The sequence below is a fragment of the Rhinoraja longicauda genome, chromosome 11 (assembly GCF_053455715.1).
Source record: "Rhinoraja longicauda isolate Sanriku21f chromosome 11, sRhiLon1.1, whole genome shotgun sequence".
Lineage (NCBI taxonomy): Eukaryota > Metazoa > Chordata > Chondrichthyes > Rajiformes > Arhynchobatidae > Rhinoraja > Rhinoraja longicauda.
Window position 1 is genome coordinate 9,938,672 of NC_135963.1, and position 72,089 is coordinate 10,010,760.

At 39.6% G+C, this 72,089-nt stretch overlaps 1 protein-coding gene across 2 annotated transcripts; it reads left to right on the forward strand.

Moving 5' to 3' along the window:
- Positions 1–1,470: 1,470 nt before the first annotated feature.
- Positions 1,471–45,265, forward strand: rpap2 (RNA polymerase II associated protein 2). 2 transcript variants are annotated; one of them, XM_078408218.1, is made up of 12 exons: positions 1,471–1,694; positions 3,809–3,923; positions 6,503–6,601; positions 7,755–7,820; positions 9,465–9,553; positions 10,058–10,090; positions 11,011–11,992; positions 15,920–16,014; positions 16,895–16,975; positions 26,054–26,122; positions 44,316–44,473; positions 45,069–45,265. In XM_078408218.1, exons 1-11 carry the CDS (start codon positions 1,471–1,473, stop codon positions 44,467–44,469), a joined length of 2,007 nt encoding a protein of 668 aa, XP_078264344.1. In that variant the 3' UTR covers positions 44,470–44,473; positions 45,069–45,265. The 2 variants fall into 2 exon arrangements, with proteins under 2 accessions (XP_078264344.1, XP_078264343.1); XM_078408217.1 differs by lacking the exon at positions 45,069–45,265 and adding an exon at positions 44,630–45,058.
- Positions 45,266–72,089: the final 26,824 nt, after the last annotated feature.

The following is a 72,089-nucleotide window of genomic DNA, read 5'->3' on the forward strand; positions in this document are numbered from 1 at the left end:
CATGCAATCCAGTAATAGGATATCCACTAGAAGAATAAGCAAACGTCAGCATCTTCTTCCAGGCTATTATCAAGGCCGTGCTCACATTTAGTCGGCTGCTATACGTGCCTGACACCAGACTCCCAAACAGACACTGTATTCCAAGTTCCGTCAGGGGAGAAGGTTAACAGGCAAACAGAGGAAATTATGCAAAAAGGTTCTTGAAACCTTGAAAAATATCCAACAATCACATGAACTTCTGGGAATCTGTGACTCCTGACAACTCATGGTGAAGAAAGAGAATACAGTATGTATTGACAACATATAATAACAACGGTACAATAGCAACATTTAAAAGACACTTGAATAGGTACAAGGATAGGAAAGGTTTAGAGGGATACGAGTCAAATTCGAGCAAATGGGACTAGCTTAGATGGGGCATCTTGGACGAGTTGTGCCGAAGAGCCTGTTTCGATGCTGTATGACTTTGTGATGCAAGAACATCAAGTCCATGAACAGGAGCACACAGAAGCCTGGGTAAATGACCGAAGGAGTACACCACCTCATAAACTACTCATCCGGCCCATCGGGCACCTCCTACCCCATGTATGGCAAAGTCTACGGTTCCCACATTGATCTCATCAGTGATTATCAAACCAACACAACTTATAAACTAAATGTACTGTATTAAATAACAGCCAATACGTAACGGTCCATTTACCATGTTCATTTTTCTCAGCTGCCCCCATTAATCTTCCTTTTCTTTGATAGTATCAAATGCAATTATGTCACCTGGACATCTTAGGTCTCCACTATTTTGGACATTATCTTTGTTCTCCGCATCGCTCAGCCTTTCTACAACTTGAAACAGGTTTGTTTTTCTCATTTCTCCAGTTCTGATAAGATTGTTGGCATAAGTGATTCACTCTCCACAGTGGTGACTGACCTATTGAATACCCCCAGAACCTTTTGCTCTCATTTTAGATTTCCAGCATCTGCGTTTTTTCTTTCCTTTTTGAAGATCTTAGATTGGGCCCAAAGAGTTTCAGTACTCAAAAGATTTAGCACATAATCTTTTTGCAACCTCAGAACGTTTTAAAGTGCTTTGCAGCAAAGGAAATAAGTTTTAACTTGTAGCTTCTATTGAAAAATTAAGAAATGCAACGTTTATTCTGTATTCAGCAACTCCCTTAAACAGCAATGTGGGAAATGAGCGAATGACTTGTAATTTCAACAGTGAGGGATAAACTCACAGCTCCTTTATGAAATTATTCAATTTATTACGAATTGTAATCAATCACATCGCACATTACAGTAAATTTAAATGTCCACATAAGCAGAAGAAACTTTGCCTGCTACATTTTTTTGTCTCTCGTTTATTCTATTGTTTACAGTGTACTATGTTGACATATTCTGTTGCGCTGCTGCAAGAAAGAATTTAATTGTTCTACCTGGGACATGTGACAATAAAACACTCTTGACAATGGATTCATGCAGACTGGTACTAAATCGCAGGCGGATCCAGGGAAGCCGCTCCGCCGCCGTGAGGTTGCGCGCTTTGGGTCTAAGAGCTGCCGTCGGTCAAAGGTCGGCGGAGCCAACATGGCGGAGGAGGAGCGGCGGAAGAGCGCGAGCCGGAGACGGTTGAAAGGCGCGAGCACCTCGACGTCCGCGACACCGGCGCGCGCCGCGCTGAGCGAGGAGGCGCGGAGAAGGCGAGTGCGCGTTCCCGCGGACGGCCGGCAGCGGGGACGCAGAACCCCGCCGCGCGGTGCCACCCGTCCCCTGCTTGGTGGAAGCTTGGAGAATATGGAGGAGGACTGAGAGTGGGGTTGGGAAAGGTGGATGGAGGAGCAGGACGACGTGGAGGGATGGTACAGGAGAAGAGGGTAGTGGTGGTGTAGGAGGAGGAGATTGTGCAGGAGGAGGGGGTGGTGATGGTGATGGTGGAGGAGGAGGAGGAGATGGTGGAGGAGGAGGAGGAGGAGGAGGGATGGTGCAGGGGGAAGAGGGTGGTGGTATAGGAGGAGGAGGGTGGTGGTGGTGTAGGAGGGGGTGGTGGTGATGGTGCAGGTGGAGGAGGAGGAGAGGGTGGAGGGATGGTGCAGGAGGAAGAGGCTGGTGGTGTAGGAGGAGGAGATTGTGCAGGTGGAGGGGTGGTGATGTAGGAGGAGATTGTGCAGGAGGAGGGTGTGGTGAGCTGTAGAAGGAGGAGATTGCAGAAGGAGAGGGTGGTGGTGCAGAAGGAGGGGTGGTGATGGTGCAGGAGGAGAGGGTGGTAGTGTAGGAGGAGGGTGTGGTGATGTAGGAGGGGGTGATGGTGCAGAAGGTGATGCAAGAGGAGAGAGTGATGGTGCAGGTGGGTGAGATGGTGGAGGGATGGTACAGGAGGAGAGGGTGGAGGGATGGTGCAGCAGGGGAGGGTGGTGTAGGAGGGGGAGATTGTGCAGGAGGAGGAGATTGCAGAAGGAGGGGGTGCAGGAGGAGAGGGTGGTGATGGTGCAGGAGGAGGGGTGGTGGGGTGCAGGAGGAGAAAGGGGTGGTGGATGAGAAGAGGATTTGTGGTACAGGAGCAGATGGAGAGATGGTGCAGAATGGGGTGATTGTGCAGGAGCAGGTAGAGGTCCTACTGGGTCTGAAATTGATAGTAGTTAATGATTTAGGAGCTGTAGAGAGCAGATGGAGGTGGTGGTGCAGAAGGAGGTTGAGGGGTGGTGGTGCAGGAGGAGGGGGTGGTAGATAGGGTTGTGGTGCAGGCGGGGGAAGGGAAGGGGTGGTGGTGCAGGCGGAGGGTGGGAGGGGGTGGGTGCAGAGGAGAGAGGGTGCAGGAGGAGAAGGTGGTTTGTGCAGGAGGGTGAGGGGTTGGTGCAGGAGAAGGAGGGGGTGGTTGTGCAGGAGGATGGATAGACCTTTTAGGACTGAGATGAGGAAAAATGTTTTCAGCAGGAGAGTTGTGAATCTGTGGAATTCTCTGCCACAGAAGGCAGTGGAGACCAATTACTGGATGTATTTAAGAGAGAGTTAGATATAGCTCTTCGGGCAAACAGAATTAAGGGATATGGGGAGAAAGCTGGAACCCCAGTACTGATTCTGGATGATCAGCCATGATCATATTGAATGGCGGTGCTGGCTCGAAGGGCCAAATGACCTACTCCTGCACCTATTTTGTATGTTTCTGTGGTGGATGTGGAGCTGGTGGGGTAGATGGACAGAGGGAGGGGTGGGTGGGGGGGGGTGATGGAATTAGCGACCGGGAAATGGAATGATAGCATTGAGTGGAACAATTTGCTTCTCCCCCAACTGTATTCTGTCTCTAAAAACCAGTCCAATTAAAGAAAGCTGATAGAACAATAAAGTACAGCACAGGAACATGCTGCCTGTGTCGAACATGATGCCAATTTAAATCAATTCCTTCCGCCTGTATATGTTTCATATCCCTCCCTGCATAGCTGCATACCTATTCAAAAGCCTCTTAAATGTCACTATTGTATTTGCCACCCACAGTGGGTTCCAGGCACCCACCATTCTCATTGTGGGGGGAAAAACTCTTTCTCCCTGCCCTTACCTCAATGCTGTGCCCTCTAGTCTTTGACATTTCGACCCTGGGAAAATGCTTCTAACTATGTTCCCTATCCTATCTACACTACCCTACCCTATCGAATCCTCTCAATCTCGAAAGTTGCAAATTAAACCAATCTGAATGACAAAGATGTAAAAACACTGGAGTACTGTTCTTGGAGCAAATAGTTCACATTGAAAATAAATGTTATCCTGAAATTCATCCCATCCTAATGTGATTTCCCCCTATGTCTACTTGTGTCACCTATAGAAAAGCTGCATTGCAAGCCGCTCTACAGAAAAACCATAAATGTGAGACAACAGCTCTTCACATTGTTGAACGTCTACTTGAAGTAAATGTTACGGAAGAATTTCTGTTGGATTGTGTAAGTGAGGCATTTTAAAAATATTTTGGTGTAATTTAAATTTAGTGTAAACTAAAGTGAAGAGAAAAAATAATGTTGTCTTTAATTTAGTTTTGAGATACAGCGCAGAAACAGGCCCTTCGGCCCACCGGGTCTGCACCGAGCTGCGATCCCCGCACAATAACACTATCCTACACACACTAGGGACAATTTTTACATTTACCAAGCCAATTTACCTACATACCTATATATCTTTGGTGTGTGGGAGGAAACCGAAGATCTCAGAGAAAACCCATGCGGTCACGGGGGAACGTACAAACTCCATACAGACAGCACCCGTAGTCAGGATCAAACCCGGGTCTCCAGCGCTGTAAGGCAGCAACTCTACCGCTGCTCCACCTTCATTTCCTGGGTCGTATCTAGAACGTGTAGTTATAATTTCCTCAGTGTGTCTCAAAGCACTTCGCAATTAGTGTAGTGACTGTTGCTTGATTTCTAATGTCATACTAAAGGCAATTACATAAATAAAATGAAGAGTTAATGTGCGGGGATCGCTGGGCGGCGCGGACTTGGTGGGCCGAAAAGGCCTGTTTCCGGCTGTATATATATGATATGATATGAAGAGGCTGTTGACTCCATTATGCAATTTTTATTTTGAAAGTGATGTCTAGTTAGTCCCATTTATTACTCTTTTTCGTAAATATTTAAATTTTTATTCTTGTAATTTACATAATAACATTTTATACGTTATTATAGAGTAATGCAGCACAGAAACAAATACATTAGCCCAACCTGTCCATGCCATCCATGAAGCGTATCTAAGTTGTTTGCCCGAGTTAGGCCAATATCCCTTAAAACCTTTCCTATCCATGTCCCTGTCCAAATGTCAGCATGGAAGCAGGCCCTTCGGCTCAACTTGCCTATGCTGACTAAGATGCCCCAATTACACTAGTCCCACCTGCCCGCATTTGGCCCATATCCTTCTAAACCTTTCCGATCAATGTACCTGTCCACTTGTCTTTTAAATGTTATAGTACCTGCCTCAACTACCTCCTCTGGCAGCTCGTTCCATATACCCACCAACCACGCAGTGTAAAGGTTGCCCCTTTTCACCTTAAACCTATGTTCTCTGGTTCTTGATTCTGCTACTCTGGATAAAAGACTGTGCACCTACTTTATCTATTCTCATGAACTTATAAGATCACCACTCATCCTCCTGCACTCTGAGGAATAAAGACCTAGCCTGCCCAACTTCTCCCTATAGCTCAGACCCTCAAGTCCTAGCAACAAACTCGTAAATCTTCTCTGCACTCTTTTCAGCTTAACAACGTCTTTCCTGTAGCAGGATGATCAAAACCGAACATAATACTCCAAATCCGGCTTCACCAACATCTTGTACAACTGTAACATAAAATCTCCATGTTTATGTACCTACCTCAATCCCTTTCTGGAAGATCATTCTCTCGGGTCTCTTTCAAATGTTTCCCTTCTTACCTTGGACCTATGCACTCCAGTTTTTGATTCCCGTTCCCAGGAAAAAGACTGTGCTTTAATTTTATCTGTACCCTTCATGGTTTAATCCAGTTCTATAAGGTCATCTGCACTTGAAGGAATAGTCGGAGCCTTCCCAATTTCTTCCTATAATTCAGGCCCTCAAACTTGGGAACATTCTTGTAAATCTTCTTTACATTCCAGCTTAATTACATATTTTCTATAGTAAAGTAACCAAAAATGTACACAATACTCCATGTGCAGCCACACCAACGTCTTATACTTAATGTCCTGCCTGATGAAGCCCAGCATGCCAAACACTGCCTTCACCATCCTGACTACCTGTGAGGCCACTTTCAGGGTACAATGTACTAATACCTTGTTTATATAACATGAAACACAAGTTCCTCTGTTCTACAACACTCCCCAGAGCTCAACCATTCACTGTGAAAGACGTATCCTGGTTTGACTTTCCAAAATGCAACATCTCAGACTTATCTGAATTGAACACCATTTGCCATTTCTCGGCCAACTTACCCAGCACATCACAATCCTCTAGTAATTATTAATAACTTTCTTCATTCTCTACAGTGCAACCTATTTTAATGTCATCTGCAAGCTTACGAATAATGCTTTTTACATTCTTATCGACATCATTGATATAGATAACAAAAACAACACTGGGCCCAGTACTGACCACTGAGGCACGCCACTAGTTACATGCCTCCAGTCTAAGAAACAACCTTCCACTGACAGTCTCTGTTTCCTACTATCAAGCCAATTATATATGCATAATGAGTCCAGCATGATTTGCCTCAGTACACTTTGCCATTTGTAGTTGTCTTCTGTGTATATTAGCTGACAAATATTTCATACTGTTAAAGTGACTTCACTTCAAAGGTACTTCATTGGTTGTGAAGGTGCTGATGTTCTGATTATCACTTAAGAAATACCATAATTTAATGTTGCCTTTATAGTTTGGTACTTAAGTTTCCGAAGGAGTAGGTACCAACTGATACTTCTGTATTTTTTGCTATGCATGCAATGTTATTTTTTAATATTTACAGATGTATTTGTCTTCATCTATTCTGATTTTTGTTCTAATTTAGATAACATTTATTACTGCTGCCCATTATCAGGATGTTATTGAAGAACGTTCCATAATTAAGCAGTGCGGTTACCCTGTTTGTCAAAATACACTGGAAATTGTAAGTCTTTTTAAATACCTTTGGAATTGATTCAGGAAATTGTTTATGTTTTAGATAGTAAAATTTTAATGGGGGAATATTGAGGAATTTTCAATTCCTGATGACTGAGTACCCAATTCATGACAGAGGTCAATGTTTTTGAAAACTAGACAAAATGAGTGTAGAAGTTGCAGTTATAAAGATGTTGGTGAGGCAGCATTCAGAGTACTGTATTCAGTTCTGGGCACCATGTTATGGGAAAGATGTTGTCAAGTTGGAAAGGGTGCAGAGATGATTTACAAGGATGTTGCCTGGACTCGAGGGACTGAGCTATAGTGAGAGATTGAGCAGGCTGGGAATCTATGCGCAGGAGGATGAGGGGTGGTCTTATAGAGGTGTATAAAATCATGAGAGGAATAGATCGGGTATCGACACTGAGTCTCTTGCCCAGAGTAGAGGAATCGAGAACCAGAGGGCATAGGTTTAAGGGGAAGGGGAAAAGATTTTATAGGAATCTGAGGGGAGCTTTGCACACAAAGGGTGGTGGGTGTATGGAACGAGCTGACAGGGGAGGTAGTTGAAATAGGGATTATCGCAGTGTTTAAGCAGCAATTAGACGGGTACATGGATAGGACAGGTTTAGAGGGATGTGGGCCAAACGCAGGCAAGTGGCATTAGTGTAGATAGGATATGTTGGTCGGCGTGGGCAAGTTTGGCCAAAGGGCCTATTTCTACAATGTATGACTGAAGGATATAGGAATATTGCAGGAAAGTAGGAGAATCTCTACCATTAGGGACAGGACTGCTATGGTATTAAGCTATTGATGAAGCAATCACAGAGAAAGGGAGAAAACAACAGGACATGTAAAAAAAAAAGTGCTGGAGAACTCAGTGGGTCAGGCAGCATCTTGTGGAGAGAAAGGACAGATGATGTGTTGGGTTGGGACTCTTCTTCAGATTGATGCTGAGTGACCCACTGAATTTCTTCAACACTGTTTGGTGAAGATTCCAGCATCTGCAGTTCCTTGTGTCTCCAAGCACAAATCAGTCAACTTTATACATGGGGCTTATCATGAACTTAGACTCAATTATGAATCTGATTTGTGTTAATCAGCTGACTTGTTAGTCCCTTGCAGGTTCTGACTTTGTTTAACATTTCTTCTTATAATTTTAGGTATCTAAGCAGCAGTACAAAATATCTACAAAAACGAATCGAGTATATGATCTTACAGAAAGAAAGGCAAGAACATTTTCATCGTTTTTAGTTGCTTATTCAGTGTTGAAAGGACTGAAGTGTCTGAAGAAGGGTCTCGACCCGAAACGTCACCCATTCCTTCTCTCCTGAGATGCTGCCTGACCTGCTGAGTTACTCCAGCATTTTGTGAAGAAATACCAGTGTTGAAAGGAAATATTTTGTCATATCTGGGGGTTCTGCGTGATAATTAGGTTTGCATCTTACTCTGGATTCACCATTGTTTTCGAGCACATATCAATATTTCTCACCAAGGTAATAGTTGAAGCAACAATTCTAACAACTTGAGTAGCTTAAAAGCAAAAGGTTAATCATTTTCCTTATTACATTTAGCTTAGTGACAACAAATATGAAACATATTACCACAAATGTCACACAGGTGTTGTCCAGTCAATCTTCTGTGCAAATTGTGCAATTCAGAAAAAGTGAGGTAAAACCCTATTATGGAATTTCAACCTGGCATTGGTAGTTCTGAAAGTCACTAATATTATTTTCAATTCTCATAGATTTTTGAATGCACAAATATTAACTTTTTATGATAGCTTTGGCAGCTAATAGTTTGCAGGATCTCAAGATGTTTTGGAGTCAGAGTTTGTCAATTATGCCTCTATGCTAGGCACTATCCTGCATCTCACCAATTAGCTGGAGAATGTGTTTCTAATGAAGTACCTGGAAATCCGCAATGGAAGATCGTTAGTTAGTGGAACATAATTTTTCTGTTTATAAAATTGGCCCAGTCGATAAAATGAATATTGTGATAATTTTAATTTTGGCATATCTTATTTTTTATAACAATGTCATAATGTTTAGTTCCATAGATACATAGAAAATAGATGCAGGAGTAGGCTATTCGAGCCAGCACCGCCATTCAATGTGATCATGGCTGATCATCCACAATCAGTATCCCATTCCTGCTCCCCATACCCCTTGATTCCACTAGCTCTAAGAGCTCTATCTAACTCTCTTTTGAATGCATCCAGTGAATCAGCCTCCACTGCCTTCTGAGGCTGAGAATTCCACAAATTCACAAGTTTATGTGAAAAAGGTTTTCCTCATCTCTGTTCTAAATGGCCTACCCCTTATTCTTAAACTGTGGCCCCTGGTTCTGGACCAGAAAGTTGTTTTGAAAGGCATTTACAGGATATTAGATCAAGCTGACCCAGTCTTTCCAACTAAAGTAATTGCCTGATGTCTCTCTATGCCCCACTTACCTGTCCCAGATGTGCTGGTGCTCCATTTGCTGGAGTTCACAATTGGATCTGGATAATGCCTGGTGGTAACATAATGTAGGCTCCCTGGCTTGTGGCTGATTGTTCTGAATAATTTCAATCTGAAAAGATGAGTCGGCCATCTATATACAAACAAATATCTTGGCTAGAATATCGCTCCCATTAATTGCCTGTTTTGGCTCTCTGACTATTACAGTGCAAAATCCTGTTCACTCAAGGTAAAATTGAAATGCACCAAAGGAATTGTATTACATTTCAAAAATTGGTTGTCATGAGGTAATAGAAAGGGAGAAAGTAAAAGAATGTGGAATTTAGGACTCGAGATATTACAATTACAGATAATATGTTATCTCTAAATGTATAATATTAGAGCTTTTAACAACACATTTTTCTATATTTTCAGCATTTTTGCAGCAATTTTTGTTATAAAGCCTCCAAATATTTAGAAGCTCAGATTCCAAAAGACCCAATATGGTCACGTGTACAAGAAGGGTGAAGTATTTATTCTATATTTCTGATTTGTAGTTATCGTATATAATTTTTTTAAAATAATTTTAGTACCAGTTGTATAGGAAGTGTAATGATGGAAAAATAACTAAGCTAAAGTTAAGATATAAATTGTCTTTTAAAAAAAATGTAATTGTAAATGTAATATGTGGTAAATATTCAATAAAAGAAAAGTTGGAGATTGGTTGGTGATGTGAATTTTCTCCTTGGTCTGTTCCATTGCAATACAAAATGAAATCTGATCCTAAGAAAGTGAAGTCCTGGAATAACCCAGCAGGTCTGTCAGCATCAGAGCACGGAGTTACTCCAGCACTTTGTGTTTAACGCAAGATCCCAGCATCTGAAGTTCCTTGTGTCTGACTAAGAAAATGATGGTTTGGCCAATTACCACAGCTGTTTCTGAAGAGGCTCGTAGATAGCTAAATTGGAAAAACCTGACCAGGGAATATTTTTATTAATGCATGATAAATATTCTCTTTTGTATTGTAGAGCTCCAGTGTGTCAATTATTAAAAGAGCAAAGGTATGTATTTTAAACTTTGGTATAATTGTTTAGAATTTAGTATTAAGAATTGATCATTTCAGGATAATTAAATATATATCACAGCTTGTATGTGCAAAAATGGTAGGGATAGATTATTCATCAATCAATATTATTTTATCACTAATGGAGTTGCGATTGATACATGTGCTGATAGTATTGGTAATTCAAATTATTTATCCTAATAAGTGTTTTTGTTTACCTGTGTTCTGATTTTTATTTCTTTTTATGGTCTGCCTTTTTGTAGATATATCTATTTAAGAGACCTATTCATTTTTTATTTTCATTATGTGTAAAAGAAAATACGAGATAAAACAAACATTTTGGGGCATTTTTTGGAGCCAATGAGAGAGATTTTGGACTTTTTTTAAAACTGCTGCTTAAAAACATTGGCCACGAGGTGGCGCATTTGTCTGTAAATGTAAGGTAATTGTCCACTTTCCATACTGTATTGTAAATGGCACAAAAAATGCATGGAGTAACCACAATGAAGCTATTAAAGAGTAGTATTCAACATTGGTTATAATTAGGACTGGTTGTATGAGTTGTTTCATCATATATAAATGGCCAAAAGATTCAACTTTGGCAGCAAAAAACAAACAGTTCTTCTGATTCCAGATCTCTTCTGCAAGTGGGCAGACCTACAGTTCCCTGTCTAATTGGGAGTTTCTCCACTTTGTTAAAGAATTCTATTTGCTCAGAAATTAACTATCTAGAGATCAGTATCAGTAGATGTTTGGAAAGAACCTTAAGAAAAAGTAGGTTTTGAACCTTGTGCTTCCTTGGTTCAGAGATTATTGAGGATGGACGGTAAATACAGTCCCTGAGATATCTGGCTTCTGAATAATGCCTAGAAAATAAGCTTGGAATCAATTTTTCTTTTTTATACCTTAACCTTGCAGGGGGAGTGCCGGAGAAGAAGTGAGATTTCAAAGTTTAAGTATCCAGGTTTCAGATGTTGATGATCCTCCTTTTGTGGATGAGCGGCGAGTATCTAACTCCTCTCCATGTGAAAGTGATAGCAGTGACTCCGATCAAAAATTTGTTTCAACTGTCATGACTGGAGAAAAGTATAACGTAAAATGTGCAGGGCACAAACATGTTAAAAAAAAGCAGCACGGTGTTACTACAAAACCCCAAAAAACAGTAACTGTGCCAAAATCTTCAGAGATGGATCATGAAGTAGAAAAAGCTGCACAACAATTGAAGGAATATCATGTTAATAATGCTGAGACATCTAGTTCCAGATTGTCCCTGAATGCAGGAACAGATCAATTGACTTTTGCACTGAAAGAAAAAACGCCTCTCTCAGTAGACCAAGATGTACTTCCAACAGTTTCCTTGACTGGATTAAAAGATGATGAGAAAGTTATAGCAAGCAATGTTACTACACAAGGTCTAAGTAAGAAAGGTGCTGCATCTCTGAAAAAGCTAATAGCAATATCAAAACAACGTAACTCTCTTAGTTCAAGTAGATCTACTTCAAATGTAGAAATTAATGTGCTAGAATTACTAAGACAAACATTTAGTGAATGGAACACAGGAGAAACATTAAGATTTCTTTATGGTTCAAATTTAAAATACAAAAGAACACAATGTAAGTTGCCATGTCAATCGACTCATGCTACTGAACATGAACAACTTGATGAAGATGACTTGGATAGTCTGGAAGTAGTTGAAATCATTGATCCTAATGAAAATATTAACAAGAGCGTCCAGGTCAAAAAGTTAGATGCCTCAGTTAGACCATTACCAACATTTGAACAACTAAAGCAGGAATCTGAATTTCTTCATTTGAAGGTCAAAGAGTTTTATAAAGGACGATATGCTTTGTCTGACAGCTCCGAAGACAACTGTGAAGGAAATTATCAATCCACAACTTCCGTAAGTTATACATTCTTCACACAGATATCTTTCTGGAAGAAATCATAGAAAGAATAAAAATCATTCTCAGTATGAGCAAATCATTTTTTTAAATTCATTCAAAAGTTTGCCAAATTTTAGTTCATGATGGTTTGTTGAAGATTTTAGAACTTTATTTTGTGACTTCCCCCAGTGGGTTCCATTCCACAGCCCTGTAAAGGGTGAAGAGGTAATAATTCTGGTAACTGCTTTCCATATTAGGAATTGAATCCAAGGCCATTCTAATTAACATAGATGTTAACTAGAATGGTCTTGGATTCCATTCCTGATATTGAATCTGACAGCTGTTTACATCATGAACTGATGGCATCAATTTCCATCACATTCAGTCCCAATAGCTCTTGTTACATTCAATAATTATGTGGGTAGCAAGGAGAAAGAGTAGTTTAAGCAAAATAACGATTAAACTTGTTATCTGAGTTAAATTATCTTCCTGATGGTACAGTGGTTAATTATATTTTATGGTATTTAAAATCAGATATTTTCTGCAATCTGAAAAACAACCTTCCACTACCATCCTACCATGCCAGACCTTGTCAATGGCATTTCTGAAATCCACATAGACAAAATCTAGTGTAAGAAAATAACTGCAGATGCTGGTACAAATCGAAGGTATTTATTTCACAAAATGCTGGAGTAACTCAGCAGGTCAGGCAGCATCTCGGGAGAGAAGGAATGGGTGACGTTTCGGGTCGAGACCCCTCTTCAGACTGATGTCAAGTGGGCGGGACAAAGGAAGGATATAGGTGGAGACAGGAAGATAGAGGGAGAACTGGGAAGGGGTAGGGGAAGAGAGGGACAGAGGAACTATCTAAAGTTGGAGAAGTCAATGTTCATACCGCTGGGCTGCAAGCTGCCCAAGCGAAATATGAGGTGCTGTTCCTCCAATTTCCAGTGGGCCTCCCTCCCTCTTGTCAATCCTCTTGGTCACCTCTTCAAAATAAAACTCAATCAAATTCATGAGACACAGTTTCCCATACACAAAATAATGCTGAATATCCCTTAACAGTTCCTGCCTTTCTAAATGCATATTAACCTGTATCGCAAAATCTATTCCAATAAATCCCCCACTTGTGTAAGGCTAACCAGCCTGTAGTAGTTCTCTGGTTTATCCCTGCTTCCCTTTTTAAATTACCTTCCCTCTTAAATAACATAACAATGGTTATCCTCCAGTTTTCTAGTACCTCACCAGTGACTAACACAGTTACAAAAATCTCTGCCAGAGACCTAATAATCCTTTCCCTGCAGTCTTTTTCCCAGATAGGGGAGTCTAAAACTAGAGGGCATAGATGAGCTTAAGTAGAGTCCTTGGTTGACAGAGGAATTGAGCCAAATGATCTGTTTCCGCTTTGTATAACTAGATGGCCATAAGTGTGACATTGTACAATTTTGTAAGGTAAACCAAGGCAGTACGTACAGTTGTAGGGCTTACAACTACATACAGTTTGTAGGATATAAAAAAATAGAAAATAGGTGCAGGAGTAGGCCATTCAGCCCTTCAAGCCAATGGATTCAATATGATCATGGCTGATCATCAAAATCAGTACCCCGTTCTGGCTTTTTCCCCACATCCCTTGATTCTCTTAGCCCTAAGAGCTAAATTTAACTCTCTCGTGAAAACATCCAGTGAATTGGCCTCCACTGCCTTCTGTGGCAGAGAATTCCACAGATTCGCAACTCTCTGGGTGAAGTTTTTTTCCTCATCTTCGTTCTAAATGGCCTACCCCTTATTCTTAAACTATGACCCTGGTTCTGGACTTCCCCCACATTGGGAACATTTTTCCTGCATCTATCTTGTCCAATCCTCGAAAAATCTTATATGTTTCAATAAGATCCCCTCTCATCTTCTAAATTTCAGCGAATACAATCCCAGTCGACCCATTCTTTCATCATATGTCAGTCCCGTCAACCCAGGAATTAACCTATGCCGACTCCCTCAATCGCAATAATGTTCTTCCTCAAATTAGGAGACCAAAATTGCACACGATAGCCCACGTGCAGTCTCACCAGGGCCCTGTACAACTGCAGTAGGACCTCCTTGCTCCTAAACTCAAATCCTCATGCAATGAAGGCCAACATGCCATTGGTTTTCTTCACTGTCTTCTGTACCTGCATGCTTACTTTCAGTGACTGATGTACAAGTACACCCAGGTCTCATTGCACCTGCCCCTCTCCTAATCTGACACCATTCAGATAATAATCTGCCTTCCAGTGCAGTGGATAACCTCACATTTATCCGCATTATACTGCTTCTGCCATGCTTTTGCCCACTCACCCAACCTATCCAAGTCACCCTGCAGCCTCATAGCATCCTCCTCGCAGCTCACACTGCCACCCAGCTTTGTGTCATCTGTTACATTTAATTCCCTCGTCAAAATCGTTAATATATATTGTAAACAACTGGGGTCCCAGCACCGAGCCTTGCGACACCCCACTAGTTACTGCCTGCCATTCTGAAAAGGACCCGTTAATTCCTACTCTTTGCTTCCTGTCTGCCAACCAGTTCTCTATCCACGTCAATACCCTACCCCCAATATCATGTGCTCTAATTTTGCACACTAATCTCTTGTGTGGGCTTTTTGAAAGTCCAAAAACACCCCATCCATTGGCTTTCCCTTATCCATTCTACTTGTTACATCCGCCAAAAATTCCAAAAGATTAGTCAAGCATGATTTCCTCCATAAATCTATGTTGACTGACCATCACTGCTTTCCTTAAACATGGAAGGGCTCTGGGAATATGAGCAGAAAGACCTCGGGATACAAGTACATAGTTTCTTCAAAGTGGCAACACGTACACAACGATGGCGAAGAAGGCAAATGGCACGTTCACCTTCATTAGCTGAGGCTTTTAGTATATGAGTTGAGACATTATGGTGCAGCTGTACAAAATGTTGGCTAGGCAGCACTTGGAGCATTTTGTGCAGTTTTGGTTGTCATACTGCAGGAAGGATGTGATTAAGCTAGAAATGGTGCAGAAAAGATTCACTAGGACGTTGCCTAGGTTGGAGGGCTTGAGTTATAACATAAGGATAGGTTGGGTATGGTTTTCCTGGAGTGACGGAGGCTGGTGTGGTAGAAGTATATAAAGTTATGAGAGGCACAGATAGGGCATGTTTCCCATGGTAGGGGTATCTAAAATTAGAAGCTGTAAGTTTAAGGTGAGAGGAAAGAGGTTTGAAGAGAGTCAAAGGAGTAAACTTTTCACATCAAGATTGTTGATATCTGGAATGAGCTGCCAGAGAAGATGGTTGATGAAGGAACAGTAACACGTTTTAAGAGACATCTGGATAGGTACTTGAATGAACAAGTTCTAGAAGGATATGGTATTAACGCAGGGAAGTGGGGTTGGTGTAAATAGGCATGATGGTGGGCCGATAGATCTGTGTATATGCTGCATAATTCTATGACTAAAGGCTTAGCACAGGTAAATGTTATATGCTTCAATCAACTGTGTCAATGAAGGTAAAGTGCTTCCATGTCAAACAGCTAATGATGTTTGTGACCTCATAATGTTGCATTTTATAAAGATAATGAAAATTCATTAAAAACAGAATTTTCACGTGAAGCGTATGTGAAATGCACAGTGAAAAAGATTTTCTCTTTTTATTTTTAACCCACACTGAACTTTAATGAATGTTACCTTATTTTAGAATTGTTTTGAAGCCTGTTTTTGAATTACATGTTTCCCATCTGTAGAATCAGTGTAAAAAAGTCTAGAAGGTAGAATGAAACTATCAATTTATAGACTATTTTTATTCAATTCATCTTTTGTAGGTTTCATTTGATTTTTGCTGCCAAACATGAAAAGATCATTGATCCAATATATTTTCCAATTTCCAGACAAACAATTCATAAGTTAAATAATACTGTTCTATTTCTAATTTAGGAAAGTAGAGAAGAGGATCCAGTTCTTCCATTAGTAGATTCTGAAGCACAGCATCAAATTCGCAAACGCATCGTTTTAGATGCACTTAAAAAAATGTAAGTGTATTCATAGATATTTATCAAAATCTATATAAATGTTAGGTTGTTACACTTTAATATATCTAAATATGCATGGAAACTATATATTTTTTCAGAATTAATGTTCAAATCCTGTCGTCTTTAGGATTAGAAAAATTAGATTTTTGTTTCAGCCTTTCAAATGTGTACTACAATGTCCACCTTAAATTAGATACATTTTAAAATAACACATCTACTGTATTAATTGTTAAATATCAATTAATTAAATATTAATGTTTACAACTGTTCTGCAATGCACCTCAATTAATGGCAAACTTTTCAAAAATAAAGTTACAGAGGAGATTTACTAGAATGTTGCCTGGGTTTCAGCACTTAAGCTACAGAGAGAGGTTGAACAGGTTGGGTCTTTATTCTTTGGAGCGTAGAAGGTTGAGGGGGGACTTGATAGAGGTTTTTTAAATTTTAAGAGGGACGGACAGAGTTGACGTGGGTAGGCTTTTCCCCTTGAGAGTGGGGAAGATTCCAACAAGGGGACATAACTTTAGAATTGAGGGACAAAAGTTTAGGGGTAACATGAGGGGTAACTTCTTTACTCAGAGGGTGGTGGCTGTATGGAATGGGCTTCCGGTGGAAGTGGTGGAGGCAGGCTCGATTTTATTATTTAAGAGTAAATTGGATAGGTATATGGATGAGAGGGGATTGGAGGGTTATGGTCTGAGAGCAGGTAGATGAGATTAGGTCAGAGAGAGTGGTCGGCGTGGACTGGTAGGGCCGAACGGGCCTGTTTCCGTGCTGTAGTTGTTATATGGTTATATGTGCTGCAGTAAAATTAGTTTGCAATGTGAATTTTCATAGAGAATTTGATAACAATTGTAAAAGTTTACTTTTTCATTCCTAGTTCACCCAAGTTATTGGGACCTTGTCATCTCTCGATGTATGATATATTTTCTGAACTAAATAGCCTTGTAAAAACCTTCAGGTAAGTGATACATCTGTTAAATGGTACATGCATATGTGAATATAGGTAAATAATATTTACATGTTTTTAACAGTCTTTGTGGACAGACATTATTAGATCTACATGGATTACATCACGCAAACTTGTATTTTTCTCTGCCAAAACATGTCATTGTTCCAGTCTTATCATAGAAAGGAAAGATAACCTGTCAACATTCTCTTCGCTTTGTTTCCTTTACCACCTCCAACCTTTCCCACAAACATAAATGCAAAAGATTAATGGGTTTTGTACACTAAAGCTGAGACCAAATTGACAACCTAATACAAATGTCCTATCCTTGCTGTGCAGTCCATCCATCTCCAAGACTACCAATTCCAGTAGAACTAGACAGTTGTAACTTTGACCCTGAGCTGAGTGTTTAACTTCCATTGCTCATCTCTGACTTGATTCAGTACATCAGGGTTAACATTTTAAGTGTTGCAACTTCCAATGCTGTGCTGGACAGCTTTCCATCCTCCAGAGAAAATACTGGGATCTATTTTCGAGGAAGTGACAATGAGGATCTTGAAAGGTAAAAATAGAATTGGGCAGAGTCAACATGGGTTTAAAGAGCAACCATCAAAGGCAAATTTCTTGATTTTGTTTAAAGGTTGTAACTGGGATGTACTGGTTAATGTGATATCTTTTGATTTTCGCAAGGCCATTTTGCCACAAAGAGTCCATGCTGGAACTGAGTCTTGTTGGGATTCTTCCGCATTACACACAAGTGCTCCGTCAGATCTGGTCAGGCGTAGAACTCGTGACTCATTAATTCCAAAGGCAATCCAGATCTACAGATTAGGAGACAATGGGAATGGTTACTTATGTAAGGTTACTTTTACATTTGACCTTCCAAAGTTAAAACACCTCACAATTGTCTGAATTAAACTCGCATACACAATTTATCTGTCCACATTTTCACCTGATCTATATCCTGATGTATCCTTTTACATTGTTCTCAACTATTCATAACTTGAACAATTTTTGTGTCATATACAAACTTCCAAATAAGCCTATCTATATTTTTGTCCTAATCATATAAACAGCAGCGGTCCATTCCTGATTCCTGCGGAATACCACTGGTCAGAAAACTCCAGTCAATGAAACACTGAGAATTTTTTTTAAAGTTGTACCTGTAGTAGTTTCTTTTCTCTTATATAATGAGAACAAATGTACTAATTTATAATTCAACAAGTTTAACGAATTACTTAGATTTAATTTCAGGAACCCATTTTGATCTAATGTGCATTAGGCTTTAATTATGCAGATCTACAACCTGTGAATAGCCATCTTAGAATGGTGTTACTGAGCAAGAATGATTATGCTTTTTGATTTCATGCCTTTAGATACAACAAAACATAATAATTAACCACCTTTTCATTTTCCATGGTAATTTGCCAAGTTCCTTGAGAAATCTTAGACAAGTTCAATTTAAATATAAATCTATTTTAAAATTAGTTTTTAGATAAAATCATTTTAGAATATAATTCATTTGAATTAAGGCAAAAGTAAAAGATAACTAGTTGTAGAACTTTTTTTCCTCCAAATAATACTGCTTAGAGTTTGGAGAAGAAAAAAAATTCTTGTCTTAATGCTCTTGACAAACAAAAAAAAAAGATTCAGCAGTAGGACTTTTCTGTCTCACTACCTTAGAAAGAAGACACCGTTCAACCCCTTTCAGTTAACAGGTTTTTTTTTGTCTGTGCAGCTGAGAAATGGACTGAAGATGCCCTGGTAACCCTTGCACTGCAACCAATTTTCTCAGCAAATCTCCAGGTGCTTGTTAAAAGTGAGACACTGGATTTTTCTCTAGAGCTAGCACATGTTGAGGGTTGTGTGGGGGAGGGAATAAAGGCAACCCCCCCCCGTGTTACAGTTGTTCGAGTAACGGAAATTCACCCTTACAGAATTCGCAAATTGCTAGGGGTGACAATAAACAAAAACCACGGATGTTGGAAATCTAAAATAAAAACAGAAAATGCCGCAAAGATGGCATTTTCTGTTTTTATTTTGAATTTCCAACATCCTCAGTGTTTTATTTTCAGCAGGTCACACCACATTTATGGGAAGAGAGACAGAGTCAAAGTCTTGTGCCTTTTGGGCTAATCGTAGCATGTTTCAGTTCGGAGGTTGTATTTAAAGTAAGTGGCAAGAATAGATGCTAAGGAAAGATGAGAGGCAACCATGCAGGACAGGAAAAAAAAAGCCATTGCAGGTAAGATTGAATAGAGAAGGAACTAGTTTAGCGAGGATTCCCCCAACTACATGATAAAGAATAGACTTCGGAAAAGTGTGGTATCATAGGCTTACAGGCAAGTTAAGAAGGATGATGTATTGTGGTCATGTACAATGTGTTTTATGTGTCTTTGATTACAGTCCCACTGCTGTCATAAAATATGGAAATCTCAATTTTCTGGACTGTGGAATTCTGGGAAGATGGACAGGAAGCTGTCGGTGACAGCATATTTAAATGTTTGGAAGGGAATGGGAGGTTGGTTGTATGGTACTTTGCAAGAATATTAGAGACAAGAGGTTTTTGTTGAGAAGGATGATGACAGGCATAAATAGGCTAGACAGCCAGAATTTTTTTTCCCAGAGGAGATATGTCAAATACTAGAGGATGCTGTTTTAAGGTGCGAGGGGGAAAGTTAGAAGAAGATGTATGGGGCAATTTTTTTTACACAGTGTGATGGGTGCCCTTCGCGTGCTGCCGGGGTAGTGGTGAAGGAAGTAGATACGATTATAGCTAAGGTAGACACAAAATGCTGGAGTAGCTGGTCAGGCAGCATCTTGGGAGAGATATTCCTTTTCGGGTCGAGACCCTTCTTCAGACTGATGTCGGGAGGGGGCGGGTCAAAGATAGAATGTAGTCGGTTACAGGAAGACCAGTGGGAGAACTGGGAAGGGGGAGGGGATAGAGAGGGAAAGCAGGGACTATCTGAAGTTAGAGAAGTCAATGTTCATACCGCTGGGGTGTAAATGACCCAAGCGAAATATGAGGTGCTGTTCCTCACTCTGACAATGGAGGAGGCCCTGGACAGAAAGGTCAGATTGGGAATGGGAGTGGGAGTGCTGAGCCACCGGGAGATCAAGTAGGTTAAGTTGGACTGAGCAGAGGTGTTCTGCGAAACGATCGCCGAGCCTGCACTTGGTCTCGCTGATGTAGAGAAGTTGACACCTGGAACAGCGGATACAGTAGATGAGGTTGGAGGAGGTGCAGGTGAACCTCTGCCTCACCTGGAAAGACTGTTTGGGTCCTTGGATGGAGTCGAGGGGGGAGGTAAAGGGACAGGTGCGGTTGCAGGAGTAAGTACCTGGGGAGGGGGTGGTTTGGGTAGGAAGGAACGAGTTGACCAGGGAGTTTCGGAGGAAACTGTCTCTGCGGAAAGCAGAAAGGGGTGGACATGGGAAGATGTGGCCAGCAGCGAGATCCCGTTGAAGGTGGTGAAAATGTTGGAGGATTATATGTTGTATGTGACGGCTGATGGAGTGGAAGGTGAGGACAAAGGGGACTCTGTCCTTGTTACGAATGGGGGGAGGGGGAGCAAGAGCAGAGCTGTGGGATATCGAGGAGACCCTAGTGAGAGCCTCATCTATAATGGAAGAGGGTTCCCTAAAGAATGAGGACATGTCCGATGATTATAGCTGTTAGATAGGCACATGAATATGCAGCGAAAAGTGGGATGTGGATCAAGTGCAGGTAGAAGAGATTAATTTAATTTGGCATTATGTTCCATCGTGGGCTGAAGGGCGATTCCTCCATTTTACTATGTTCAATGGTGGAAAACTTAAAGGCTGGTGGGCAGTCCAGGAGGAGAATGAAATATCAATAGTTGATATGGTAGGGTATTTTGTTGAGAATAGATTTGAAGGAACAACCAAAGGATCTTGTAATAACTCGACGTTGGAGAATCGTAAGGAAATTAGTTTAGTTCAGAGACACAGCGCGGAAACAGGCCCTTCGGCCCACCGAGTCAGCACCGACCAGCAATCCCCGCACATTAACACTACCCAATACACACAAGGGACAATTTTACATTTATACCAAGCCAATTAACCTACAAATCTGTCCGTCTTTGGAGTATGAGAGGAAACCAAATATCTCGGAGAAACCCATGCAGGTCACCGGGAGACATACAAACTCCAATGAGAGGAAAAACTGCGGGCTACAGATTTAGGGCTGATACAGGGTCAACATTGAAGGAAGTTTGGCTCAATGGACGGGTTAAGAAGGGAAGCAGCAAAGATGTTCTGGCTTTGAAGGCTCCACTACAACGCAATCAATCCACTTTCCACTTGCAAGGAAAAAAATAATAAACAGAGCAGGGGAGTGAGAATTGAATGAAAATAATTTTTTGGAGTAAGACACAAGAAATGAGCAGTGAAATCACAGTATAAAGCCTATGTAAGGGAAATCTTATGTAATAATCATCTTTTCTGTATTACAAAAAAAAACCTCCGTAGGAGAATATATTACTTATATTTATTTAAAGCGTGGCGTTCCAGTTTAGTATTTCCAATGGTGTTATCCCTTTTTGCTTAACAAAATAATATTGTTAGCCGATGTTATTTTATAAAAATCTTTACAGCCACTTTACTTTTAATGTCAGTGTTGTAAATTAGGAATAACCTAATACCTCTCTTTTCCAAAACTATACTTTCTAGCTCCACCCTGCTGAAACCTATGAACATTGACCTATACCAGACCATAACGAGCAAATTTTCAAACTAATGTTCTAATTTTGTCAACATATTATCTGGCAGTGGCCAGGGATAAAAAAACTAACTGATACCTTGGAACCGACTGCAGCAGCTAAAGAACCTAGAAAGTTTCAGGTCGGGACCCTTCTTCAGAGTCTGAAGAAGGGTCCCGACCCGAAACATCACCTATCCATTTTCTCCAGAAATGCTGCCTGTTACTCCAGCATTTTATGTCTACCTATGGTATAAACCAGCATCTGCAGTTCCTTTTTATTAATTCTAATACGTTTACCATGTTCTCTTTGCCCATCAATACAATCAGATCCTCCTGTCATTTCCTTAACTACCCCTGCAGCAATGTCCTTCTATGACTGCACTATTTGAATGCAATGCTACACATGTCAACTCTGATACCAATGGCTAAGTGTTTTGGAAACATTTCACTGCACTAACATCTTAGCAATAAACTGGGCAAAACTATTTTTATGGCTGTTATCATTTTTTTAAAGGATTTGTTATACTGTTCTTTGATAGATATGTGAAGCTAAGTAAAAATTTATTATCCACAACAATTATTACTTTATTCCAAAGTAAAATGCTCGCATTCCATGCTATGAGAATAGAATTCTGGAATTCTTTGAGGATGTAACTAGGAAAATTGACAGGGGAGAACCGGTGGATGTGGTGTATCTTGACTTTCAGAAAGCCTTCGACAAGGTTCCACATAGGAGATTAGTGGGCAAAATTAGAGCAGATGGTATTGGAGGTAGGGTACTGACATGGATAGAAAATTGGTTAACAGACAGAAAGCAAAGAGTGGGGATAAATGGGTCCCTTTCAGAATGGCAGGTAGTAACTAGTGGGGTACCGCAAGGCTCGGTGCTGGGACCGCAGCTATTTACAATATACATTAATGACTTGGATGAAGCGATTAAAAGTACCATTAGCAAATTTGCAGATGATACAAAGCTGGGTGGTAGTGTGAACTGTGAGGAAGATGCTATGAGGTTGCAGGGTGACTTGGACAGGTTGTGTGAGTGGGCGGATGCATGGCAGATGCAGTTTAATGTGGATAAGTGTGAGGTTATCCACTTTGGTGATAAGAATAGGAAGGCAGAGTATTATCTGAATGGTGTCAAGTTAGGAAAAGGGGACGTACAACGAGATCTGGATGTCCTAGTGCGTCAGTCACTGAAAGGAAGCATGCAGGCACAGCAGGCAGTGAAGAAAGCCAATGGAATGTTGGCCTTCATAACAAGAGGAGTTGAGTATAGGAGCAAAGAGGTCCTTCTGCAGTTGTACCTAGTGAGACCGTACCTGGAGTACTGTGTGCAGTTTTGGTCTCCAAATTTGAGGAAGGATATTCTTGCTATTGAGGGCGTGCAGCGTAGATTTACTAGGTTAATTCCCGGAATGGCGGGACTGTCGTATGTTGAAAGACTGGATCGACTAGGCTTGTATACACTGGAATTTAGAAGGATGAGAGAAGATCTTATCGAAACGTATAAGATTATTAAGGGGTTGGACACGTTAGAGGCAGGAAACATGGTCCCAATGTTGGGGGAGTCTAGAACAAGGGGCCACAGTTTAAGAATAAGGGGTAGGCCATTTAGAACTGAGATGAGGGAAAACTTTTTCAGTCAGAGAGTTGTAAATCTGTGGAATTCTCTGCCTCAGAAGGCAGTGGAGGCCAATTCTCTGAATGCATTCAAGAGAGAGCTAGATAGAGCTCTTAAGGATAGCAGAGTCAGGGGGTATGTGGAGAAGGCAGGAGCGGGGTACTGATTGAGAATGATCAGCCATGAGTACTCCATGGATAAGTGTGAGGTTATCCACTTTGGTGATAAGAATAGGAAGGCAGAGTATTATCTGAATGGTGTCAAGTTAGGAAAAGGGGACGTACAACGAGATCTGGGTGTCCTAGTGCGTCAGTCACTGACAGTACTCCAGCCGAATGGCCTACTCCTGCACCTATTATCTATTGCCTATAATGCTAACATGAATAAAATTGCTTGGAACTGTTATTATTCGTTTACGCTCTGCAAAAAGAAACACAAGCGTCAGAATTTCAGATGTTTGAGTGGCATGGCCAAGTTCTCAATTTAACATACATTGTGCGAACATTATTGCCAGCCAGAAGAGAGATGCTTGCTAGTCAAGCACAGTGAGCGGACTGATGTAAAAAACAAATACTGATTTTGTGTATGTAATTTATACAGATATATAGAGCAAGTATTGCCTTTTTTTCTGGAGAAGCTACCCTTTGCTAACAGGGTAAAGTTGCTGTAGTTCCTGTTATGTTCAGTTTTCTCCATTCTTTTATAGCTATAGGAAAAATTCAGGTGTGCTTCATATCACTAATTTTAAAACACAATTTAAAATTATCTTGTAAACGTAAGTTTAGATGATTGAAGTCACCCACACCCCATGGTGCACTGCCTTAACCAGACAGTTATGCTGATGGGTAATGGAACGTTATGATGGCTTTCTATGACAGGTCACTTATGCCACTGTCATCATATGAAGCACAAACTAAAGATTGTACCTATCGATGCCCTTCCCTGCAGAATATTTTTTCTCTTCTTCAGGTGGCAATTTTAATACTGCTGCAGTTAACCATTACTGAAATCTAGAATTAATGGACCACTGTTGCCTATGATTTTGTATTTGTCCCTGCACTGAAAGCTTTGTTCATCTGAGAATCTGGCCCTGAGGTACAGTTTGCTTTAAAAGTGACTGACCTTTGTCTGCTACTGCATACATAAACGTGCCACACCTGTAGGTTGTATGCTTTTAGCTCTCCTTTTAATACAGCCACAATAAGATGATTGCACTTTGACAGGTGGTTGCTCTGGGAGTAGTGATTGAGCAAAAGGTTTTTGTTTGGAGAAGTTTCACTGCATAGTCATTGAACAGCCTGGTGATGTTAATGCAACAACAGATCTGTACTTGAGCAAATCATTCAATTCCTCACACTGCTTGGTTTGTAAACTGTTTCTTGATAGCAATATACTGGGTGTGAAGTTGCTGCAAATCGATATGGAAAGAGGTTCAGTTAATTGACACTGATAACTGCATTCTTCGATTTATATAGAAGTATGTTGCTTCCCCATGCTGCAATCAATAATGGATCGTTGTAGAGCATAAGAATTAAGATGCTTTCACTGGTATTTTTCACTGTTACCCCATGTGAATTTAAGCTGTCTCTTTCATTGTATCTCTGCAGATTAGCTAGGGTGTTGCAATTGAACAGGCTGTTAAGATGATTCTGTCATTCATTTTGTTTGATGTTAGTAGGTACAGCCTCATCAGGGAACTGGAACAAACTACACCTTAGTTTTAGAGATTGCATTTAAAAAGAATGTAAAATATCTTGAGTAGAAAATTATTTATTTGTTAAATCCTTGCTGGATCTTGCTGTATATTGGAATCTCTCAATCGTATGCTAATGCATTATGCTGTGGATGGGAAATAAATGCTAAGCTTACACAGAGATGTATCCAAAAAATAAATTTAATAAAATTACTTATGATCTTTTGGAGAAGTCATTGGCTTTTTCTATGGGCGATCTCTGAAATGTTCCCTTGTGAAGAGATTTGTGTACTAACCCTGAGAACAGGGACTGGGAGAATTTGAGTAAAGGTTGGATTTTCTTAAGTAGGGTCTTCCATAACCCAGCACCCCTATATTGGATTTTTCCAACTGAAGCTTTATGAAGGAACTCTAATTGCTTAAGCAGTTTGCATACAAACAATTGACTTCCTCAAACATTTACCCTGTAATTGATATGTTATTTTAATGCTGTGCAAGTAGTACTAACTGAAGATAAAATGAATTGCTGATTATTACCACAGGAATAATTAAACCCTGAATAATAAACTACCAATAAATGTTGTCCATTGATTTAAAATATGGCATGTTTGTTCCAGATTTGTTCCTCTCCTTGGGTTTTTGTAACTATGTACAGCTGCTTTGAAAGTAATGATGAGAAAATATAACAATACTTTCTGGCGGTGTTTTGAAAACTTTTATACAAAGCCTTTTAATAGTAGCATGTCACTTTCTAGCAATGATGTTCCATACAAAGTTTTAATCACTGCCGCGTTATAGACAGGGAGTATGTATATAAAGGTGTGTATTCATGTACCTTCACTGTAGCTAGGTAAAAAACGGAATAGGGTGGGAGCTCTGTCACCTGACCTAAACAATGCCCAGTGAATGTTCTTGGCAGGTGTAAAGTCACTAAAAGATAAAAATAATAATCTTGTATTTTTTTTAGTATTCAGTGAATAAAGGAAGTAGTCTGAACATTTAAACTTCATCTCTTGTGGCTGATTATTTTCTGTAATTGTTTTACAGACTGACCAACACAAATATTATTCACAGAACTCCAGAGTGGATCTTAATTGCAATTGTGCTGTTTTCAGTGTAAGTGTTAACAATATTATTTTTGTTCAGAGGTTAATGTAAAATGTTCTTGTTAAATTGGGTAAATGATTAGTAGAGTCCAAGAATGTGCTTTAAAACGGTGAAGACTTTACATCTATCATTTTCTTTATTCATAATCTGTCAAAAACATAGACTGCGATAGGTTTGTTTTCACACAATAGCATAACGTGAGACAATTCTTTTTACAGTAGAAAATGTTGTAACATTTTTCAGAAAAGGAAATTCTAGACTTTATCCAACCCTGTTGCCTTGGATTTGCTTCGACTAATTCCAGCTGGTGGTCTTGAAAATCATGCCAGTGTTATGATGAATTTCTATGTTTGTATTAAGTATCATCGGGTTGTTTGATTCTAGGCCTTTTATCCAGGTACAATCATGTCCTCAACTGACATTTGAGTGCCAACTTACTTTAGTAAACGCCATTGGTTCCGAATTGATATGAGGGAATCCTGTAAACTCTTTTCTCTCTTTGGTGCAGTTCTGGGTCCTTGTGCTATAAGTGCATGTATAAATTAGTTTATAATATTAAACAATAACTGCTATATTGATGATTAAATACAAGAACTGGTTTAGGTTTTATTTAAATATTTCCAAATCCAGTTGCAGGAAAGCTGAATTAAATGGAATAAGTGTATAAATAGGAGTTTTTCTCTCGAAATGTAGCATTGTATATTTTAAAATGTGTTATAAGGAAGATTGAAAGATTGCTTTTCAATATTTTGCTTCATCATCAATCATTGCATTTGGCCAATGTGACCATTACTTTGTATGTTTATTTCTCATGAAGGCCTCTAGCATTGTTCTTGTTGTCTACCCCCAAGTCCTTCATATCTTTATATTCATATTAATTGCTCGTTAAACTAGATACAAATTTAGGTGAGTACGTGGTGTATACACATTGCTACCAGCTCTAAATTTTAACAGTTTAACTGGAAGTTGCAATAAAGTCTAAGTGTGCACTGGGAGAAACTACATTCCAGAAAAATTGGTCCAATTTGTGCAGTTTAATGGCATGGTGTGAAAAGACGAGTTCAAATACAAAATATAGTTTTTTGTTTTGGGTAGAAAAACAAAAATATTTGAATTTGCAGTGGTGCATGGAAATTTATGAAGCGTCGAAAGTAAGGCATGGAAGTTAAGAGGAACAATTAGATACATTTGGGATTTTGAGGAAACGATTTGTAGATGAGAATGAATAACAATTGCTAGTTATAATAACTTGCATTATTTCAAGACAAATTAGACAACTCGCAGCATTTGATTTAACTTACAGACTGCAAATCATACACACAGTTGGAGAGAGCTTTTTAAACACTTGAGATATATGTGCATTTCCAATCGCATCTATTTTTTTTTAACATTGAAAGAACCTGAACAGCATTTGTTCATTACAGCAAAATCTCTCGTGTTTGGACTAAGTACCACATGTAATGTTGAACATAATGTCTGCCTTTTAACAAAATCACTGGTGATTTAATGCACTGACAGTATAATAAATTTCATCAGGATTGAAGCTTTCACACAGTTGGAGTATTTTCAACTTGAATTACAGAATTGTAGAAATCTTACTGCAGGCTGCACCATGCTTCTCCTTAGGCCTGCCAGATCCGTGGAACTTCTTGGGTGGAGATATTCTTAGTAGACATTTGCAGGTCAAAATATGCTGCAGGCTATCTTCACAGCATCCTCAGCATTGCATTTCCTACCGTTGATATTGCTTCGGTCTGACACATTATTCCAGCTTTCCTGTCCCAGGGAAGTGTATTCAAGCAAGTGTTAGTGAAGGCTTCAGTAAGCCTTGAATCTATGTTATAAAACCAACTAGTGCTGAAACGAGTCATTAAATCAGAACATAGAAAGTAACTTTACTGGAATGCTTTGATATAAATTTTTAATAGACTATAAGAACAAATCTTTTGTCATTTTTGCTACTAAGTTGTATGGGTGAACGGCTAATTTGTGAAACAGATCTTATGAATTTTTAAAACTTTCTGGCACAAATTTCACTGCATTCAATGGTAGCATTTGAATGCAGCATTTTAATTTCTATAAATTTTGTCATTTAATGTTGTACACGCTTAAATAGATTGTGTAATGCATCAGCAAACTGAAATTGTCATGCAAGTGTTTGTTTTGTTCACTGCTGTGATTTCAGCCATGACCAGTTATGAAATAATATTTGTGGATCAAAAAAAAAATTCAAGTTGCTAAAATACAGTTCTTAGAACTTTGTGTTTTTTTATCGATGTCTGCAAACTTTAATTTTGAGCTTGCATTGTTCTGGATAGAAATTCTTATAAAGGTCATTTATAAACTGTGTTCAAGTTATCTGTCACTGGGACGAATTTCGGAATCCCTTCGGAGTTTGCATTCATATTTAGACTGAATGCGCAATATGCCATATCAAATGAAGCAGATAAATACATCTTTCAATATCATGGTAGTATAAAATGCATGTGATTTTTTTTCTCCATTGCTTAACTTTGCAAGGATTCCTGCTGTATATGTATTGTATACCCTGGGTGAAAGCTAATGGAAAGCTTTCAGTTCTTAGCTGGAAAAAATGTATTGGCTGATTTTTTTTTTGTCTGAACTGGTTGATGGCACTGTCTTGTGGTCAATTTTGCCAACAGTGCTTAGATTTAATCCTCCAAGATTTTCACCTAAAAGCTTGAGCGTGGTTGTGCTGTACTGGGAGTAGAGTGTTAGCTTTGGGACATACCATTAAAACATACTTCAAATGATGTGGATCACAAGACAAAAGCCATCAGTCATTTCAGTTAACTCTGATGTTCAAAGATATACACAAGAGGCAATGTTCAACTGACATGCACAGCTTCAGAATAGATTCCAGGATAGTCTCAGTTCAGAATGTTCTTTGTTTAACATTATTTGCTCTGTAAGATGCAAGATAACACTTATGTAGAAGGAAACATGTATAAATTGAATTTTAGTCTGAAATTGTTTTTTTCAAATGCAGAATTTGCCCTTACCCTGGCAATTATTTTAAATCTTTTTTGTGGTGTATAGCAGATTATTTTTCATATGTTCTGCAATAGCATGTACCATAAATTTTGCCAACTTCCAAAATATCTGGAGGTAGCTTATTCTATATGTAATCATACATATCTAAATTGAATGCACGCTACTGGTGTGGGCGTGAATCTGAAACAGAAGGGCTATTTCTTCCAATGATATGTCAAGTAATTGCAATAGAAATATTTGATATTTGATAAAGTGGGTTTGTAGTGGGGATAGGGATAGCTGCTTGAACGAATGAGGAATTGAGAAGTGGAATCAACTGCGTTGCCTTTTGTAAGAGCTAATGCCGATTTGAACAGTCTGAATAGTCTTCCAAATGCTATCCTATTGTTTGATTTTCTGTTGCTACTTAGTGACCAGAATCTCCTGAAATTAACTTCATAATTTATGCACTGAATCAAAAATTCTTGAACTAGAGCAGGTGAATTGGTCTTAATTAGATTAGATTTGTTAATTAAATTAACAGGTCTATAATATGAGCTAAGTAGTATAATTATAAAACCATGCAAATGCTTGATTGTGATGGTATTTACAGGCACATGCCTTTTGGGTGGAATCTAAATAGTTAAATTTGTTAAAAGCTTACAATTAAGATTTCATGTGGAGAAACTATTTACATCTAAGTTTGAGTGAGTTGATATCTCAGCATTGGTGGCCAAGGATTTGTGCATGTAAATCCCTATTCATTTGCATCATCTGAAATATCTGTTTTGCAATTTCTCCCTACAATGCCCCCTTACACCACCTTTAAGATTCTCATTTGTTTTGTTGTCTAATGTCTTGTCAAATTTTGTCTGAAAATGTTCCTGCAAAGTACATTGTGAGACTTGCTAATTTAAGGTGTTGTGTAATTCCAGGTTGCTATCACCAGAGCTTGATTTTGTCATTTGGAGCACCATATTTAAACATTAATTGTAATGGGCTTTGTTTTGGGTCAAGACTAAAGTGTAAAGGGAAGATAGCTGTGTGGAAGGGGTAAGCTGGAAGCTAGTAGGTGATAGATGAAACCGGATGAGGGGGAGAGGATGGAGATCTACTGGCTAGACTTTGAATCTTGATGTAGGTTTCAACCTGAAACATTCTATTTCCATAGATGCTATTTAACCCGCTAAGTTCTTCCAGCAGTTTATAATTCCATTGTCTGTACTCTTGTGTGTCCAATACTTAGTTTGCTCTATGCGCACTCCATCACACTGACCACTTGATGGCTCTGCTAAAGCAGTATAAGCATGGAAACATAAATGTGTTTCACAATAACATTGATTTTATGACCAGGTGGACTCATCATTGATCTAAAAATGCTCAGTAAGGCTTCTGGCTAGGTCCCACCTCATCCGTTGAAGTTGGCTCTCCACCAATTAGAACTGTGCCTTCCATTTCTACATTTCTACTACTCCATTAGATGCTGCTCAATTGTGAGCAATATATTGCACTATAAAAATGGTAAGGATATGGTTTCTGATATCTATAATACCAAACAGAACATCCCAACTCCAATCACCTTTAATTGAGGCAAACATAATGGGCGGAAACTTCATTGGCCATCCTTACTGAAATGCAAAACTACACACGTGCTTTTGTTGCATGGATGTGATTTAGGAAATCTTCTGCGAAGTTTAGGAATTGTTCCTTAGGATTTATAGATTATGTGTAGTTTTGCTCTTTCAGTAAGGTTGCTCAATGAATTTTAGGTTTGCTTTAGTTATAGTTAAGAAGATGGATTAGATCAAAAGTTGTTCATAAGCACCTGAAGAGAGTAAAATTACCTGAGACACTCAAACTGGTATTCAGGAAATTAATTTTTATTTTTTGAGGAATTTGCTGTTTTGGTATTATTTAGGAATTATTTAGATAGTTGCACATGTTATCAAAGGAACCTGTTCTTTTCTCAAGGATAGATATATGGTAAATTGCTTTGATGGATTACAAATTGGCTATATTCCCATAGGCATACTATTGATGATGGTAGATCCATCTTGAGAACAATCATGAATTTGCTGTTGATGTTTACATACTTCATTAATGACTTGGTTTTAAATATAGGGGAAATTATCCCAAAATTTGTATAAGCATTAAATCTGCAAATCACAATAAACTACTTAATGCATTCTTGATGTGATGATGAAGAAACAGGCTTACATTTCTTAGCCAGGAAATAATATTAAACTTGCGGAAAATTCATATAGTATATATCAACCTGACAAAAAGTCATCAAGTTAGTTTTAGCATTTTACATGTGCAGAACAAATGTGGGTAAAGAAAATGAAATTTTCATTTTGGTTTTGTCATTCTAGCAAGCCCTGGGTGAAGTTGAACTGTTGAGAGAATACAGAGAATACAAGGGGAAGGGAAATTAGAAAGGTGTAATATGATGTACATATTATGGAGTCACTAAAGTGTAAGACTAGAGGGAGTATTAGTTATAATTGTGGCAAGTTGCAGGCTTTCTATGGACCATAATGAAATTAAATGACAATACAATAAGCTTAAACAGTAATAAAATTGATTATTTGTGAACTGTAAAAGTTAAATTGAGCAAAGTTTCAGTAGCAATGAGATGTCTAAATGATTTAAATGTTTCAATTACAGTCTTGTTCTGTAGAGTATTTACTATACTGCCTGAGTCAAGCTTATTACCCAGTTATCTACCTATACGGCTATGTCTTCAGTGGCTTTGCTTTATCCAGCTGCTGAGAGAAACTGCATATGTTTATAGAGCTAAATATTGTCAATTTGATTATTGCTTGAGAAAGTATTAAAACTACAATAAATTTTATGAATATTATCTTTGTAGTTTGTACAGGTGAGCACTTTTTCATGGTTGTATCTTGATAGAGCTATAACTTACTGCTGTGGATTCTCACCTGTCCGTGTACAGTTCTGAAAATGATTTCACATTCACCGCCCACAATAATGACTGATGTCATTGTGCAAATGAAAAGAGAACATTTGCAAATGGTTTGTCAAATACTAGAGCAGCACCGTGGGGCAGCAGTAGAATTACGTGTTCCAGCGCCAGACACCCGGGTTCAATCCTGACCACAGGTGCTTTATGGAGTTTGTACGTTCTCCCTGTGAGCGCGTGGGTTTTCACTGGGTGCTCTGGTTTCCTCGAAAACTCCAAAGATGTGCAGGTTTGTAGGTTAATTGGCTTCAGTAAATTATCCCTGTGGTGGGAATAGAAACAAAATTGTGAAACTTGAAGGGGGGGGGGGGGGGTGAAAGAAAATAAACTCTATCTTTCCATGAGCATGTTCAATTACTTTTCTGGTAACTAAACTGTTTATGATAATTTTTATCTTTAAACTTTCCCCCTGTGACCTTAAAGCTACATCCTCTAGTATTTGGCATTTCCACCCTAGGACTGAAAGGCTGGTTTTCTGTGCTGTATAGTAAATAGTGTTTAAATTTTAATGTAATAGTTTGGGTGGTGCAGCAGTAGAGTTGCTGCCTTACAGCGCTTGCACACCAGAGATCCGGGTTCGATCCCGACCACGGGTGCAGTCTGTATGGAGTTTGTATGTTCTCCCCGTGACTGCGTGGGTTTTCTCCGAGATCATTGGTTTCCTCCCACACTCCAAAGACGTACAGGTTTGTAGGTTAATTGGTTTGGTCAATTATCTAGTGTAAATTGTCCCTAGTGCGTGTAGGATAGAGTTAATGTGCGGAGGTCGGTGCAGACTCGGTGGGCCAAAGGGCCTGTTTCCATGCTGTATCTCTAAACTAATCTATATACTAAAACTCTTGTTTGTTTGTTACTGAACTACAGCCAAACCGGTACACTATAGCGGCCCACCTTACTCACCGTCGTCCCTTTGGTTCTAATGGAAGAAGTTTCATTGAAATCGGTGTTATATTTATATTTTTAAAGTTATTCACATTTTAAAGTTGAAATCTATCTCCTAGGGAGGGAGGGAGGGAGGGAGAGAGGGGGTGGAGGGAGGGAGATGGTGGAGGGAGGATAAGGGGGGTTCGGGGGATGGAGTGGGTGGGAGGGGAAGGGGGGAGAGGGTGCTGCACCAATGCAGGAGAGGTTTGGGCCCAACGGGTCCACTTGGTCTAGTCTAAACTAAAGTTCAGAAATAACATTGAAAAATGTAAAATGTACATATTTGTTTAAATTTTAATTGAAGCCCTGCTGAAAAGTTCGACATATATGCTGCACTTAATTGAAATTAAGGTTTTCTAATTTCCTAAGTGTTGTTTGAAGGATCAACTTAATAAATGATTACAATTTCCTGTATGTCATGCAAATGATTTGTAAATTTCCTGGGAAGAAAAGCGGCTTTGTTTCAACCAGAAGATAGTTTATGTATGTAATTAGCCTTCCAAACTCTCTTACAAAACTTTACCATCATACTAATGTCATTCCTCTAGTGATTCTTTCCAGTTTAGTAATGTGACTTTGGCATAAAATTGAACACATGCTCTTTTCTTCACAATTTTCACAATTTCAGAAGTTGCAATTTGGTTGCAGTATAAATTTTGTGAAGTGGCTGTGAATTGCAAAGAGGAAAATTAAAAATGAAATCTATTAATTATGGAAATGATGAATTTTTTGCTCTTAATTTTCTTATGTCAGTTTTTATGCCCGTTGTGATTAATACCTTCAATTCAATGATTATAAATTATTTGCACTTCCTTATCTTCCTTGGCAGCTGACAATCAGGCATAACATTTTATTAATTTGAAGTAAAGCCAGCTGCAGAGAGTTTCTGGTTTGGCTATAATCAGATTTTGTAACTTAATTTGACTATAATAAAAGTAACTTATTTGTACAATATGATGAAGAGTTTGTTTATCACTATAAAGGCTGGCAAAGATTGGTTCGGCGGGTAGTGTATTCCATTTAAAAGAAGCAAACTGCTGGAGGAACTCTGCAGGTCAAGTAGCATCTGTGGATGGAAAGGGATGGTCAATGTTGTTTTGGATCAGGTCCCTGTTGCGAGACCTGAGGAACCCACTGAGTTCCTCCAACTGTTTACTTTTTGCTCCAGATTCCAGTGTCAGCAATTTCTCGTGTCTCCAATATATTCCAGTCTTATGTAACTTCCACATATTATTGTTTTTAGACTTTTGCATTATAAGCAAATATAGATTTAAATCATTCTATTGATAATTAAGCCCCCCAAGAACATAACGATGAGTAAGTCTAGTAGCAGGTACATCATGTAGTTCGGAGAGCCAATCTGTTATCATTTACTGGAGGAACTTAATACTTCAGTTAGGGTATCAGTGACACATGTGGAATACTGTGTACAGTATTGGTTTTATTTATGAAAGACTTAATGGGTGGGACACAGTTCAGAGAACGTTTACTTGACTAATAGCTCCAAATGGTGGATTTAATGATTCTCAGAGATAATTTAAGGACCACGGAAAGTCTCGTGAAGAAAGAATTAAGAGTAACCTGGCCTTGAATTTAACTTTCATATGCACTATTTTCAGATATTTTTGTCTTAGATTTTGTTTATAACTTTAATTCAAAAGCATTTAATTTTCTTACTCTAATAGTTTTAGAAGTAATCATAGATGTTGAACTATGGAGGCCGCATAGATTTCAGTAGTTGATTTTCCCAATTGATTTTACTGCAAGCTGCTTACTTTTGATTAAAATTATAAAAAGTTTCAGGTAAGAACTTGAATATCAAAATAAATTCATCTTTAGTTGACCTGTTGCCATTCTGCTTTTTAGTTGCCATATATATTCTAGTTTCAGTATAAAACAGTTCTTCTGTGATCTAGTCTGATTATAATGCAATTACCTTGCACTTAAATTTGTGTGCTATGTAACCACCTGTAGTGGGAGCAATTGTTCAAATGACACTTGAAGGAGCAGTATCATTTGTAAAAACACTCTTCTTTAGAAATTAAACTGTATTAATCTTGTCAATGATCAAAGCAGGTTTTTATTATTATTGTTAACTCATTTTTTTGATATGAAATTCAACTCAATGTACTTTAATATATTAGTTGCAAACTATGATAGACCAACATTTGTCGTCTCTTACTCAAGAAAATCATGTGAATGTTCTTTTAAAGTTTCCTGTTGCATACTCGACAGAGTTGTGGTGTCAGGTGAAACATTAATAAAGATAGTGATTTATGACCTGCAGGTGTAAGTGCAGGGCAGTAAGTAGCATGCTTTTTTTGCAGTGGGAGATGACAAGAAAATAATTATTCTCTGTTGTACACTGCTTTTATGTACATCTGAAAGCGGGTGGAACTTGCTGAAAGGTAATGGTTCCAAGCTAAACTGGTAGTACTCCAGTGTAAATGCCACCATTCGGGATTCTGCCATAAAAATCTCGGATTTGGTGGTTGCTCTTTTAGGGTTTTGCTGAGTTTCCAATGTAGCCCAGCAGTGAAATGTTAATGCTGCAGTTTCCCAGCAATTTATGCAGGGGAATCATTCCATTGAACATGCACCATGTTGGACCTGACGCAGGAACTGCTTGTCCATTCCCGTTTTAATGACGAGGAATGGTGAGAACCAGGGTCGATTAAGATTTATTAAATTGTTTTCATTCTTGTTATTTACATTTTTCACAATCTTCATAATTCTAGTTTCACATTTTTTAAAGCAGTTTTTAAAAAAAACATTCACAGTCCTCTACAGCCACAACACAGGGCCTTGCCTTTTAGGATTGGAACAATGAGCACACACAAACAAGTTTACACCAGTAGATCCATACCTACCCCAGATAAGTCAACAGTGAATGACTCATCCCTGTAACTGTCATATTTACCCTCTTTATCTTTCTTTCTCTCAACTTCATTTTTCTTTCTCACCGTCAGCTTTATTTTCCGGCTTTGCCCCTTTTGCTCATACTATGAAGGTCTAATTTCCTTTAGACTTTACTTTAGAGAGATAGTGTGGAAACCTGCCTGCAAGTGGCCCATATCCCTCTAAACCTATCCATGTACCTGTCCAAATGTTTCTTAAATGTTGCAATGGTACCTGCCTCAACTACCTTCTCTGGCAGCTCATTCACCCACCACCCTTTGTGTGAAAAAGGTGATCTCAGGATCCTATTAAATCTTTCCCTCCTCACTTTAAACCTATGTCCTCTGATTCTCTATTCCCCAACTCTGGGCAAGAGACTGTGGTTCTACCAGATCTATTCCTCTCATGATTTTGTAGGCCAGGCAGCATTTGTGGAAAGAGAAACAGTAATACTTCAGTTTGAAGACTCTTCATCAGAACTGAGAAAGAGGAACATTTATGATGAAGCGTCTCTGACCTGGTCTAGCAGGTGCACTTCTTAGCATCCCTGTTGGGAAACTGTAGAAGTTGGGACTTGCATGTCTTTGCTCTCACACTGGAACTCTGACTTCTACATTGTTGTGGGCGTAAAACTAGCAGTTCCTAGCAGAATTGGCAGTTTTTTTTAAATGGAATGTTTGAGCCAATATTATAATGGCAAAATACTTTTTGATCCTTTGCATATCATTTTTTTTTAAAGGTGTTTTGGGGCAATTTGATTTATTGGTAGGCCTTGAACACAGTACAGTGTCAGATTTATTATGAATCAAAAAGTAGCTGTGTTTTCTGAATAAGATTATGATTTATATTTGTAGTCAATGTTTTTAATACCTTTACTGGCCTTGAACAAACACTTTAAACTGTTCAAATCGATTGCCCGATAGGCATTGCCTTTTCAGGACCTTCCATCAAATATTAATCACTTCTAATGGAAACTCATAACCCTGGAGAGTACATTTCAGAGAGCAGCATTGCTATATTTTAATTTATCTTTCTTTTGGATATAGCATGGTAGTGAGCATGTGATGATTTAAGTGATGAAAGATTTTTGACATTTAGACTGCTTTTTAATGGAAGGAATTGGTTTGAATTGTTTGCTGCTAGTTTGGTGCTTCTGCCACGCAAGGTCTCTACGAGGGGAACAAACATTTTCTGCCAATTCTTTTTTCCACTTGTGTCAATTTATAACGCATGACAAGAACAAACAACAGCACAAAGACCAGCTGGTCGCATGAACCTGCTTCAATAATGTTGTCTGGAGGACTATAACCCAACATTTCTAATCCCAGTCCATAATTACACAGCCCAAGACCCCTCTGAGTAGCTTCAATTATTTTAACAGAATTAATCTTGTAACTCTTCCAAGGTTCCTTAATCATCTGATATGTAGATATGTAACCGTGCTAAATCATTACTAGTGACAAAGATTGTAGTAAACAACAATGTATTTGCCTGCTCTCCTCAATTCACAACTGATCCCCAATGATGGCCTATAAAAGTTATTAGGTAATAATGCGAAATTATTTCCAGTTCTTAAGAAAGCACATGTCATTATAGCCTTTTATATAATAATATTATACACTGATCCTTTGAAGCAGAGTTTGGGTACCTTGTAACAACACAGTTAAGCCCATGGCTATTTTGGTTATGAACTCTTGAAAGAAACAAAGGTATTGGATTGCTATAGCATCATATTACTTCTCTTAGAAGATCCGGGCCACTTGACTTTAATTTCCTTTCTCATGTTATATCATCAAACAAGACAGATCTTTGGCATGTAGCAGGGCACTTCAATAATAAGGTGTAAGAATGTACAGATAATAATATAATAATATTTGAAGATTTTTCAAGGACACTGTAAACAGAACTTGTTTTGTGTAAAAATGTCCTCTGATTCTATTCTACGTTTCTTTCAATCTTTAACTACTTCAACAGACATCCGATTTAAATAAATAGTGACATAGGTAGAGAGGATGGTGAAGAAGTTGTTTGGTATACTGGCCTTCATCAGTCAGGGCATTGAGCTCTGGAAAAGACACAATGCTGGAGTAACTCAGCGGCTCAGGCAGTATCCGTTGAGAGCATGGATCGGTGATGTTTCGAGTTGAGACTCCACTTCAGACTGAAAAAAGGTCCCTACTCACAAGGTCACTTATTCATAATCCGCTGAGTTACTCCAGCCCTTTGTGCCATTTTTACTGTTCCTTGTTTCTGCATTGAGTACTGGTGACATTGGGAGATTGGAGAAGCCACACTTGGAGTATTGTGTACAGCTTTGGTTACCCTGCGACAGGAAAGATGTTATTAAGTTGGAAAAAGTGCAAAAAGGATTTACAACAATATTGCCAGGACTCAAGGGCCTGAATTATAGAGAGAAGTTGGGCAGGCTAGGACTTTATCCCTTGGAGGGTAGGAGGCTGAGCGGTGATCTTGTTGAGGGGCAACGCCTTCCAAGCCTGTTCCATATGCGCACCACATACTAGGTGATGTGCATATGGAACCAGCTCCACTAGGGAGAGGCAGGTACAATAAGAACACTTAAAAGACACGTGGACAAGTTCCTAAATGGGAACGGTTGGGAGGGATATAGACCTAATGTGGCCAATGGGTCTAGCTTAGATGGACATCTTGATCGGTGTGGACAAGTTGGGCCAAACGACTGTATTACCTTGATCTGAAAACGTTGTTTAATAATGCAAGGCATACATAATATGGAACGGAGTGCCATTATTGTTTATTTGCTTGTATTGGTATTCCTGGCCTGTGTATTCCATTGACTGATATTCCATTGAGACCAGCACCTTCAGCTGAGGCGCAGTAACTGTCAAATAAGAGTTTGTATTTCAGACCCAGTTCTTTGCATTAAAGTAATCTGTTCTGCTACTTTATTGATTTTTTTTTTCCTTTAAAAAAACTTTGGGTAACCCCATGCTTTTCAATCAAATACTTCAAATTTTTTTTTTCAGAGGTGTTAGTCTGATGTACAATGCCATCTTTGTGGGAAGTATGATGCTATAAATATAATAGTTCACTTTATTTTGTATTGCAGACTGGGTCTTAAGAGAGTACTACCTAAGTGCATCACACTTAGTTTTGTTTAAATAGTGCATCCAATCTCCTATTGAACTGCTTGGAAAGTGTATTCCAGTACTTTCCAGAGAGGTTGAATCCATTTCATCAGCACTCATGTGAATTGCTGTTGTCATGTTGTCACTGCCATAAATTGTCGCACACTGCTAAGTGCCAGGTTCAGTACATGATCATGTTGCTGCCAAAACAGCATGCATATTTATCTTTCTTTCATTATATTTTCATTAATGTGGCACATATTGTATTCCAACTATCTTGCATCTTGCTCAATGAAGTTGCTCTATCAAGTTTTCCCACTAGCTATTCCCAAGCCCACCTTTATAATGGCCAAGCAGCTTGCAAATGGACCCACCCATCAACAATCAAGTCATATCCTAACCTGTTTCACAGGGCAAAATCTGCTGCAGACTCTGACTTGCTTTCTAAATTATATGTTCTGTCCAAAACGTATATTTTAAAAATGAATAAATTTGCCTCCTGGCACTTTAAGTTGGAAGACTGCACTTAGTCCTTACTTCCAGCTTTGTTCAGCAGTTATCCTCAAGTATCTCCATTTTCTTTAAAATTAACCAGTGCAGCTAGATAGAGATGAAATTCAAATGTCTATATATCTATATTTTCATTGTGTGGTTCTTACAGATGACACCACCATAATGAGCTGCATCTTGAACAATGACAAATTTGATTACAAGGAGATAGGGACCATTCTAACCTGGTGTCAAGCCAACCTCTCCCCCTCAATGTCAGCAAAATGAAGGAGCTTGTCATCAACATCAGGAAGCGAAGGAGAGTACACACCCCAGTCTATATCAAGGTGTTGAAGTGGAGATAGTTGAGAGCTTCAGGTTGCCTTCAGAAAGCCTTCGACAAGGTCCCACATAGGAGATTAGTGGGCAAAATTAGGGCACATGGTATTGGGGGTAGGGTACTGACATGGATAGAAAATTGGTTAACAGACAGAAAGCAAAGAGTGGGGATAAATGGGTCCCTTTCGGAATGGCAGGTAGTGACCAGTGGGGTACCGCAAGGTTCGGTGCTGGGACCCCAGCTATTTACGATATACATTAATGACTTAGACGGAGGGATTAAAAGTACCATTAGCAAATTTGCAGATGATACTAAGTTGGGGGGTAGTGTGAATTGTGAGGAAGATGCAATAAGGCTGCAGGGTGACCTGGACAGGTTGTGTGAGTGGGCGGATACATGGCAGATGCAGTTTAATGTAGATAAGTGTGAGGTTATTCACTTTGGAAGTAAGAATAGAAAGGCAGATTATTATCTGAATGGTGTCAAGTTAGGAGGAGGGGGAGTTCAACGAGATCTGGGTGTCCTAGTGCATCAGTCAATGAAAGGAAGCATGCAGGTTCAGCAGGCAGTGAAGAAAGCCAATGGAATGTTGGCCTTCGTAACAAGAGGAGTTGAGTATAGGAGCAAAGAGGTCCTTCTACAGTTGTACCGGGCCCTGGTGAGACCGCACCTGGAGTACTGTGTGCAGTTTTGGTCTCCAAATTTGAGGAAGGATATTCTTGCTATGGAGGGCGTGCAGCGTAGGTTCACTAGATTAATTCCCGGAATGGCGGGACTGTCGTATGTTGAAAGGCTGGAGCGATTGGGCTTGTATACACTGGAATTTAGAAGGATGAGGGGGGATCTTATTGAAACATATAAGATAATTAGGGGATTGGACACATTAGAGGCAGATAACATGTTCCCAATGTTGGGGGAGTCCAGAACAAGGGGCCACAGTTTGAGAATAAGGGGTAGGCCATTTAGAACGGAGATGAGGAAGAACTTTTTCAGTCAGAGGGTGGTGAAGGTGTGGAATTCTCTGCCTCAGAAGGCAGTGGAGGCCAGTTCGTTGGATGCTTTCAAGAGAGAGCTGGATAGAGCTCTTAAGGATAGCGGAGTGAGGGGGTATGGGGAGAAGGCAGGAACGGGGTACTGATTGATAGTGATCAGCCATGATCGCATTGAATGGCGGTGCTGGCTCGAAGGGCTGAATGGCCTACTCCTGCACCTATTGTCTATTGTCTATTGTCTATAAATATCACCAACAGTTTGACCTGCCACATCAGTGATAAGCACATTAATGCCTCTATTTTTTCAGAAAAGTAAAGAAATTCAGCTTGTCTACAATGATTCTTACCAATTGGGACAGATGCGTCATAGAAAATATCCTATTGGGATGCATCAAAGCAATGTATGGCAGCTGCTCTACTCAAGATTACAGGAAATTGCCGAGTTGTGGATGCAGCGCATTCCATCAGGCAAACCAGCCTCCCTACTCTAATACCTCCCCTCTCAATTCCATTTAGACATCCCACTGTCTCCATCATAATCAAGAACCACTCAGTCCAAGGACATAGTCATTCTCTCTTCTTCCCTCTCCCTTTCAACCGAAGATACAAAAGCTTGAATGCACATATGATCAGATTCAAGAATCGTCTCTTCAGTGCTGTTATCAAACACCTCAGACCTTATCAGACCTTTTGTGCTCAGGATGTATTCCCGATCTTCCAATCTACCTTATTGCAGCCCTTGTACTTTTTTAATCTGCACTTTACTACAGCTTTAGTATTCTGCACTCTGTATTTTCTCTTTTGCAGTATCTGATGTGCTCATGCATATGATTTACCTGGATAGCAAGCAAAACATAATTTTCACCATCTCAGTTCACATGACAATAATAAACCAATATCAAATGTAAAACTCAGCAGATCACACTGGCACCTCCACATAACACAAGAGCAATCAATCTATAAAACATTTGCAACTAAGAAGAATTAATACAGCAAATGATGATGTAATTTTACATCTAATTTTTATGGGCATAGAATCTATCCTAAATTGTGATCTACAGTTTTTATTTTTAGACATTCAATTTTCAACATGAATTTTGGGGAACTAAAAGGTAATTTAAAAAGATTTTGTTTTTAACTCTTCCCTATCTTTGCACTACGTGCAGATTGACGTGTTTGCGACTGAAGTATTTTGGATCCTGCTTTGAAAACCATATAATCTCAGTAAACTTTCAGTGTGTGGATGAGGTGTTGCAACTCATCGATACTTTTGTTCCTTTTGTATTTGCTTATTTCAAGCTGGTTTTACTACATGTTTGTTTAATGTGTTTATTATCAGGGTTTACTGGGCGTCCTCTAATTACCCTTGAAAGGAGTGCTGTCCTGCTGGACTTTTGCAGAGAGTTAAGAGGATTGCTGTGGTTTGGGAATAGATAGTAAGGTATTCAGATTTACTTGATGACAAACTGAACCAGGTGGATTATACAGCAATCTTGTAATTTTGTGTCCACTGTTACCTATTTTTCTGTTCCATATTTGTTTAGTTGCCTGGATTTTTGCTTGACCTGCTAAGTTACTCTTGGTGTCTTTCTTTTGTAAACCCGCAACTGGAGTTCCTTGTGTCTGGATTTTTACATTTACTAATTGCCGTATTAGGCTGTGAAGTTGTGTTTCCAATTAGTAGTTGTGTGCACTGGATACTACTTCAGTAACTTCATCACAAAACTCTTCAGTAACTTCATCACAAAACTCTTGCACCCTTCTGAGAGATCAGGCATTCAAAAATTAGACTTATTGATTGAAAGTGACAATTAAAACTATGTTCTCAAGACTACAAACTTAATTCCTTTCTCTTAAACAGTGAGTCTCTGTTTATTTACACTTATTAGACTCGTACAGCGTGGAAACAGGCCCTTCAGTCTAACTTGCCCATGCTAACCAATTGTTAACAAGTGTGAAGTAATTTCTGTTCTGTTAATTATTAATTTGAAAAAAATCAAATAAAATAACCTATAGTTCCAGAATTTTTATGCAAATAGAAAACCTTTATCAAAATTACTATTTGTGTTTTTATTAATTTGGGAGGAGCAAATTTGGGGAATGGGGCACAATCAATCAACGACACAATCAATAATGACACAATCAATAATGACACATCCCAATCAGAGTTTTTCTCTCAGAAAGTAAATTGACCTTAATCTGGTAAATGTGGTCTTTAGGACTAAATGCCCCTACTGGCTCTAATAAATGTGTTTTTTAAACGTGTGATGTGGGGTGAATCCTCAGATTGTAGCAGAAAAGCAGCATTGATTCCACATTATTTTTCCTAGATGCCCTTCCTTCTCAATTTATTTTAATTAAAGAGGTGTGCGTTTATGTCTGTTTATACAACCCTCAGCAGCTTGTTTACAGAAAGTTGCAGGTCAATGAAAATATTACATTACCCATATGTTGCAGGCTATTTCAGGTAATAGCTCTGGCTGGTAAATAATGTTAAATTTGACATCTTGCAAGCCTGAGTGTTTGAGGCGCAAGATTTCTACAGTTTGTTGCTTCAAGTTGAAACTTGCTGAAGTTGTATGTTCTGAATTTGTATGCATCACTGATTAGTAGGGTAATGCAGAGCTTGATTACATCACTAAGTTCTAAAATTCTTCTCTGGCTTGTAAAATACAAAACAAGACACAAAGTTTGAACTTAAAACTGGATAAATGACTTAATGGGGACATTGTGTAGGAAGGAACGGCAGATGCTGGTTTAAACCGAAGAGAGACATTAAATACTGGAATAACTCACCGGAACAGGCATCATCTCTGGAGAGAAGGAGTGGGTGCATTGAACTTAATTTTCAGAACATTCCTATTAAGCGTGTTTTTCATTGTTGCCTTCCCTGAATATACATTGTGCTCCCAAGACATCACAGTTGCAATATGAACCATTTAAATGCAAAAATAATGGCGTCATTGCAAGTCCAATTCACGGCAGTAAAATACTGTAAGATATTTTGAACATATGATTGAAGTTCAAATTCAAAGATGGATTTCAAGATTTCTTACAGCTGCACATTTTTACTATCACCTTTCTCAATCAACTGTAGGAGAGATACACATTAAGATATAATGTATAAAATACTCTGTATATTGAGGTTGCTTAACTTGGTGCTCCAAATTCATCCATTTTATTGTTCGTATTAGTTGGCTATTATTTATTATTCTTCTATGGTTGTGATTTTCATTTTACCGTATATTGTTTCTGCTAGCTGATCCTGATAGGGAATGAGAAAGAAGATGGATCACTGGGACTTTCTTGAATACTTTTTGTAACTTTGTCGGCACCCTATACATGACGACTCTTTGAATACATGTGTATTGTATGCAAAATTGGATGCAGAAAATCTTTTTAAGAGGCTACTTAAATTTTAAATTCATAAGAGTTGTTTGTAATGTTCTTGCTTTCTGAAATTCATTTGATGCAGGCTGGCTGTAAAGATTTCACCCCTTCGGGAATCCCTACAAACGCTCGCCTCAGAACCATTTGTATCTACGATTCTAAAGGAATTTCATATCCAGATTCATGAGCTAGAGAACCTGAAGAATATTTTCAAATGCCATGATAGTGATCAAGGATGATAAGGTCAGACCAATATTTGAAAACTTAAATAATCTAACTTGGTTTCAAATTATGTTTTATGCAAAGTTAAAAGGGTGCATTACATTATTGCCTGATAAGAGTTTTGTTCAAGTTTTAAATGGAGATTTTGAAATATTGTGGATGATAATTTTATTTCAGGGGAATGGTGGAGACAAAAAAGGACAACACGAAGAAAAATGGATAGGCCACAATTCAATAGGAGCCAGAAATGCATTCCTGAATTGTCAATTCAGTGTAGTTTAACCTCTTTGAAACTGCCCCCCAATATGTCAATTTAGAGTCATAGTGTCATATCCCCATTATTCCATTTACCATTGTATTCATATATTCAGATCTATTTCCACAATAATCAATGCTAAAACTACTTATGATTGCTAAACTGTGTCAATTATGATTTAACGTGTTATTTATGTGACGAGTCTTTGACAGATTTTGGAGTAAATTTGGCTGCCCACCTTAATAAATTTGCTTTCCTGTAGTTTACATGCCCCACTGAATAGCATGTATTTGCATTTCTTGATTTTGCTCTAGATATAAAATAAAATTGGTTGTATTTGATATTTTTTGTTTATTTCAGTGGAACCCAAGATCACATCAACCAGAATTCATTCCTAAAAGATAAATGATGCTATGTATTTCCAAAATCCAAAGGAAGACTGGTTGTATTTAAGCTACATTACTCAAAGGAAATAAATTAAATTATGTCACATATCAATAAATAAACCTACTCTTTATCTGCTATTTGTGTGATTTTAAAAAAAAAAAAATTATTGGTGAGGAAAATATACTGATCAGTAATAGGTAAGATGTACAAATGGCTAAACAGAAATGTAAAGGTTCTGTACCTCTTAATTTTTTCAGATTCTAGTTTTAGTATGATTTCTCAGTTCTGGATGGGGACGGTTTTAAATGTATACCTCAAAAGTGAGGAAAAACTGACAACACAACAAGTATTATGTAATTTGTTTAGCTGTATTAGCAGCCACTAAATGATAATGTCAGCAGCAATTAAAATTCATTTGTTGACGGTCTTTGTAAATTAAACCTTTGCCCTGTTTAGATCACCATGCTTTAGCTTATACTTAAATATGACTCCAGTGGAAGTTAACACTGGCTGATTTTTATGAAGTCGTAGTGGTACAGCACAGAAACTGGCCCCTTGGCCCACCACATTCGTGTCCTCGTCTTTATGTTGTTGTTAACCTTAATCATTTATTTTTCAATATCCATCCTTAGCCCACTGCTGTGACATCTTCATATTCCCCATCATCACAAATCAGAAGGGGCCTTGTATAGATTTAAGTTTATTTCACGTATGTTGAGGTACAGTGAAAAACTTTGTTTTATATCCAATCAAATCAGATAATACTATGCCTAAATGCAATGAAGTCAAACTCAAATACAATATGTCGAGTGAAGGAGAAGATACAGAGTGCAGAATATAGTTCTCAGCATTATAGCATATCAGTTCCAAAGTTCAATGTCCGCAATGGGGTAGAGGTGAATCAAACAGTATCCAAGCTTGGGGAAGGACCATTCGGAAGCCTGACAACAGAGGGGAAGAAGCTGTTCCTGAGTCTAGTGGTGCGAGCTTTCAAGCTTCTGCCCATAGGGAGCAGGGAGAAATAGGAATGACAGGTGTGGGAGTACTCTTTGATTAGGCTGGCTGCCTTGCTGAGAAAGCATAAAGTGTAGATGGAGTCAGTGGTATGGTATCCGGTCTGTATGATAGATTAGGCTACATCTACCACTCTCTGCAATTTCTTTCAGTCTTGGGCAGAGCTGTTCCCAAACAAAGCAATGATGCAATATCTCAACCAAAGCAAAAGCTATGATGCAACATCTGAACCAATGCAAAATTAAGGTGTGACCTTTTTAAAAATATTTATATTGATTGAATTTAATATTCTATTTATCATTTTAACCCTAGCAAACATGAATCATTTTGAATTATTTTAGTATTTTGCAGTTCAGCAGGTTAGTTATTTGAATCAGAATGAGTAAAGGGTGACAGTACACTATCTCATCATTAAAGTGATCAATGTCATGTCAATTAATGATTTGGATGCAGCATATTAAAGCATTTGTAGCCTCTGCAGCTTCGTTGTTAATTGAGGATCAAGTGTATGAACAATAACGCACTACATTTACAGAGCAATGGTGCCAGCTCATTTTGATAAGCTTTCAAATGATCATTGGCAAGAATGTGAAATAAAGATAAACATTGATTAGTATGTCCATGTAAACAAAAATTGAGGTAAATTAACAAGATAGGAATGATATTAGAGGGAGAACAGTTGATTAGTGCAATAGTGTTCACTCTGGTATCTGAAGTAATACAGGCAACACCCCCACATTACAGCAGTTGAAGCAATGGAAATTTCCCCTATGGAATTCACAAGTAGCTACCAAAATATCTCAGATATGGAATAAAAATGTATGCTCGTGAAATTCATTTGTCATTCTTTCAACTCTCATTTCTTGATGCATGCTCAGATGATGTGGCTTAATATTACACAAAAGTATGCCACAGGTGGTTTTTCCGGTAATGCAATCTTCCCCATAATACAGGTTGCCTGTACCTAGATTTCAATCTCAGAGCAGAAATGAAGAGTAGAAGGGAAGCAGATAAAGTGTTTTTTTCTCTTAGAAGTTTAAAAAGATTTGGCATGTCTTTTAATACTCTTAACGAGCTTATGCAGATGCACTTCAGAAAGTACCCTGGCTGGGTTTGTAACAGGGCCTGGTACAGCAATTCCAATGCACAGGAACCAAACAGGCTGCAAAGAGCTGTGGATTCAGCCCAGTTCATCACAGGCATAGTCCTCACCACCATTGAAAGCATCTATGTGGCACTGCCTCAAGAAGTTGGCATCTGTTATCAAGGATACCCAAAACCTGCACCCTGCCCTATTCTCACTGCTACTTTCCTACAACCATCAGGTTCCTGAACCAACCTGTTGAATCGTAATCGTACCTCAGCAACAGAACACTACTACCATGGACTTGGGTTCTAGTTACGCTTTCCATTAATGTCTTGCTTTTTTTTAACTGTCTTTTTATTTTCACCTTCTAAGTATAATTATGTTATTGTATGCTCTCTGAGTTTATGTATATGTGATGCTGCTGCAAACAAAATTTTCATTGCGCCTGCACCTCACCTCACTTATGCACACAACAATAAACTCGTCTTAACTTCACGTGGGCAGAGGCCTAATTTGAAACAACGAGCACAGGATTGGCAATTTCCCTTAAATATACAATAGAACAGGTGGAGTACAAAATGGCAAAGTTGTACATTGAAGAAGTGGGCAGCCCTCACTGGGTTAGGTTACGTTTATCTTGAGAGTGCTTCGTTAAGTGACTTTTTTGCATCTGTAAGCGGCACATCAACAAATGCAAAAAAGACACCTAATCACCCCTGTGGCAGGTGGCGCACGCTCTTCCAAATTCTTGGATCATTGTTCTTTGCAGGGACACATGGTCTCCAGGGAAAAGAGGAATTCAAAACTTTGTTTGGGAAAGATGTGTAACTTAATTGTTATGATTTGGTCTTATTCTTGAATACTTCTTTCTGAAACATAGCAAAATCTAATGGTGAAACTGCAAACTTTAATATCTGAGATTAAACCATATTCAATCGGTATGGTGGAAAAACTACCTGCAGAACATAACTCCTCTGACATCTTTGTCATGACATTACTGCTTAGAATAGCATTCTAAGGGCATTAAGTTACTTGCAAAATAAACAAAGAATTAATTGTTTTGCCTGGGGAGAGATGGGAAGGGTAATAAATTCACAAAAAGAGAGGAGGGGATTTAATGGAGATATGTGGGGCAAATATTTTGCACAGAGAATGGTTTGGGCCTGGAACGCATTGCCAGGGTGGTGGTGGAGGCAGAATAGATAGTTGCGTTTAAGAGCTTTTAGATACGCACATGGAAGTGCAGGGAATAGAGGGAGATGGATCCTGTTCAGGCAGATGAGATGTGTTTAACTAGGCATCGTGTTCGGCACAAATATTGTGGGCCGAAGGGCCCGTTCCTGTGCTGTACTGTTCTATGAGAGCAGCACTAATTGGATAACTCTATCTAAAAGCCCCCCCAGGCACAATGGATTAAGGAGATGTGTTACTTTGCTGTGTTACTCCATGATTTTATTGTAAAATTGCTGCCAGATACCATGTAGAATTAAATTGTCACGCATCAATTCAAAAGACTTTCTTTGTGGCAAGCTAAATAATTGAGAACGTTTTAACAATTTATATAACTTGCTTTTGGACGTATTATGGGTGTGCTTGTGGACGGATTCTTCAGTGTTAGAGGTCTAAAAATAGTTAATCAATTAAACTATTTGAACAAATCCCCCTGATTTTTTTAATACATAGGACTTGATGGGAAATTCAATGCAAGGAATTTGTGGTCTTATTCCTCTGAAAATAAAACCCATTCTTTCTCTAAATTGCACAGGTGTAAGATTGATTTATCTTTCTGTCATAACACATCAAGTCAAACTAAATCAAGAACAAAAAAACAAACAAATGGAAGTCAACATTTTGGGTTGAGACCCTCTTGCATCTCCAAACTAAATGATAATTGTTACTATTAATATTGATATTTTACATTTCACTTTGATCTACAAGTTATATCTTTTTGATAATTTATCCATAAACCAGATCCAATCTGCTTTTGAATGGCCATACTATTTTAAGAAAAACCCCACAATATAACCAGATAGTCCAGCAAGTTCAACTGCTGGGGAACTTGTGCAAACAGTTTACAGGAAACATTCTTGTTCTATCAAGTTTCCAATCATATTAGCAATGATAAGACTCGTGTGGAAGTGAATTAGACATTTTGTTATTCATGTGGCAAGAGGTTAATTGCTGCCCCCCATCCAAATCAATCTTTCTGCCATTGATCCTTATACCTGCAAGTCAAAGGAATAAAAGCCAAGGTATATTGAGGCAAGGACAGCTTCATGTTTGAATTGATGACCACTTTCATAATCCCTGCTTTCCCATTTAGCCATCTTCCTCTCAACAACAAACCTTATATCAACCCCTTTTTAAACTGCTGTTGCTACTTCCTCCAAATCCAATCTCTTCCTGTTTCTATCCAGCCTAGCAAGTTTTTAACCTATTGTTGGCCACCTGCATTGCGTCCAGAAGATGCATTTCCATTAGAACTCCCATCAATCACATGAATTAAAGTAGCAAAAAAAGCATGGACAAATACTAACAAATGAAATAGAGGAAATTCTCTGATACCTCACAACACAACTCAAAAACAACTGAATAACTAATGGAGGGTATGGTTCAGTAGGGAACAAAATGCTAAGCTGTGCGAGGAGGCAAAAAACCTTGGTTTAGTTCTTAATATTTAATTGCCCCGTTAAATGAGAAGAATGTACACATTTTAGTTAAGATATTGAATAAGAGAAGAACTATTAAGACAATATTAATTGCCACATGTACCTCGGCACACGTGACAATAATGATCCTAAACCTAGACCTAAAGCCTAAAAATATTGAACAAGGGATTAGAAAATGGAATTAATCTGTACAACACATTTTTTCGCAATGCAAACGCAAGGCTAAATTGCCACTTTGTCATAAATTACTACTATTTCGTAATAACACTATAAAAGGAGATTAAAGCACTGGGCCTCTAATGTATATTCAACCTTTATTAATGATCTTGAATTATTTATACCCAGACTTAATTGAACTGAATAAGTTGTCCTTCATCTTATCACAAATCTCTGTATTTACTCAGCTTGTGAATTTGAGTAATGCCACCAAATGTTTCCAAGGTCATCGGTTTAGAAATATTGTTGATGGTAAAATAAAGCTTTTTTTATGTTTAGTAATGCACGTTCATTTTCTACAAATATTCTACTCTTATAGTTTGACATTGCCTTTGCACTCTGCAACTTCAAGTAAAACGTTTCTTCCAACATTTTGCACCTAGTTGCCAAATAAATGTGTCTCTTCAATATTTTGTATTTGTACTTTGTGCTCTATTTATTTCTTGCATTGTTTTAACAATACTGATTGGATTAAAGCAAAGATATAAAGGCATTCAAAAACCCAATGTTCAACCCATCAGTAACAGAAAATGTAGCATACAGTAGCATTAAATAAACCTCTTATCCTTTTTCAATTAATGAAAGCGTAACAATTTCTAAACCTATTGCTGTCAGATCCTCGCCTTGATCCGAATGTAATAAACAAGGATGCTGAACATAAACATTTTATTTGTCCGCCATTCTTTTACATCCTGGCAACATGTGTCCTCTGACCTTTCTGACTCATAGTAACACGTGATACATAAAAATATGACGTCAGTTAACATGACATCCCCCCCTTATCAAACTAAAAGGATATCCACATTATCATATTGTAAACTGAATATTCCAACACCATTTAGGATATGGCATTCGTTACATTCCATAACTCATAATTTTCACATGTCAATACATCTCATAACCCTTGTATCTCATGGGTGGTCTTTTCTGATGTTTTGGCCTGACCACTACCTCTGTTTGCACTGGTATGGGATTCTGATCTGTCATGTCCTGTTCCACCAGTTCATCATCTCAATTCTGGTTTTGCATAGTCTCCTCCTCAGACTCTTGCATTCTTGCCTCCTCAATTTGATAGTCTTGAGTCTGATCTTCCACAGTCTCAACTTCCACAGTCTCAACTTCCACAGTCTCAACTTCAGTTTACAGTGTCCCTGGCCTATCACAATGGTAATACTTTTTCACATACAATGTGTTTCTATCATATTTGACTCCTTCTGGTGATTGGTCCGTCACCATATTCTCTTGAATGGACACCACTGTGTATGGTTGTGGAAAGAAGGGTGTGTCCATGTTGCTTGGACTTTCCTCACTAGCACCTCAGCACCTGGCATCATGGTTGCCATCACCTCATCTGATGGTTTGGCAACTCGTCTCCTGTCTGCATAGAGCTTTGATGCCCCTTTCTTTTCTGCATCATGATCTCTCACTTCTTGATCATTTACCATGCAATTAACCCATGGTAACTTGGTCCAGATTTTCCTTCCAAACAACAATTCTGCCGGACTCTTCCCTGTTGTGCAGTGTGGTGTAGCTCTATATGCTGCTACATATGATAAGAGCATCTCCTTCCAATCTTTGCCTTCTGCTTGGGCGATTCTCATCCTCATCTCTAGAGATTGGTTCTGACGATCCACTTCTCCATTAGCTTGCGGTCACTTTGGTGTAACTGTGTGACGGTACACACCTGTGTTCTTCATGTAGTCAGCAAACTTCTGAGAAATGAACTGAGGCATGTTGCCGAAATAAAATGTCACTGGTGGACCGTGTCTTGCGAAGATTTCGTCAAAACTGCTGCAGTCTTTTCCGATGTTGTGGACTTCATTATCGCATACTCATAATCTGTAGTCATCAATCACAACTAGTATTGACCCTCCTGATGGAAGTGGACTTGTTGGTGACAATGTGCTTCATATTGGCTCATTTGGATTGGGTCTGCTTACCATCTGACATCCATGGCATGACCTTGCATGTCGTTCCACATCTTTTTCCATCCATGGCCACCATACCTTTGTACGAAGGTGGAGGAGGAGGGAGGGGGGAAGAGGAGGGAGGGGGAGGAGGAGGGAGGGGGAGGGGGGAGGGGAGGGGGGAAGGGGGGGAGGGAATGGGGAGGCAGAGAGAGGGTGCTGCACCAATGCAGGAGAGGTTTGGGCCCAACGGGTCCACTTGGTCTAGTGGTTCCCTAAAGAGTCAAGAATACTTTATTGAGCACTGTGTTTACAAACCTGTTGTGCTGTTGCAAGAAATTATTTAATTGTTCCTTTATTGTCGTATGTACTGAAACGGAACAATTAAATAATTTCTTGCAACAGCACAACAGGTTTGTAAACACAGTGCTCAATAGGTAATATAGTAAACAAATATTTTCAAAAGTTCAATAAGAAAAAATAATATAGTGCAATAAACGAAACAAAGCCCAAAGTCCCAAGTGCAAGCAAGGTGGTTCGTAGTTCAGAGTTTAGTTGGAGTTCACAGCCTGAAGGTCATTGGGAAGAAGCTGGTCCTGAACCTGGGCGTTACAGTTTTCAGACTGTGAAACCTTCTTCCTGGTGGCAGGAGTGAAATGAGAGTGTAGCAAGGGTGTTATGAGTCCTTGAGTGAGAAAAAGGAAACGTGGTCATTAAAACTGTGTGGCTGCTGGTAAAAATGGAGTGATATGTACAGATGAAATATGACGATATGACCAATGTGCCAATTTGACATTGGAGGAAAAAGAGATTAAGACTGTGTTGAAAACAGACGGGCACTTGCAGCCCTTGGTAAGAGTTGCGCAAATTTGAAAAACAAAGCACAAAGCTACATAAACATGAAGGAAAGTATTAGAAAAAATGTCTCAAGAGGATTCAAATACATGCAAAGGTTAACAATGGTGCAGCAAGCAAGAAAAGATAGCATGAGTATATAAATCAGATTACTCTTGTCAGGTACTATGCATGATTTTAGACTTGGCAGCTCTCACAGTGAAAGTCGAGTTTGTAGCATGGGGATAATTTGGTAGAAGAGATAATGTGTCACATGAACAGATACAATTCCTTCTATGTACACAAAAATTGTGCTCGTAAGATGAAAAACATCAGAAACGTTTCAACATGAAATTAAACCAATTGCCTGCCCTTGCAAGATACGAAGGACATCCCCAGTTCTTGTTTGGAGTTACAGAGGGAAAACAGGCCTTTCAGCCCAATGAGTCACGCCAACCATCCATCACTAGTTCTATATTATCCCACTTTCACATCCTACACACTCGGGGTAATTTACAGAAGCCAATTAACCTACAAACCTCTACTTCTTAGGAATGTGGGAGGAAACGGGAGCACCCGGAGAAACCCCATGCGGGCACGGGGAGAAGGTGCAAACTCCGCACAGACAGCACCTCGGGTCAGAATCAAACCTGGGCCTCTAGCGCTGTGAGGCAGTAGCTCTACCGCTGCGCCACTGTGCTGACTGTATTCTACAGGATACAAATGAGCACCTGACACCGTCACCTCAGTGAATTTTGAATCAGCACAGATAAGCTCGCGATAAGCAGTGTGTTAAGAGGAAGTAAGGGATACGCACACAGCAGTAGTGATCTGTGGAGAACTACAGTGTACTGTTTGCCACTCCAACTGAACAGTGAGAAATAAGAAAATAAGAGCTGGAGTTGGCCATTTGGTCCCTCATGTCCGTCCCACCATTCAAGATGATTATGGGTGATTTTCCCAAGACCTCGTCTGTTCTGTAGCAGTTCCCCATAACTCCCAGTTCCCAGAACTTTTGAAAATCTAGCCACTTCCTCTTTTAATACTCAGAATATTCTAGCCTCCACAAACCTACAGGATAGAGAACTTTGGAGATTCACCACCCTCTACTAGAAGAAGTTCCTGTGAACCTCAGCTGGGTGGCAGTGTGAACTGTGAGGAAGATGCTATGAAGTTGCAGGGTGACTTGGACAGGTTGTGTGAGTGGGCGGATGCATGGCAGATGCAGTTTAATGTGGATAAGTGTGAGGTTATCCACTTTGGTGGTAAGAATAGGAAGGCAGATTATTATCTGAATGGTGTCAAGTTAGGAAAAGGGGACGTACAACGAGATCTGGGTGTCCTAGTGCATCAGTCACTGAAAGGAAGCATGCAGGTACAGCAGGCAGTGAAGAAAGCCAATGGAATGTTGGGTATAGGAGCAAAGAGGTCCTTCTGCAGTTGTACAGGACCCTAGTGAGACCGCACCTGGAGTACCGTGTGCAGTTTTGGTCCCCAAATTTGAGGAAGGATATTCTTGCTGTTGAGGGCGTGCAGCGTAGGATTACTAGGTTAATTCCCGGAATGGCGAGACTGTCGTATGTTGAAAGACTGGAGCGACTAGCCTTGTATACATTGGAATTTAGAAGGATGAGAGGGGATCATATCGAAACATATAAGATTATTAAGGGGTTGGACACGTTAGAGGCAGGAAAATGTTCCCAATGTTGGAGGAGTCCAGAACCAGGGGCCACAGTTTAAGAATAAGGGGTAGGCCATTTAGAATGGAGATGAGGAAAAACTTTTTCAGTCAGAGAGTTGTAAATCTGTGGAATTCTCTGCCTCAGAAGGCAGTGGAGGCCAATTCTCTGAATGCATTCAAGAGAGAGCTAGATAGAGCTCTTAAGAATAGCGGAGTCAGGGGGTATGGGGAGAAGGCAGGAACGGGATACTGATTGAGAATGATCAGCCATGATCACATTGAATGGTGGTGCTGGCTCGAAGGGCCGAATGGCCTACTCCTGCACCTATTGTCTATTGTCTATTGTCTAAATGACTGACCTCCAGTTTAAATTCCATTTGGAATATTTTGGAGGACCAAGAACCAATAACAAGAACTGACCAATAATGTTGTAACTATGACCCCTTGATCAAGATTCTTCTACCAGTAGAAATGCTTTAACATCTATCCTGTCATGCCCATTTAGGATCATTCATGTTTCTGTACAATGAGTTATGTAGCATGTGTGATGATGTAAAGTACTCTAAGGTGCTTCACAGAACCATTGTAAGACAAAACCCATGGAAGGAGATTTAAGGCAAATGAGTAAAAACTTGATCAAAGGGATGGATTCATAAGTTCATAAGTGATAGGAGCAGAATTAGGACATTCGGCCCATCAAGCCTACTCCACCATTCGATCATGGCTGATCTATCCCTCCTTCCTAACCCCATTCTCCTGCCTTCTCAAGTCAAGTCAAGTCAAGTCAAGTCAAGTCAAATTTATTTGTCACATACACATACACGATGTGCAGTGAAATGAAAGTGGCAATGCCTGCGGATTGTGCACAAAAAAGAATTACAGTTACAGCATATAAATAAAGTTAATAAGTTACTATAGTGTAGACAAAAATTTAGTCTCTGGAGTTATAAAAGTTGACAGTCCTGATGGCCTGTGGGAAGAAACTCCGTCTCATCCTCTCCGTTTTCACAGCATGACAGCGGAGGCGTTTTCCTGATCGTAGCAGGGGTCCCTCATGATCTTGCTTGCTCTGGATCTGCACCTCCTGATGTATAGGTCCTGCAGGGGGACGAGTGTAGTTCCCATGGTGCGTTCTGCCGAACGCACTACTCTCTGCAGGGCCATCCTGTCCTGGGCAGAGCTGTTCCCAAACCAGACTGTAATGTTGCCGGACAGGATGCTCTCTACAGCCCCAGAGTAGAAGCAATGAAGGATCCTCAGAGACACTCTGAATTTCCTCAGTTGTCTAAGGTGGTAAAGGCGCTGCTTTGCCTTACCCACCAGTGCGGCAATGTGCGTTGCCCACGTCAGATCCTCTGTGATTCCCATAACCCCTTACACCTGGTTGAAAGGAGTGGCTTGAATGAGGAAAGAAGTGATGGAAAGAGATTCGAGGAGAAAATTCCAGAAATTTAGAGCCGTCACAACTAAGGTCATTGACTCCAGTACTAGGGACAATTTACATTTATACCAAGCCAATTAACCTACAACCTGTACGTCTTTGGAGTGTGGGAGGAAACCAAAGATCTTGGAGAAAACCCACGCAGGTCACGGGGAGACCGTACAAACTCCGTGTAGAGCACGCGTAGTCAGGATTGAACCCGGGTCTCTGGCGCTGTATGATAGTAGCTCTACCTCAGAGCCACCCAGCCGCTCCTGTTGCCTGGGACTTGATTGTGCTCTGAATTAATGAGCAACAAATTAATTTCGACTATTGAATTCTAAGAACAGAAATACTTGTTTGACAGCAGCTTGTTTTTTGGGTGGAGTGCATGATATCCTGAAGAGGATATGTCAAAAGCTGTTGTTTTGTTAAAGTAACAATTCAGTTTTTTATGAGCTTCAACAGTGTGGTGCCATAGAGGGAGGGTGTGCCACAAACCAAATCTAAGGTCTGAACTTGTGCACTTTGACCGATATGTCCTTCGTACTGTTGAGAGACTATCTTAAGATATACGTGTGTACAGGAAATCATGTAGTGTTCAGTAGTGATTTCAAAACAATTATTTTTAATAAGTAGAGACTGGGTGGCAGTGTCTTTTAGAACACTCTCATCATTGTGTGACATCTGACAGACCTTATCCCTGAGAAGTGATGCAGTATTACAGTATGAGCAAACTAAAATGTAGCTCTATTTGGTTCGATTTTTACTTTCTCGCCACTTTGGTGCCTCTTTGACTTGTTGCTCAAACACCATTTCACAGACTGAAAGAGATGGCGTGTGATTTTCAGCTGGCATTTTTCCCTTCATTCCCCCATTAAAAAATTAATCGATTTGCAGACTACTGTTGCACTAGTTTGACAAATTTGACATTCAGCATTTTCATATCCTTCACAATTAAGGAACTTCACTGATTTTCCAATACAAGAGTCCTGTTGAAAAATAGTGAGCAGTTGTGGCCAAACCAGGTGTGTATCTTTCGCATTTCCTAATCTAAAGTCAAATGTTGTCTCTTTCGTTTATTTGGTAAAACTGTTAGTATGTTCCCTGTCAGAAATATGAATAAAGTTACTCCACCCTAATTTGTATTTTAACATATCGTCCTCAGATTTGATGCTCTATTGCCCAGATACCTCTATTATAAGTTTAGCATTTTTCAAATTAATCTTACTGGTGATTTAATTAAATAATTATTAACTATTGAGGTAAACAAAATTTTGATGGCTGCCAGGTAAAGTTTCTTCTTTGTTAAAAAGAGAAGTATGTTCTCTCAGTACACTTCTAGACTTCAGGTTACAAATTTTAAAGCTGTCAACACTCTAGCAGTCTCACCAAATCTATGTTAAAGGTTGTGGCTCACACAGATAGAGGAAGCCATGAAGCAATACATAAAGTGAAAGGTGACATTGTTAGTAATGATAGCAGAATAATGATATGAGAATAGAGACCTTGGAAGACCAAATATCTCCTCTCAATGAAGACAGATACTTACGATGAAATTCATGGCCACTTGCAATGGAGCTGCCTTACGGAAGTGTGCTCAAACTTCCTCCAAGTTGGCATAGCACTTGTTTTTGTTGGGCAGTAGTGATCCATTACCCCCTGCATGCTTCTGTTGACCACCCACAGCTGGCACCTTATATGCCGTCTCTTCAGAATCCTGCAATCCAATGGCAAGATAAGCAAGCCAATATTGGCAGCATCTCCCAGAATAACATCTCCCACACTCCGGGCTACAGTACTATAAGCAGGTGGTATGTGATCACATCACACTCCTGAAATAGGCATTCTATTCCAAGAGGCACTCTACAAGAGATTATCACGATGGTAAAGAAAACACTTCAAGGAAAATTTGGTTTGGTTTGGTTTCTTATTATTGTCACGTGTACCGAGACACAGTGAAAGACTTCAGTCTGAAGAAGGATCTCAACCCAAAACACAGTCTGTCCATTCCCTTCCCAGATGTTGCCTGACATGCTGAGTTCCTCCAGTACCTTATGTTTTGTTCAAGATCCCAGCATCTGCAGTTTCTTGTGTCTCCAGTGAATAACTCCAAGCAAATCATACCATACATGAGTACACCAGGTAGTGCAAGAGAAAATAAACAGAGTGCAGAATATAGTGTTACAGCTGCAGAGAAAGTACAGATAAGATAAAAGTGTAAGGGCAGCAACGAGGTAGATTGGAAGATTGGGAAGTCATTCCTAGCACATTAGAAGTCTGTTCAAGAGCTGTAAACAGTGGGGAAGAAACTGTTCTTGGTGGTATGTGCTTTCTGGCTTTTGTATCTTCTGCCCGATGGGAGAGGGGAGAAGAAAGAATGGCTTGGTATAAATGGTCTTTGATTATGTTGGCTGTTTGACTGAGGCAGCATCAAGTTGATAGGGGAGGGAAGTCGGTTTGCTTAATAGACTGGACTACATTCACAACTCTCTGCAATTTCTTGTGGTCTTGGTCAGAGCAGCTGCAGTGTGATGCATTTGAATAGGATGCTTACTATGCTGCATCTGTAGAAATTGGTAAGAGACATGCCAAATTTCCTTCGCCTTCTGAGGAGGTAGAGGTGTTATGTTGCGGACAGCTTAAAACTCGTTCTTTCCACCATAGACTGTCAGTCTAATTCTTATTCTCAGAAAACACAACTTATCTTTCACTTGTTTAAGTAAACCAGATTCATTTTCAATTCTGTGTGTTTCTTGGAAACTAGTTAACTGCTTGGAAACAGATATTGTTAGATTTCCCAAAATGCTTTGGATGTTGTAAAGGCAGAGCCAGACTGGAATGGAATCCTTACTTTGATTTCTCTACTCAAGTGCTTAACTAGTAGGGGAAGCACAGTGGCACAGCTTTGTTGACCTCCCAGCAGAGCGAGATGTCCATCGGGGAACGTTGCCGATTGGCCCGCTGCAGACTGCAGGAGTTCGTGCTGAGGGACGCACTGAAGCTCGGTGCAGCCAACGCCAAGGCTCTGGAGGGGAGGACCAAAAGTCTCAGGTCCTTCCGCTACTGGGCAAGGGGGGCAGGGTGTGGTGGAGATGCCCTTCAAAATAAGGGAAGGGATTCCATGCCAGTGGGCCACATGAGTGGCAAGGGTAGGGGCTAATTATTGTGTAATTGGTGTTTTGAATGTATGTATTGAATGTATGTATAGCCTCCGAGAATGTCGGATGGATTTTTGTAAACAACATGTTTTATATATATTTATTTCTTGAATAAAGTATATTTAAAATTTTTAAAAGCCTTATAACGCCTGTGACCCGGGTTGTATCCTGACTGCGGGTGCGGGTTTGTCTGTTCTCCCTGTTACTGCGTGGGTTTTCTCCAGGTGCTCTGGTTTCCTCCCACATTCCAAAGACACGCAGGTTAGTAAGTTAATTGGTTTCTGAAAATTGCCCCTAGTTTGTAGGATGCAAACGTGAGATAACATAGAACTAGTGTGAACAGGTGATCGATGCAGAACACTGAAGATAGACACAAAATGTTGGAGTAACTCAGTGGGACAGGCAGCATCTCTGGATGGAAGGACCCGAAACGTCATCCATTCCTTCAGGCTCAGTCTGAAGAAGGGTCTCGACCCAAAACGTCACCTATTCCTTCTCTCCAGAGATGCTGCCTCTCCCGCTTAGTTACTCCAGCATTTTGTGTCTATCTTCGGTGTAAACCAGCATCAGCAATTCCTTCCTACACATTTCCTCTGCAGATCACTATTCCACTCACTTAACAAGTTTGATAAAGGACTGACCACTGAATTCGTGTGAGTGATTCTCTATTTCTCTTATCTCAGACAGTAACCCATGCTACGCTTTATTAGATTGCAATATATTTCCATTGTTTTCATTGCTTTGTTTATTATCTCTCTTAATATCTTGTTAAAATTTGCAAATTTACCAAATGGAATACTACGTATATTCTACCCCTCTGGGATGTTGGAATACTGAAATGTTAATGTTGCAAGCTGATCTTTTTTAAAGTAATAGATAATTAAACAAATCTGATGCTTAAGTTACCCCTAGGGAAGATGATCATTAAATATTATGGCTAAACAACAGCTCAGTGCTGAAGGCTTACATATGGGATCTCAAGGTGTTGAGTTTAGTTTAATTTAGTTCAGTTCAGAGATGCAACGTGGAAACAGGCCCTTCGCCCCATTGAGTCCACGCCGACCACTGATCACCCACTCACATTAGTTTGATATTAGCCCACTTTCCCCTCACCTCCCTGAACACAAGGTACAATTTTTCAGAGGCCAATTAACTTACAAACCTGCACGTCTTTGGGATGTGGGAGATAACCAGTGCCCCTAGAGGAAACCCGCGTGGTCACAGGGATAACCTGAACACTCCACACTAACAGCACCCAAGGTCAGGATCGAAACCGGGTCTCTGACACTGCGTGGCAGCAGCTCTACCAGCTGCGCCACTGTGCTGCCCTATTAACTAATAAGGTGAGACTGGATAGGCAGGGATTTTTTCCCCCTAGAGTGCAGGATCTTGTTGAAGTGTACAAAATTATGAATGAGGGGCACAGGTAGAGTGGATGAAATGTCTTTTCCCAGGGTAGAGTAGTCATGGTTAAGTTAAGCTTCAGGTTCCGATTAAATATTTCCCCTCTCACTTTTTCCTTTTGCCTTCTAGTTTTTGATTCCCCAATCCTGGGAAAAAGACTGCATGCATTCACCTGTTGCTTAAACTGATCATTCGACTTTGCCCTTAGTTCAAAGAAGATAACAGGCGAGCAGGATGTTCCACAGAAATGTGATTGCCAAACCTTGGAACATAAGTGGAGTGTAATTTCTGGTATTTTTCAAAGTTACCTTTGAAGCTGCATGCCTAATGTGTTCAAACACTCACAAGAGGCAATGGGCAGTCAGCCAGTGAGATTAGAATATTCTTATAACCTGGTGATTGTGGCTCTGGAAATACAATACATAATAATTTGATTGCTGTCTGCCGTCAGGTAAGCTCTTCCAAAGCTGAGCTTTGCTCTCATATAATATTACATGGAGCTGGGTTGTTTTAAAATGGGACACACATTATTATTCACTTTATAAAATTAAAATTAATTATAAATGAGTGGTGACACAAATCCAAGCGCACACACACACACCAACTGTGTGTCTGTGCTTAACATCATGGTAAGAAAAGAAAGAAGTTTTAAATGTTAAAGATCATGGAAAATATAAAGCTCAGGTACAGTGTTTTAACAATAAAATTTAATGATATATTTTTGGTGGGTGACATTTTGTCACTGCTGTTATAGTTCTTGTGTGGAGTCATCAAAGTGAAATTTACCTTCCTTTAAATTATCCTTCATCTAAGAGTTAAAATAATATGTATTGCAATGATACAAGCTAGAAAAGAATCAAAAGTACCTGGTCTTGTTTCTTGGGCAGGGGTGGTTATAATCTAATATTTATAGAAAATCCAGTGACGTGATTAGGGCTAATTATCCATTATATACCTTAACATTAGGGAGGGGATATAGAGATACACAACAGATGGCTATCGAGTGAAACATTAGGTGAGTCATAGCCCAGGCAACAACTGGCAAAGGGAACTTATTTTGACTTCCATGTAATGTTTATGTGGATAGCATAGATAAATTAAACAATTTACAGTTTTCGAATGGCCTGATTTTTATTCACTCATGTATGTTCCAGATTTAAATAAACCTCAGACTTAAGTGAAAAAGTCCTAAAACTGCAAAAGATTAGTAACCTCTCTTTATTCGGCAATAGGAAGGTTATGTGGTACAGGTGGAGTTGCTGCAGAGCGAATTGTGCAAAAGACCTACATGATTGTTAGTCTCAAGAAGGGTCCCAACCCGAAACGTCAGGATAAGCGACTTTCGGGATCAGAACTCTTCTTCAAACTCTTCGGTCTTCACAAATGCTGACTGGTCTATTGCGTTACTCCAGCACTTTGCGTTTTAGTATTCCTTGATCAACATCTTTAACAGGAATTCCTGAAAAGTTTAAGCAGAGTTTGGGTTTTGTAACCTTCTGTACATAACATTGTGTCACTCCATATTTGCTTCTCTTGGGTCTAAACATTCACCCAGCTTAACTCCACATGCAACTCATTACGACAGGAAAAGGATTGGAAGAAATGCTGTCTCGACACTAAGAAATCTTTGGATTCTGTATTAGGCATTTCAATGGTAAGGCCTTTCTTGATGGATGAATTTAAATGAAAAAAATAATTGTCCTTATGTTTGTTTTTGTCTCGTGACCACCTCAGATTGGTGTGGACATTGAGACTTCTACTCTCTTTATTTATGCGTCAGAGATCTGGCGAGCCTGTGTAATGAATCCCCAGCTAAATTTCACACAAGCGCAACCCAATAATAACTGTCAACCATTATCATTACGTGAAATATCTTTCCTCAAAAATGGATATCACAAATTCCAATAGTCAACGAAAGAAAGATTCTCAATATCCAAATCAATCTGCAAACAATGATTTGTTTTTAAAATACATTATTACAACGTAGGAAGGGTAGCTGCCAATTTGTAAATAGCCAGCTCCCAGGCACAGCATATATCCTGTACTTTTAATAGTGACATTGAATGGGGTGTTCAAGAGAGATTTAGATTCAGCTGGGGCTAAAGGAATCAAGGGATATGGGGAAAAAGCAGGAACGAGGTACTGATTTTAGATGATCAGCCATGATCATATGGAATGGCGGTGCTGGCTCGAAGGGCGAAATGGCCTACTCCTGCACCTATTCTTGGTTGAAAAAGTATCCCGTAATCTTTAGGTATTTTGACCCAGACTCGCGCTCCACTGTAATCTTTAGATTCAGTAGATTCATAGAGAGTCATGCAGCACGGAAACAGACCCATTGGCCCAACTCATCATGGCGACTAACATGGACTATCCAAGCTAATCCCATTTGCCTCCATTTGGTCTGTAACCCTCTAAACCTTTCCTACCCATATGTCTTTCAATTTATGTTATAGTACCTACCTCAACTACCTCCTCTGGCAGCTCCTTCCATTTAAAAGGGCGTTTGCCCCATGGTTAATATCTCCTTTGAGAGGTGCAACCTCTGATTTTACATCACTGCACCATGACTGCATTACAGCATCAGCCTAAATTTTTATTCTCATGTCTCAGACTAATTTAAAACTCTGTTTCTTGTGGTTTCTGACATCATTTATGCAAGCGCCTTGCTTGGACTCACTTTTAGCTATTTATTATTAAACCATCAGTGAAACATTTCTCATGTTTGGGTCAAGTAAATTCCAAGTTGTCTACATTATGGCTTAGAGGTCGACATATTATATAGATTTCTGCAAAACTGACATGAACTCATTCAGTCTGGAATATTGAATGTTGCTATACTTTTAAGGAAACTGCGTGCACCTTGTTGGATTTCAAGAAGTTACACAGGGACTTATTCTAAGATAACAATTGTATAAGAATTGTATTATAAAGTATTGAATTATCATGTATGGCCATAATTGGTAAACTCGTTATTGCGATAAAGAAATAAATTTCATTTGTGATCACACCTGGCAGAGCCCCATGATAAGATTAAACCCTCTCTAAGAAACACAAACTGAAAAATAAATCTCAAAACTCTTTAAAATCCATGATATACATTTGAAGTGAAACCACAGAAGGTTTGGAAGACAAGTTAAGAACAGCAGAGTCAAAAGATTCATTATTCTCTGAGAGAAAAATGTCCTGAATCCAGGCCAGTCATCCTGTAACCTCATGATCAATACTTCTCAATCGCCCTGCCAGGTCAACACAGCGACCCAGGAAATGCAAAAGATGGAATCTTGAGCAAAACACAAAGTGCTGGAGAGACTCAGCGGGTCAAGTGTAACAAATGGATATACGTATGATCATTTCAGATCAGGAAACTTCTTCAGTCAGATCAGTCCGGTCCATCAGACATCTGAGAGAAGAAAGGTCCCTACTCAAAACATGGTCTATGCATTCCCTCCACAGATGCTACCTGACCCGCTGAGTTATTCCAGCACTCAAGGCAGCCTTTTGCCATAGTGTAGAATTTGATGCATTTTGACGAAACCATTTTTCACCAGTACAAGTTCCTGAAAAGATGGAACCATTCTGCTCTAATCGCCCCCGTAGAACATCTCTCCTATCCCATGAATCATCTGGTGAATCTTTCAGCACTCTCTATAAGGCGGGTACATCCTTTATCAGGGAAAAAGACCAAACTTCAAGTACATTATCATTGCAGTAAGAATTCCTCGGTGTGTTACTTTTGCAATAAAAGCTTTCATACCATTTGATCACACAACTGCACTCTGTACCTGCATCTTAACAATTTCATCCATGTACAAGGATACAAAACCTCCACCAGTTACTGATGTTTAAAAAATAATAATTTTTTCCAAAGTTCCTGCCAAAGTGAATAATTTCACACTTTGCCATATTATATTGCACTTGCAATTTGAAATTTAAATTAAAATCCTTTTGGAAAGGCCAGTTAAGTAGATACACAAGTGTCGTTAACATGATCAGCAATGGTTAGTGTGGGGGAGAAGGCATGTTCCTGATATCATCTCCACTCAAACATCACTACTGGCCCTTCACTTCTTTATCTCCTTGGAGCCTCTAACCACTTACTTTGCTTCCATCTTCATCTTCGGCATCAAGAATGGCTTGCTTCCATTCCATTTCTGTTGCTTCTGAGGTCGCCGATGAATTCAATGTGGAACAGAAGATGTTTGATGGACCTGAGTGGTGAGTGGTTTGAGAGATGGGGTCTCCTTCCACCATTTACACTGGGCTTCTATGTTCTCCCAAAGGGCTCAATTAGTTCACAAATACTCATTCATCATGGGATCAGGGGGTATGGAGAGAAGGCAGGTACAGGTTACTGAGCTGGATGATCAGCCATGATCATATTGAACGGCGGTGCAGGCTTGAAGGGCCGAATGGCCTACTCCTGCACCTATTTTCTATGTTTCTATGTTTCTATTTGAGAGTGACCATCATCTAAGAATTCTCAAGAGCTGCTAAGAATGTTACACTTATTTAAGACGACTTTGAGCACTTCCTTGAATTGTTCCCTCTATCCACCTGGCAATTCCTTGCCGTAACAGACCTTGGAGTAGAATGTACATTTTGGAATATTTGGTGTCAGATACGTGAACAAAGTGGCCTGGCTGTCAGAATGTGCTGAGTAAATGTGCTCGGAATGAAGGTGATGTCAGTGCTGGGAATGTTGACCTGAGAGAGGACACTGATGTTGGCTCACTTGTTCCTCAGGTAAACAAATCCAGTGCTTTGAGGAACCTGCTTGGAGGTAGTCCATCTCCCAGAGGTGTACGAAGCTAAGAGTGCAAAGCTTCCCCACAGGCCATGAGTTCTGTGCTGGTTTTGAGGTCCTGACCTTCAAACAGTCTTTTCATCAGATGAACCAAAGGCCATGCTAATTTTCCACAGACAGCTGCAGAAATACAACTTATTCCCTTTTTTTCAGTCTGCTAGCTAAACCTGTAAATAACCGTAATGGATTTGTTAAATGTAGTTTCCCTTTCCTAAAACCACATTCAATCTGTTTAAAATAGACTCAAAAAACTGGAGTAACTCAGCAGGTCAGCAGGTCAGACAGCATCTCAATAGAAAATGAATAGGCGACGTTTCCGGTCGAGACCGAAGAAGGGTCTCAACCCGAAACGTCACCTATTCATTTTCTCCAGAGATGCTGTCTGACCCACTGAGTCACTCCAGCTTTTTTGTGTCTATCTTCTGTGTAAACCAGCATCTGCATTTCCCTCCTACACATTCAATCTGCTTAATATTGTATTACTAAATTACCAGATCCCTAATACTATATTTCGGTATCTTCCTTGTTATTGACATTGAAATTAGTGGAATTTCTGTAGTGGTGGGACTCAAACATTTCTGTTGATGTCCACTATACGATGTCCACCTCCTGAAGGCAAGTTAATGGAGATAATCAAGGGCAGGATTTGTCTGGCTCAGTATTTCTCTGATGGCTGTCAAAATAAGTGATGGCCAACACCGAGGCTAATACTTGGTGCAAGTATTCTGTGCATTCAGATGCAAAGTATTCATTATTGCCGTTTTATTATTTTTTGTGACCTCTAACCTTAATAAAAGGATTAATAACTGAGTATACAAATGCATCAGAGACAGAAAATAGAAATAGTTATGATGCAGAAACAAAGAAGTCAAGCCTCGTCTGAAGAAGGGTCTTGACCTGAAACGCCACCTATCCTTTTACTCCAGAGATGCTGCCTGACCCGCTGAGTTACTCCAGCACTTTGTGTCCTTCCGAGAAATAGATATGATCTAGTCACCACTGTAGGCAGGCACAAGGCAGCAGGGTTACATAGATTGCAAATGTTAAAAGGTACATGACATTCAGTCGGGGCAGCACAGTGGCGCAGCAGTAGTTTTGCTGCCTTACAGTGCCATAGACCTGGGTTCGATCCTGACGACGGGTGTTGTCTGTATGGAGTTTGTATGTTCTCCCTGTGACCGCGTGGGTTTCCCCTGCGTGTTCCGGTTTCCTCCTGCACTCCAAATACAAAGAGGTTTGTAGGTTAATTGACTTCTGTAAATTGTAAATTGTAAAGTGCGTAGGATAGTGGTAGTGCATGCTGCTCAGGGGCTGTTTCCACATTGTAAATCTAAAGACTCCAAAGACTAAAGAAGCCAGGACAAAGTGGAGGAGTGAGTCTGCTAAATAAAGATGGTCTTAGAGCAACAGGGAAGGATGATCTAAATTCAAGAAAACAAGATGTAGAAGTGGTTTGGGGGGACTTGTGAAGTAAAAGAGAGGAGAAGTATAAGCCTTCTAACAGCGACCAGATAATGGAATATAAAGCAAGATAAATTGATCTGATCAGTGTCACCCATTAAGTAGAAAAACTGCTGTATAACTGCATGAAAGCAGAGCTAGTAAAGAGAAATGACCAATTAGGTTAAGGAATTTGTCGGTCAAAATGCGATGGCATCTATTTAAGAAGATCTTTCAGAATACACCGAATACACACATTTCAATGAGAAAAAAAATTCAAGGGGAGATCCCACTACCTAAGTAAGTAAAAATATTAAAGATGGTATCTAAGTTAAAGAAAATACTTCCTGTGGAGGCCAAGTCAAAAGATATTTTTAAGGCAGAGATAGATAAATTCTTGATTAGTGCGGGTGTCAGGAGTTATGGGGAAATGGCAGGGGAGTGGGATTGAGGGGATAGTTAGATCAGCCATGATTGAATGGCAGAGTAGACATGATAGGCCAAATTGTGCTCCTGTAACTACATTACAGTGTTATAGCATTAGAGCATTACATTCCCTCTGTTCCACCCACATCTCTATTACTTTGACCAACTTGCTTTCTCTCTGCATTCTGAGAAGGGTTCCAACTTGAAACATTGTCTGTCCATTTCCCTCCACAGATGCTGCCTGATCTGCTGAGTTCCCCCAGCAATCTATTTTGTGCTCAGGATTCCAGCATCTGCAGTCCCTTGTTCTCCATCTTGCTTTCTCTCTTTCTAAGTTCTGGCGATGGATCTACAACCTGAAATGTTAACTATTTATCTTTCTTCAGATGCTATCTGACCTGCTGAGTGTTTTTTTGCCCAGTATTTACTTGTTTTATTTTCTAAGTTCAGTATCTGGAGCTTTTTGAGGTGGAATCGCCAATGACCAAGAGGATCCTTTGTGCCTCAAGACAGAGGGCTGAGAAAGGATTAGTGTAAATAGTTCTTTTTCAGAGAGGCCTCCTTCTCTACAGTGAGTTTCTGCGATGAGTGCCAGATAGGTTTAGAGAGATGTGGCATAGAAATGGGTCCTTCAGCCCACCAAGTTCATGCCAAACATTGTTCATCCGTTCACACTGGTTCTATGTAATATCACTTTCTCATTCACTACCAAATCGCTAGGGACAATTTACAGAAGCCAATCAACCTACAAACCTACAAATCTTAGGTATGTGGGACATAACCCGGAGCACCCAGAGGAAACCCACATGGTCACAAGGTGAATGTGCAAGCTACACGTGCAAACTACACTACACGGACATTTGTTTGTGTAACTGCTGCTGACTGTTTGGGGACTCGGGAAGCTGATGAAAAACTTTAGTAACTTGAGTCCACTTGTGCCATGGAGCACTGGGGGTATTGATTCTGTTCCAAGTTGCAGCCCATTGCAATCAGTGGCAATAATCTCATACCTACGATTAGCCAAACGAAAATATAATTTTGAGGGTATCAATTAAAAATATGTTGAATTTGAAACAGAAGTATAACCCTCGAGCTCAAATCATCTCTCTATTTATTGAGCGCAACCAAAAATAAGCAGTGGTTGACTCTCAATAAAGCTGTGGGTAACATCCATCGGACTACACAATTAATAATGGAAATAACATGGAGTCTTACTTTAATCCTGCACAGGACCAGAGGCCCTTGAGTACAATGTTTTTCACAGGCTGCTTATTCTGCAGCCTGTTTCAGCCCAGATTTCCATTAATGTAGCCAAGGGCAAAAATAAACCTTTATAGAACAAGTACATTAGTTCTGAGTTTAAGATAACCTGTGGTTGATGCTCTTACACATGGCCGAGATTGCTCGCAGAGTTTAGCTGAAGCCAGTGCTCGGGAGAGTGGCGTTTTAAGCACGGTTTACATTTTGTTTCAGGTTTCTTTCTCTTTCAAGGTTACCAGTTAGGTAATTGTGAACCTTGTGGTATAACAGAACACATTGCTGTGAAAGTTTCCCAATTAGAATGTAGAAACCTGGTTTCAAAATGCGTGCAATAAATTAGACAAAGCAATTGTAAAATCCCTGCACTGGTCTATGCTGAATGTCAGATACACTTTGATACTGACATTTGGAGAACTATTCACAGCTTCCCTCTCATTACAACATGACGCTCCCAAGATAACTTGGCCGTTGCATTTTCTCCCTCTTTTGGTTTTCTTCATGCTCTTCCTGTACAGTTTTTAATTTTAGAGTTCAGAAATACAGCATGGAAACAGGCCCTTTGGCCCACCGAGTTCCACGCCGACCATCGATCATCTGTTCACACAAGTTCTATGTTAACACAGTTTTTCAGCCACTCCCAACACAGTTGAGTAATTTACAGAGGCCAATTAACCTACAAACATCTTTGGGATGTGGGGAGAAACCGGAGCATCAGAAGTAGTCGACATGGTTGACAGAGAGAACTTGCAAGCTCCACACAGATAGCATGCGGCGTCAGGATCAAACCCAGGTCTCTGGCGCAATGAGGCAGCAGCTCTACCAGCTGCACCATTGTGCCTCTATAAACTGTTCTAGATCTAGATCTAGATTAAGCACAGGAAATTGTACCTAAATCATAGCTGCAGTGTTTTATGTTTTATCATCATCAGTGGAGTAAACCTCCCTAAATCCTGCTCTGACAATGTACACACATCCAGTACGAGAGGAGAACGTGAAGCACAGCAACAGATACACATTTCCCTTAATACAGCGCCCTCCATAATGTTTGACACAAAGACCCATCATTTATTTATTTGCCTCTTGTACTCCACAATTTGAAATTTGTAATAGAAAAAAATCACATGTGGTTAAAGTGCACATTGTCAGATTTTAATAAAGCCCATTTTTATACATTTTGGTTTCACCATGTAGAAATTACATCAGTGTTTCTACATAGTCCCCCCATTTCAGGGCGCCATAATGTTTGGGACACTGCAATGTCAAGTAAATGAAAGTCATGTTTAGTATTTTGTTGCATATCCTTTGCATGCAATGACTGCTTGAAGTCTGTGATTCATGGACATCACCAGTTGCTGGGTGTCTTCTCCGGTGGTGCCCTGCCAGGCCTGTATTGCAGCCATCTTTAGCTTATGCTTGTTTTGGGGGCTAGTCCCCTTCAGATTTCTCTTCAGCATATAAAAGGAATGCTCAATTGAGTTCAGATCGGGTGATTCACTTCGCCACTCAAGAATTGACAATTTTTTAGCATTTGAAAAACTCCTTTGTTGCTTTAGCAGTATCTTTGGGATCTTTGTCTTGCTGTAGAATGGTTGGACACGTTAGAGGCAGGAAACATGTTCCCAATGTTGGGGAAGTCCAGAACCAAGGGCCACAGTTTAAGAATAAGGGGTAGGCCATTTAGAACAGAGATGAGGGAAAAAAATGTCAGTCAGAGAGTTGTAAATCTGTGGAATTCACTGCCTCAGAAGGCAGTGGAGGCCAAGTCTCTGAATGCATTCAAGGGAGAGCTAGATAGAGCTCTTAAGGATAGCGGAGACAGGGGGTATGGGGAGAAGGCAGGAACGGGGTACTGATTGAGAATGATCAGCTATGATCACATTGAATGGTGGTGCTGGCTCGAAGGGCCGAATGGCCTACACCTGCACCTATTGTCTATTGTCTATTGTCTATTGAGAAGGCAGGAACGGGGTACTGATTGAGAATGATCAGCCATGATCACATTGAATGGTGGTGCTGGCTCGAAGGGCCGAATGACCTACTCCTGCACCTATTGTCTATTGTCTAAATGAATGGGATCCCGACCAGTCCCCGAGACCTTCCCAGAAACACACGACAGCGGCCCCGCTTGCCGAACAACCTGGTATGTTGGCACCAATTGATCATTTGCCCTTCGATTGAAAGAAAAACAGGAACCCACATGAAATATCCAAACGGATGCTGTAATCCAACAGCTCTTTCAAAACCAGGACAAATGTATTGCATTATCCAACAGCATGCATGGAATTAAACTGTTGGGCTGTTGTGTTGCATAATCCCCTCCTACCCATACCCATTTCAACATACAACACGTGCTTTTTCATTTTCTTTAAGCCTTTTTTTAAAAATAAATAAAACAGTGATTTTAAAGTGACTTTTTGTCTGTATAATCCCGGCCGAGTTATTTACAAAATAAGTGGACGTTAATATTCAGTCGAAAATAGGGACGAGTTGCTCGCCTTTAAGGTCGTTCCTGTAATTCATTTGACAAATATTTGTTTTGTCGAAGGAACGATTATTTGATTTGTACCAGATGCCACGCGGGCCTCGGGAACTGTTCACAAAGGCCAGACTGGAGAGCAACGAGAGGGGAAAAAATCACACTCTGGGTGGAGTTGTTTGGGTATTATAACGCAGAACACGTTATATGGCCCGATTTGATTTGTAAAGAATACTCTTCGGGTGTTAGACACAAAAAGCTGGAGTAACTCAGCGGGATAGGCAGCATCTCTGGACCCGAAACGTCACCCATTCCTTCTCTCCAGAGATGCTGCCTGTCCCGCTGAGCTACTCCAGCTTTTGGTGTGTCTATCTTCGTGTTTTATGTGTCTATCTTCGGTTTAAACCAGCATCTGCAGTTCCTTCTTACACTCTTCGGGTGTCGTCTAATTAAAAGATTTGAACACAAAATTACACGACGGTTTAAAATTGAGCTAGTGTATGTATGATCAATAAAATGATCCTGAGCCTAGAAATAGTTTGGTCTGTACATTTGCTCTTTGATAGCCATCGGACTATCCTTGATCGGACATTGCTGGCTTTGCCTTGCACTAAACGTTCTTCCCTTATCGTGTACACACTGTAAATGGATCGATTGGACTCATGTATTGTATTTCTGCTGACTGATTAGCACGCAACAAAAAGCTTTTCACTGTACCTCGGTACACGTGACAATGAACTAACCTGAACTACACTACGCCGTGTCCAATTAAGAAATCGATCAAACGAAATTCGCTATAAGTGTCTGAATCTCGATATCCGTGTACACTTGATATGTAATGTAATCATCACTCGAGTGTGTGAAGACACACTAAAAGTCTCTCCAAAGCCCTTGAAAGGTTTGCCTTTCCATAGGAGAGTTCTGAAATTCCACTTTTGTGCATTGAGTTGTGTCTCACCAAATGGCGAGCTGGAGGTGTTATTAAATATTTAAAGAGCTAGACAAAGGTGTGCTCAGCTTCCAGTCTACTGTTTCGGCCGCGCTCAAAAGGTACGACTCCTGCCTCATGAATAATGTGATATGCAATCTGCATAATGCATTTTTAATAGGGCTCCAGTAACCGCGTTAAGAAATATATTTACAATCTTCAAATTTCGCAATATGATCAGCATTAGTAATAGGTCCTGACCCG

What these genes read in the sequence shown, in the direction of transcription:
- rpap2 (XM_078408218.1), top strand. Translation starts at nt 1,471, where the DNA reads ATGCAGACTGGTACTAAATCGCAGGCGGATCCAGGGAAGCCGCTCCGC. An exon ending in TGGTCACGTGTACAAGAAGG is followed by an intron (nt 9,554 to 10,057) that starts GTGAAGTATTTA and finishes TTTGTATTGTAG; the next exon opens with AGCTCCAGTGTGTCAATTAT. An exon ending in TTAGATGCACTTAAAAAAAT is followed by an intron (nt 16,015 to 16,894) that starts GTAAGTGTATTC and finishes TTTCATTCCTAG; the next exon opens with TTCACCCAAGTTATTGGGAC.